This window comes from Lipophrys pholis (genome assembly GCF_963383615.2).
Source record: "Lipophrys pholis genome assembly, chromosome: 7".
Classification (NCBI taxonomy): domain Eukaryota; kingdom Metazoa; phylum Chordata; class Actinopteri; order Blenniiformes; family Blenniidae; genus Lipophrys; species Lipophrys pholis.
Window position 1 is genome coordinate 18,070,588 of NC_137638.1, and position 70,450 is coordinate 18,141,037.

The window sequence follows — 70,450 nt, forward strand, 5'->3', positions numbered from 1 at the left end:
AGAGATTATGAGTGGAGCCTTTGATCTGCTGCTAAGAAGCTGAACTGGGCTAATGAGGACATATAATCTTTATGACGGTAACACTTATCTGGCAATCATGTAATGCTACATTTATCTGTGCTGCAGCCTTAAAAACATGTTGTTGATTGACTTTTTTAGAGTAAGATAAATGTCTTACTCTCAAAAAGACTGGCCTCTTTTTTTTTCCGAGTCTTAAGAGCCGGTGTGTGTCATCAGTACTTCAGCCTGAAATAAATCACATCTTTGTGTGATTTTTCAGTGTCGTGGCCTGCAGCACACCTTTGGACTTTTCAGTTCTTTAGGTTGTTCATCGCACACATCTGTCAGCTAAGAGTGGTGCCTTTTATCTGAAGGTATTATCCGTATAATCTGTTTATGATTTTAAACTGATGCAAAGATAGATTTCAGACGTCCCTTAACAATGCTTCATAATGCTTCATACATTTTACAATGTGATGCTTTTGTTTCCATTGTTTTACAAAAAGGAAAGAATAATATGAAGTTTAAATTTTTTTTTATAGATAATATCTTCTGCCTCATGTGCCTTCATGTTTTATTCATATATATGATATGCATTATAAATAACACTGTGGTGATATTGTTCAGAAACTCAATGTTGGGGTTACCTACGCATAGAAGATGTGTTGATTATGCTGTATGAAGGTTTCATTTCAACACAGTCACTTCACAGGTTATTTTCACTTGTTTTCCCGAGTTAATTTGTTTTAATCATTGACATCTTCTGCTGCAGTGTTTGCCTTATTAGCAATCAGACTGAAAATCAGTGCACAGCCTATATGTTTTAAATATTTTAAACTATATTCATAGTTTGAAAATATGTTCTCACAACTCAAGCTTATTTCCGTTTTGTTATTTGTTTTTGTAATTTTTTACAATTTAACATTGTTACCACAAAAACACCCCCACTCTTAAAAAAGAACAAATTGAATGCATAATTGAATTTAGGATGACTGTCTATTTAGTTTTTTTATACTGTGTATTTCTGCTATGGTGTTTTGTGGGATGTCTTGAAAATTTTATTTCAATAAAAAACGTAATTTTTAATCTGTCAGAACATTTTTTGAAATAATAGTAGGAACTAAGACAGGCCAAAGGGGTAGTGGTAAGCGATGGATGGATGGATTTCCAGTCGTCAACTTCATATCATGACTATAGTCTGTCTTTCTGTGTGTGAACTGTAATCCTCTGGAAACCCTTCCTGCAAACCTCCCTAATATTAACTTCAAGCTTCAGTCCTATACACAAAATCTGGATGATATGAAAGATTAAAAGATGAAGAAAAATGATCTGAGTTGATGCCTCACACAGTCACCAGGTGGCAGCATAGCTCCGAATAACAGGGAGAAAACAGCCAGGGAGGAGAGAGCCCTGTGAAATATCAGTATAATTCAGCTCCATCACTCTTTATACTTTGAGAGCAAACACCAGAACTTCTTTAACACTTGCTTTACTTTTGTGACCATAATGACGATCCAGTCCTGATGTATTGGTTTTTTATAATGCAATTACTAAAACTGTGATTTGCTATAAATCTTCAGGAAGGACATTTATGAAAAGAGCAATTTGTTTTGGTTTGAGCATCATTGTCACAGATGTCAGAGTAAAAAATGCACTATTTATTCAGTATGCTCGGCTGCTGTGACAATAATGATAAATGCTTCTGGCGATCAAACAGTAAGTCATTAATATGCAAGAAGTGGGAATATATGCACGTGTTAGTATGTATTTGGGTTAATGCTTCCCCTTAATGCTGCTTACCAGCACCATGGGTACAATTCAGTATATTTTCATAATTAATAAATTGCGGTTCTGATCAATGTCTTTGTGGTCAACTGAGCTGCAGACTCACTTCAACCAGAGAAGAACAAAGCTCAGTGCAGTACTCGGAGGTTTCTGAAGTTAATTAGGCCCTTGTCATATAGAGTGCTGCGGTAGTGCCCCTTAGCAGGACTGTACGTTAATCAATACTCCCTTCCTGCATCCCTCATGACAGAATGTATCATGCGCACTAAATTAGCGCCGGCAGCGCTGTTTGATCAATAGCCACAGACAGTGCAGCCCAGGGGGAAGTAAATTAATGGCTATGCATAGCAGAGGGGAAGTGTTGTGTGAGTTTGACTGGGCAATGGAGAGGGGAGATGGGTCACTGCCTAAATCATGTTGTGAGGTGTGAAGACATTTATCTGTGCCAGCCTGTGACTTAAACCAGCGACTGTTTCACATCTCATTCAATCTCTCTGGAGAGGAGATATCTCCTGCAGTGGTTCTCGGATAATCCACTGGTGCAGCTCATCATCACCACTTTGCTCAGTGCAGCGAAATGGCAACATTTTTACTCCCTTATATTAACCTTAAGATCAGACTTCTTTTACTCTGTGTCCTGTGATGCTGGAGTGTTAACCTGCCATCTTTGTTTTAGACTTTGAAAGCCAGTCTTGTTGAAGTTAATGAAAATTAGTAATTCCTTAGTCCTAGTTATTTTGTCTATAAATACTTAGTTTTACAAATAACTTGCTTTAGTCTTTTCAGTCAGACCTGTCTTAATAAAGTGCACATAACTGCTGCAGTCACACATTAGCTGAGCTGCTTGTACTTTCTGAGTCAGTCTGATGACTGATTCATTAAATTCAGTTGAAGCTACATGTGTGCCGCCTAGTTCTTTTGTGATTTGCATGAATCACATTGTCTCTCATTTTGCAGAGCCACATCTTGAAACAAATCTCTTCTCCGCTGCTTTTGTAGCCTTCATTACTGTCTTGCTCTGTGTGTATAGGTATACAGGCAGAAGTGTTGCATCTGGAAAGTGTGTTGTCGATGTAACCTATAAATAGATCCAATCAGTGTATAAAATCACCTTGAACTAACCTGCAGTGGTTTGTGTTTGCAGTGCAGAAGACAAGGGGTCTGCGAGTTAAGATAATGTAGTTTTGATCTGGGAAAGGTCCAAAGTTTGTCATGAAATATTCATTTTTTGTATATTTCATACACATATGATTTATGCAGCAAGTCTGAATAAGTGCATTTACTTGTTTAAGTTTTCTATTTCAACCTATTACGATGCTAATGAGTATATCTTGCCCACTATTCATATGCAGATAAGAGCTTTTGAGGCTTGAATGCGACAGTGCGCCCCTGCTGCACAGTTGCCTTTGTTTAATAAGGATATTTTGGAGCTTTCTTTCAGGCTGTTTGGGATGTGCATACATTAACAAGTCTGCCCCTAAAGAGAGCTCACCTCCTGCTGGTAATGAGGCCATAGCCCACAGCGTTGGTTGGCCTTTATCCAAAATGGAAAATGCAGTTGGGCACTCATGAAGAGTCAGTCTTCTTTTCAAAGGGCTGCGTACAAGGTGATTTCAGATTGCTTTGTCAACATTTGTTTTCTCTATGTACATGTCTCTGCAGAAAGTGACCACATTTTTCTTTAAAAAAACCCAAACAAACAAACAAAAACATAAACACTCACTTGGTAGCCAAATGTGTCTAATAGAAAAGTGAAAAGTGAATTTTTATTTCTATTTTTAGTCAACGTTATTCTTTCAACTGAGACTTAAGTCTGATTTATATTTACATTCATACACCACATTTTAATTCATTATATAATCTGTGGTTTGTCTGAGAGATGTGCTTGGATAGAAATAGATACTTCATTGAGGTATATTGAATTGAACCCTTTGGAGACAGCACAATTAAATGCGATAAAAAAGTAACTCGCTTCTGATGTGAGTAAGTCATACTTATGCTTGAGTGGTTTTAACAGCAGCACATTTACTTGCAATTGAGAACAATTTAAACAGTGAGTAGTTGTGCTGGAGTATCAATTGAACTCTTTCCAAATCCGTCAATTTCAAAGTGTAGCTGGTGATGTTTCTGAAATATGTATCTATTGCACGATGGAAGCTTGTGTTAAATGAACATATTCACACAATGTTTTACTTGCGGTTTTTCAATGGTGGGTTTTTATTAATGTTTTATCGTTGGTAAAAATGTGTTTTTTGTTTTAAACAAATACATAATTGGATATTCCTCTGAAAAACGTGAGCTGGAGACAAGGGTTGGAATCAAGTCGTGTCTGTACTGATCACACCGAATCTGCACAGAAGTGATAGCTTTCCAAATAATAACTTCAATACAGAGAAGATGTATCATGTTGTGCATCCTAGAAGGTGGCGTTATGAGCAGCAGTGCCTTTACGTGTTCAAAGGGATATTCCCTGCAAACAATTTCATTTCATTTGGGCTGAGGCTGGAGGGATGTCGTAGGTGTTGGCATGTAAATGAGGAAAGTATGCGTTTTATCTTACATAACATTTTCCAATGTATCAGAACAATGAAGACAGACATTTTTCTTTGTCTCTTTGGATGCAGGAATACATTTCTTTCACACTAACAAGGTCACACAGACTTTGTAATCTGCCAAGCCTGCTTTCATATACAGTAGTTGGCAGGGAATTGCATTTGGCCCAGAGGTTGATAAAGGTTCTGCTTCCCGGACTACATTCGCGTGTGTGTGTGTGTGTGTGTGTGTGTGTGTGTGTGTGTGTGTGTGTGTGTGTGTGTGTGTGTGTGTGTGTGTGTGTGTGTGTGTGTGTGTGTGTGTGTGTGTGTGTGTGTGTGTGTGTGTGTGTGTGTGTGTGTGTGTGTGCGTTTTCTATCTAAGTTGCCTCTTCCTGTTTTGAGTCTTCAGGTCATTTGAATTTCAATCACACGCTCCTTGTTTTTACAGTACTTTTTCAAAAAAAGGATGTAATTTCTACCTGTATCACTTTGACATGATAGAGTTTATGTTATCTCAATTATGAATACATTACATGAGATGAAAAGGATTTCAGCAGGTTGATATCAGCATTATATCTTTGTTTGATGAGATATTCCCCACAAGAATTTAATCTCTCACAAATATCTACCTTCTTTTTCTACTTCAGTCACTCAGATCAGAAGTTTTTGCAAATGAAATCATCTGTTGTTCCTCATAGACCATAAAGCCTGTTTAGGTGATGTGCAAATGTTTCTTCTGCTTGGGTCTGTAACAAGTTAGATCTGCTTTTTCCTGCAGCAGTAGTGAAAAGAGGAGCAGTAAAGGCCCAGCATTGATCCATAGGGAATGCCTCAAGAAAAAAAAGAAATCAATCCTGTAAAACCCCGGGATGAGGAAATTGTTATAAATTGATTTTGATGTATTTCAAGATGCCTAGGTGTGATAGAAGGATGGTATGAAGTATCTATGGTGTGTTGATACGGCAGATTCACTTTTCTTTTTTTGTCAAGCTTGAAGTTTATAGTGAACAAGATATATTCAATCTGCACATGCATGTGCTTCCATAACTTTGGTCTATGACTCTGTCTTCCTGAGTCAATTACAGACTCTGCTCCCAACTTAAAACTGTGTAATCCCATTGAAATGTCCAGTACAGCTCTGACATGTGGGGTGTCAAACACCTTTAAGTTCAGGGGCCACATACAGCCAATTTCATCTGAGTGGGCCAGACCTGTAAAAATGTGCCTTTTTTTGTGGTAAGGAGTATGAGTATGTTTAAAAAAGGTCTTTTGGTATCTATCTTTCAAGGCATCATCCCCGATGACTCAGCTTGGGTCTCACTGTTGTGCTGTGTCCTCTACTTTTAAGAAAAGTAAACTTATTAATAATTTCTTTGCAATTCCTACAATTGGCTTGGTTGTTTCCTGGGCCGGATTAGAGCCAGTTTTGGCCTTGTGTTTGACACCCCTGAAGTAAACTGTTAACATTATAGACTTTGTATACTGTAACACTCTTTCTACTGAGTGGCACAAAGTTTGACTGCCCACCATTCTGTTCAGGAAAATTCATATTTATCTGAGCAACAATTCACACAATGACAAACCTCAGAAAAACTGAAATGAACATTTGTAAGTGTATCAATGTAGTTGTCAGTAACGCAGTTGAGTGCAGTGTGGGTTTTGTCAAGTAAGAAAGAGGCTCAGAATAACTTCTATAAAGGGAGTCCAGGTTTGACTGAATCTGTGTTTGCTTGCTACGGCTATATCTTAGCTTCTTCAGTGGAATCACAGAAAGCACTTCTTTAACCCATAGTTTCAATGAGCGGGGGTCTTGCTGACTTCCAATACAAAATAATTTGTCTCTATTCCATCAACGTTAAAAAAGTGATGGCATTTAACTGTGAAGTTTTATATTGTTCTTCCAGGTGCGGTGTTACTAAAATGGTGATTACCGGGTCAGGGGATACAGTGACAACACGTATGTGGAATATGGCCTTAAATATTTGTGACCAAAAGCAGCTCAGAGACTTACATGACGAAAACAAGCGGCCCAATGTACCTGGCTTCAGGCAGAGTTTATAGAGGAGCCCTGGGCACACTGCACACATGTGTTGCCATTCCTGATACTCTGCTGAGCCCATGTGCAAAGAAAGCAGTCAAGTTGACCAGCAGAACGAGATCAACACAAAAGTGATTTTAAGTTGAACCGATCCTAATCAGCTACATTAAGATGCAGAGAGGAAGCGGATAAGAACAGGATAATCCATATCCCTAACAGGCTTTTGCAGTATTGAAGTTGAGTGTGCCATGAGACCGGTCAGGATCTGTGCAGGAGTCTGAGAGAGAATATGAAATGGAGCCTAAGCAAGAGATGATCTGCATCATTTTAACACTGGTGTTTGTTCAAAATAACCTCTGACAGATAAATCCACTTTCTCTCCTTTTCAAGGTCATCTCAACTTATTTTTGGTGACAGTGGAGGAAAAAGACAGAAGCAAAGCGGGATGTCACTGAGACAAATTGCATCGTGAAGTGGGTCAGCTCTCATAGGTAAGATCAGAATGGATGGTGGTGACAAACGTGAGCTGCCATTTGACAGCTGTTGGTAAAACCTCAAATATTCTGACATTCTATGTGAATATGACACACACACACACACACACACACACACACACACACACACACACACACACACACACACACACACACACACACACACACACACACACAATATGACAAAAATAAATATCCCAAAAACAAAATTGCCCACATTCACCTGTCATCTATCCATCCATCTTTATCCAACTTTGTGTGGCAGGGTGCCGGAGCTGAGGGCAGGATATACCCTTGACAAATTGCAAGTCCATAACAGGTCAAACACACAGAGACAGTCACACACACACCTAATCACTAATTAAACTTAACAGTGTGTTTGAGACTGGAGGGAAACCAGAAAATGTGGAGAAAGCCCTCGCACACACTTGGAGAACATACAGGCTCCACATAGAACCCCCCTCTAGCTCAACCCACACTTAACCTGTGACATTCTCGCTTTGAGGGAAAGGTCCCATTTACCAGAAAATGCAGGAAGAAATTAAAAGATAATTACACACCTGAGATCATTGCGTGTATGTGCATGTGTATGCGACCATGTGCTTGGGCAGGTCTGTTGTGGGTGACTGTGATTCTTTCAAGGTGTATAATTATCAGTACAGGGCCGCTGTTCTCAGCCCAGCTAACCAATCTGACACCTGGTAGTTTCCTGAAGACACACAAAACCCCAATTACCAGAATGAGTTTTTGTTACACAGCATTGAAAAACAAACAAACGCTCCAATGAGCAATAGAAGAATACCCTCCTGTGTAAAGTAGGTTAATGCAGTGCAGGGCAACGTTGTGAAAAAATCTATAAATCCGTTTTGCATCTAAAAGCATCACTGTAATCAGTTAAAAAAAAAAAATAGAGAGAGAATTTACAGGTTTTATTATATTTATGAGATAAGGATGTTTATGCAGTAGTGTATCTGACTTACTTCTGCACATATGATGGTACTTTCAAATGTTGTGAAATACGTATTAAAAGTGTTTTAAGTATTTTAGTCTTTTTTATTTTACTTTTGTTGTATTCAAAGTAAGGATTATGTATTTATTTGCATTCCTAGTATCTTGAAAAATTATTTAATACAGGACCATCAAAACATATAGAATGCAATCACCAAATGTGTTGAGTGGATGTAGAAATAGTTGCCACAACAACCTTTTTCCAACCCTTCAATTTCCTATCTGCAAGACTTCTGAAAAAAGACCAGGTAAAAAGACAATGGCCTGCCTTTCCCCTTTCACTCACTACCACACACACAACTACCCTTTGTCCTCATTGTCAGCCATGTACACTGTAGTCATCAATAATACAAGACAAGAGTCAGTGCAGACATAAGAAAAGAGGTGGAGCTCTCAGACAGTTTTCCAGATACGAAGGGCCGTAACGAAGCCACTTGAAAGCATATAGTCATTTTCTAGATGTCTGCAGTTCTGCCTTATTTTGTTTATGCTGTGGTGTTCAAACAGAGAGAACAATGACTGTACTGTGCTAGTTACTGAACGCAGCTAATATGGTACAACTGTGGGGTTTTTTTAACATCTACATAACATCGGCTTGAATGTGAAATTAGTCCCTGGAGTGAAGCGCTGATTGCGGTTACTTAATGCCACCAAATCATTGATGACCACTTAGAAATTAATGAAAATACTCCTGTAATCAAAAGCACAGCAGGAGGGGAGTTTTTTCCCGCAGTCTGAATGTACTGCTTGTGTGTGAAATAAGACCAGTGACCAAACTGTTTCATATGTGTCTAATGAGCTACGACAGGCTGCAGAGGTAAAAGGATCAAATGAAACTCGGCAAAAGCATCATTATTTTTTTATGGTGACTGAAAGATGTGGGTCTTCAGTAATACTACCCCATGCTGCAGCAGCGACATTGAGATGCCTCTTGAATAGCAATTACAGTGTGGGGTTGATTTTTCCACCTCAGTCCTCCAAGCAGAACCATTTTTGAAAGGTGTAAAATCTACAATAAAACACATTTGTCCGTTGATGGCTGGAGTTCTACTGGCAGGATGTAAGTCGAATGCTTAAGATAATTTCATTCTTAATTCATATTTCTAATGACTTCAGTAGGTCCTTTAAATAATTCAAGATCTATTTTTTGGTAGTTTTCTCAGAGACTGTTGAATTATTAATGGCAGCAGCGATTGCTGGGTTTAATAGATGACTACTGCCACCTCACTAAATCCTGCTCCACCTGCTCCCTCTTCTCAGGCTTTATGAGAAACAGACTGGCCAGAGCCTACTTTCTCTTGCACCCGCGTCCAGCACATTAACTCTATCTCAGGACATTTCATCACCATTCGTTATAGTACAACCCAGTATGTCATGCCGCTGCCATATATTCAGGCGAAGCAATGCCTAATCAGGTTTCACAGTGTGGCATATGAGGCTAGCGTTGAAAACACACATCTTTCACAGGAGGGACAGAGCACAGCCCTCAGAACAGACTGTACACACAGTCAGAATATGTGCAACTGATGGTGGGTATTACCTTCCAATCTGTCACAGTATGTTTTATGGAAACTATAAATAACAGAAGGAATAGGACAAGGCAGCAGCAAAACGATACATATTCTTTACTGAAATAGAGATACAGGCAATGGCTGCTTCTGTACGAAAGAAAAAGTGGACATGTACAGGCACTGAAACATGTTCAAAGTCTAAAAGTGAAACATCACCCTTTGAAGAACATTTGTCCTGGACAGGGCCATGACTGGGGGATGTGTTGCCGCTCATTTGCTCCACCATCAGTGTTACCTTATTCACAGCTGCATCTCCCTGTTACCCCTGCAAAAAGCTTGCGTTTAGACCCTGTTGATTCATTGCTTAATTTATTGTATTTTTTGTCTTTGTCTTTCCCGTGTTTGTTTTATTTTCTTCTCTGTCTATGTTGTTTTCTCCTATTGTCCGTGTGCAACTACATATGTGCTCATTTGTGATGGACAGATTTGATACAATACCATATCATTGATCATTTCCATACCATGTATGTCCGTTTTTGAATCGATTGTCATGTTTAAATATCAATATTCATATTGTACTTTACATGAACATGTAGGCTATTGGAGGGTAGGTTTGTGACCCTGATTTACATCTGTGTGTTGCTGTTCAAACCACACAAATGAAATATGTATACGTGAGAGGAAACAAAACATTGAAATATCAAATGATCACAAATAACATATTAATTAATTTTGTCATATTTTAGGTTCACTGAAACTTAAAATGAAGCGATGTAAAAAAAAAAAATCAAGCCTGCCTCAATGCATTTAGAGATCTTGAGTCAGATTTCCTAAATATTGTCATATAATTAAATAAAAAAAGTAGGTTAAAAGACAAGTGGATGTAGTTTTATCATGGTATATACCGCCCGTAATCCACAACAGCAAAAGTCTCTCTCTCTCTCTCTTCTTCTCTCTCTTCTTGTATCATGTCCTGCAGCCAGTGTTGTGACTGGTCAGAAATATGAAGCGGGAATTGCTGATACAAAGTTTCATTCTTGAGTCTCTCATGAAGCACAAAATATTATTTCCAGCTGTCAGAGAACAACTTGCGTAGTTTTTTTTTGCTCAGCATGTTGACAAAACAAACACTTTTCACCATTTTGTGGCGCATATGCTGTATTTTCCTGTGCTTCTCAATAATTCACGCCACTGAGAATCAATTGGGCCACACGCTGCGTGGCCGATCAGATTACAGTGGGGAGGTAAACTATGGAAGCTTCACAACTGCATTCTTTAATTCACTTCCCAGCATACCAGATTCTGAGTAATTTTGAGTCTATTTATGTTTTTAAGTCTAAATCCTGTTCATTTGTTGGTAATGTGATGAGACATATATATAAAAGTCAAATTATATCAAAATAATTATTTCTATCCACAGGTGGTATTAGATGTTTGCAGGTACATGTCATTTGTCAGTAGCTGCGAGCCACAGCAGAAGCAATTTTTCCCTCACTCAGCACATAAAAAGATGCTTACCAGTGGAAATGGTTTCCAATTTTACTTTATGACTATCGGACAAAGAAGGTTGGAGTTATAGAGACATTCTTTTTTTATAAAGATTTTTTATTTTTTTTTGCTTTGCTTCTTCAACCCTGCAAGGTAAGAGCAATAATTGTCTGCAGCGATGCTCTTCTTTCTGTCAAATGGAAGAGAAGTCAAAAATAAATTCATAGATTTTTGTACCCTGCTTCAGAATGAGAGTGTGAGAGGTTTCTGAGCTTTATGTTTGTCTGCAAAATCTTAAATGGACCTGTAACAATTCAGTTTAAATAAATAGTGAATATAATTCAATTAAATTGCTGGTACAAAACATTCAGTGGTGTCCTTGAGTGACAGAAATACTTTCTGAATAAATCTAGTATTAAAAAAAAAAAAAAGAAATCCCCCAAATTAATTGCATTCGAAATGAAGCAAGAAGATTTGCTTTTGTAATTGCAGCAGTTTCCAAAAATGGATGCAGGAGTGGGAGGCAAGTGTTTATTGGTTTAAAGGTCAAACTGAGTGCAGAGCAGCTACTCTTATCGATTGTGTTATTTCTGTGCCCAAACAGATGGAAATATTCCAGAGAGGAAGTGTGATTGTCATCAGTGGGATCAGGTTACCATTTTGCAGAAAACAGTCAACTTCCTGGATCGATCTGCAGGAGATTTCAACTTGCTGCTCGGAAGGATCACAGATAGTTTCTGTGGCCGAGGGGCCACGAAGCAGAAAATAACTCTCTGCAAAGATCAATGGACATGCCAACTGATTAGGAACTGATTGGCATACAAGCACAACACACAATAATTCAACCAAATGTGAGCCAGAAGAAAACAAAATCTATAGTGCTGGCACTACTGAGCCAATTCTTATGCTTCAAAAGATAAACATATACAAGAAAATAGACACTCACACATTCACTGCAAAAGCTTTGTTCTGGGACTCTGTTCCAGCCCAGTTAGGGGTCTTTGTATGTGTAGTTTGCATGTGTTTCCTGTGCATATATAGATTTTCTGTGGGTCCATTCCATTGTCCAAAAACATGCATTTGAGGCTAATTGATAACTAGAAAATATGGATATTATTTTCCTCCTCTGTGGGGTCTGATGAGGTCTCAGATCTGATGCATGGTAAAGGACAATGAAACTCCAAGTTGTTTTGTCCTGGGGAAGATATCTTATATGATTGATATGTTTTGGATCTTTAAACTGTTGAAAGATTCACTGTCACTTATTATTTTGGGCTGATGTCTTTCAGGCCAGAACTATTTTTCCCAGATGCTTCAAGTTTACTAAATTAATACAAGCTCACTTACACCAATGCAAAATAAACAGCCTCTTGCTTTGAAATGCCCACAACTGTGTTGTATTATTCACTGTTGCCTGGTTAGACTTTTTCCTATGGTTTTTCACCATCAGATCCATGCGGGGTTAATTTCGACTTATCTCAAAATAACCCACGTCTCCAAAGGCTGATATCTTTCTATTGCATTTTTTTTGGGGGGGGGGGATATTTAATCCTAGCAGTTTTATTCTCTGAGTCTACGAATGGTTTCTACTCTATCTCTCTCCCTCTGTACTGGTACTTGCTGATCCTGCATCAGATGGTCCGTGAACTGAGTTGTATCTGCTAATTCTCATTGATCTCTAGAGCAAACCTCACTGCCGTTTCTCGTCTGTTTTATGGATGTTACTCACTGCCGTGTGAATCCGTCCATCAATGAGTTGGGTGTATGTCTGCTCTGTCTCACAATTCCCTTTTTACAGATTTTAAGTAACAAAATCAAACTGAAGAGGTGAAAAAAACTAGATTAGTGTGGATGTGTAAAACCAAATAGCTCACACAGAGTCCCCAGCAGTCACCACACATGTAGTTCATCATAACAAAGAGAATATATAATATTCTTCCAAGTCTGTAGTTGACTGAATCAATTTCTCTTGATAACTGTGAATGTCTTTATTCAGTGATGTCCTCTTTTTGTTCTTCAAAGGATGAAATACTAAATTATTGTTGCTGTAACAATTCAAAATTTAGCTGGTTTAAATTCTTGGCTGGACAAATCTTTTAATTTGTTTTAAACAGATTTTTGACAAATGTAGTCAGACAATAACAAATTAAATATTTGCAGTACGAATAGCGTACCCATTCCCCGTGTTTAAAGAACAGACATCTGATTCAAAAAATAATAAGAAAAGAAAAATAACTTACCTCCTCTTCATCGCCCCATACTCTGCCTCTTAGTTACAGTTGTGTGAAAATATGACATATAACCCAAATGTGTTTTTCTTTTTTTTATCATCAATGGCTGCAGAGTCTGAGTTAAAGTTAGTGCTGACATTTCATTCTTACCACAAAGCAGGAGGACTGACATTCAAGTGTTCTTTAAGCATTTCCAATTGTGTGATAGTTAATAGTCTTAGCAGTTGAAAACATGACTTAAATCAATCACAGTGGCTATGTGACAGTTGGTTTTTGTAGCTGTGGGTATTTGACTTTCTGAGTAAGAGCTTGGTATCCATTAAGGAATCTGGAACTGGAGCAGTGAAGATGAGGCAGATGCTGAATTCTGACATGACTATAGGATCTATTGTTCTTGTCTACAATGTTAACAATTAAGATGAACATCTTTCTTTTCTCACTTGTCACGTTGCAAAGACATGTGACTTATGAGTACTGACCTGATTTCTTATAGAAATCCACAATGTTCAAGCTCTTTTCTCACTGTATCTCGTAACAAGGCTCTGTTAACAGCACAAAGAGCAAGACTGATCTGTTATGAGGGGAAATACAAAGAGGTGACATGTGGGCTTCCAGTTACATAAAATTATCTCTTAAAGGCTGGTCTTTTGGTTGAGATACGTGTTCTCTGTTCAGCATGGATAAATATTCCAGTGTAACATGGGGAGAGGGGGGTGGGGGGGTGGCGTCAAAAGGAACAATTTCCCAGAGGCTGAGTTATTTGTGGGACTGTGCGCAAAACACCCATTTGTCAGATGGTGACATGAAACAGGACCATCAGAAGATGGTAGCAATCTGAGAATTCTCTTTCCCCTTTTAGTCCTCTGCCAACATGTCCCATGAGAGAGCATGGATTTTACACAATGAGCTTATTATTGTCCATTTACTTTTTTTTTTTTTGCAGTTGAGGGGGCGATAAACCAGTCTTGGTCACATGCGAGTTGATTTATCACGCACACAATGCAGTGCCCCCTGCCTTGTGATGCAGATGTATGAGGGTTTGATGGTATGTTGCCTTGCCTGGAGGTTTATCTCGGGTGTCACAAAGCTCATTCTTCACTCCTGACCTTCAATGCCACTGTGGATATCCTTGAAGAATACATAAAAAATAAGAAAAGAGTTTTGCATTGATCTGCAATATATTTTGGAGCAGTTTATCAAAACAAGCCTGCAAAAGTCCACTCGCCCTCCTCAGACGTCAGGCTGAGAATTTAAAAGTTGTTTGGCCACTGTCCCATCCTGTCAGCCTGATTCAGCTTGAGTAATATCAACTCTGCACACTGGTGATTTCAAAAGTGCCCCTCCAAGTTGAAGTTCGTTGCTGAGTCACCATGTTAGAGGAGAGTAATTGTAGATGACAGCGCTATGGGCGACAGCACAGCACAGACAACAACCAACCCATGAATTGATGCCGCTGAAATATGCAGAGTCATCTCTGTTGTGTCAGCACAACATCCCTTAAGGAAAGACTGGCACTAAACTCATAAAAACTGTGTGGCTTACCAACGCAGCGGGTGTGGGAGCCAGATGGGCCTTCGCAAAGTTTGACTAACCACCACAAGTGAGTCAAACCCAAAATACTCTTTAATTAACACCAAACCTTTTAACGCGACACTTTCCAATATTGCACAAATATCTCTATATGAGAACTACTGATATCAAAGCCTCTGTATGTATCTGTCTTATATTGTCTGAGGTCTGTGATTCCATGTGAATCTCTGTTATGTGCACGCTCCTAAAGATCTGTGTAATGCAATTGCTTTAAGCCATTGATTTAACAGCAGTGACTGTCGGGGACAGACCAATAAAACTGATTGAAGAGCACAGTTTACACCCAAGCAGATTTGCAGTTAAACAGAACAGATGATCACCTCGTACTGACTAGAAATCCTGCGTGTGGCAGCGACTGACACTGCTGAACATCTGGAGGTGGCCGGGTGGCAGTGGGTCGATGTATAAAGGATTAAAATCTGAGTGCAAAACGGAAGGAAAAAAACCCAGAAAGTAATCAATTAAAATGTGACTGTTGTATTCATACAGAGATAGATTTTTTCATATGGATGGATGGATGGATGGATGGATGGATGGATGGAGTGTGTAGGCACCCTGTAGCTCTAGGACGATTTGAGAAGATTTTTCCTTCTCATATGTAAGATATTCTATGGTGGTCTGGTGAATAAAACAATAATTATTTCATTAACAGAGACATTTCAAGCAGAATTTATTGCAGCTGTAATAGAAGTGAATTTAAAAAAGCAGTTATGAAAATTGCACACTATATATAAAGACTTGCCAGATATTCCAAATGAAACAAATCAGGCTGGTATTAGAAGTGTTTTATTCCCCATGGTTTCCAGCAGCTATTAACAATAATAATGTATGATACTCAAAATATTAGTTTTCTTGTCATCATTACTGAAATCACTGTACCTCATGAGTTCTGCTTGTACACTGATATTTCCTTTACACAACCCCAACAATTTATGTTGTGAAAGTGACACATGAAAAATAAGGAATTATGGTGCAAACGATGAAGTCAGTGAAAATGTCTGAAATACTCTCTGACACTGATTTACAAGTGAGTTAATGATTTTTGGCAATTATTTCTACACTTCTCAAAGTTTCAAACATTGACAATTATGAAATATGAAAAATAACTGATATTTGAATATATTTTAATGTTGGCAATTCTATATTTTGCATTTTTATGACTTGTAAGGTGAAACGATGAGATTGTTTTTCAACGTTTTCAACCTTTTGTTGTGTGTAATAAATCTGAAATACATGAAAGTTTTGCACCTGAACGCATATCATTCAACGTATAAGTGCAACTTTTCCTCTGAAGGGATAAGTGTCTGTGCGCATCATGTGGTGGTTTTAGTGTTATTGGATCCGGCGGACAAAAGGCTTGCATGCGCAAAACCATCGCCACACGTGACTTGGACTCAGCCCTCGCACAAAATTACATTTGAATGGGCCCACCACCAGGGAGTGTGTCACCGCGCCAGACCTCACCTGTGTGGCCCAGAAAGCAGAGCGGAGAGGAGGAGGAGAGAGGAGTGCGCCTCGCCTCGCCTCGCCTCGCCGCTGCGGTGCCTCTCCACGTACAGCAGGCAGTGCTGTTGGTCCGTGTGGGAGCGCAGGGCGCACGGTGCGGCGCTGCCTCTCTGCAGCGTCAAACACTCTTCCTCCTCATCGGATAGGCGACAGAAAAGACAAGTCTACCGGCCGGACGCATGGCAGCCCACGTTTTGACTCGAGCGGATGACTGGAGCCACTGAAGCCGAGAGGGGACCGTGTCAGCGGGGCTGGTGCGTACCGGAGATCCCGTCAGGCCATTAACATTTACTCCCTCCCTCTCCGAGTGAGAGCTCGGAGCGTGTAGCGGTTCATCTGCGGTACAGTGGACTATTGAGACCTTCCGAGCTAATGAGATTGGGAAAATAATGTTAATCATCTGTGGAGGCACAGTGGAAACTGCTTTGCGGAGAGCGCGGTGACTGTGGATGAATGTTGATGAAGCATCAAATAGCAGAGAAGACCATCTTCAGTTAACTGCAGTTAACACCAACATCAGACCTGAAGCCTTCTCCTGACTCATGTTTGAGGTAAGACAAAACCACCGATATCCCATTTCCTGTTTGACTAGAAGAAGAAGATTTCCCTCAGTTGCAGTGAAGCTGAGCAGCTAGTTGGTTAAATCAGTGTTGCAGAGGTCCTCATGATCTCTCTGTGGAGCTGCACTAACATGAACCCTTTTCTGGTTTCTACCTCTGCTCGAGAAAAAACATCAAACCAAAAGTGAGTTTTTCATCATTTTTCCCATAGGTGTGTCATTTTAAACAAGCACTGAACAAGAAAGATGTTATTTGTTAGACTAATAACATGCCACATGCTTTGATAGGACGAAACCTGGAGTGATTCTACCAGACTATCATAATTATAACTTGATTAAGAGCACTATCAAAAGAAAGTTACAAAAAGCTTCCCAACAAAGACAAGCAGTCTCATTAAAACAAATGCAATGCAATTTAAAAGAATGCAATAATATGAAAAGCTGTACAAGTAGAAGATTGGATTAAAAACCATTGTCATACTGTCTTCTCATGGAGGGAAACATCCTCTTTGTGTTTTCTCCTGTACTACATTTGCTCTTGTGTGACAGATGTGCTGTGCTTGTCCTTGGTAGCCAGTGAAACCTGCATTAGTCTCTGAGCAGGTGCCTGCTGGGTGGCCCAACACACTCAACCTCAGCCTCCACATTTTCCCCAAAGTGTGAAGCTGATGGGATTTCATTCGCGCAAACCTGCTAATTTTTAACCAGAAGTGCGAGTCAGACTGCAAAACCAGACATTACCTAACCTCTGGACCTCTCTGCATTTATTTATTTATTTATTAAGTTTTGTCCACAGATGTACTTAGTTTGGGTTGCATTGTCAGATTTCCTCTAAACTTGTTTATTTTGTTTTGTTGGTGAAGAAAACATAATCTTTAGACTGAGGGTGGCCTTGTCAGTTTTGTGTTGTTGTTTAGTTTTTTTTCTACGTGAGCTCATGAAATATTTTATAGTTGCAGCTTTTGCATTGACAGAATATTCACGTAGAATCCTGAGGTTTCAGCTGAAGAAAGATTTTTAGGAAGTTTTTCTAAAGTTAATGTGCTGTGTTTTGAAATTATCTGGATTGAATACACACTATGTACTTTATTAAATACTTTTCTTACAATATCCATTTTTCAGAATTGGGACCAGACCACTTGGTAACTATTAATGATTTTCCCGAGATTATTTGAAGTCAGTGGCTCATCTGCCCCATTTCTCTTGTTTCTGATGACCTTGGTCTCCTGTAGATCATTATATCGAACCAGCTGCTCATTGTACAGCGTTGGAAATAGAAGGGCACGGTTCTCCTTAAGATTGATCACAATGCTGTGAAAATCAATTGATGAATGGCACTAATTGCAATGCTCTTGCTATTTCAGCAGTCATGACAGTAAATAAAAGGGATACAGCATGTCAGACCTTTTGTTATGGCAGGTTGAGCACGGCACTTAGTTCATAGTGCTGAATCTAGACCGAGCTGAATTGATCAATACCATGAACATCACTGTAAAAGAACGCCTCCCCCCTCCCATCCTCTTCTTTTAGTCCTTGTTACAGTCAGTAGTAGTAATGCTGGTCTAAGGCATATTAAAGTAGAAATTTTGTTCTCCTTGTTTTGGGCAGAAACATTCAAGAAATAATAATGGTCCATTCAAGAAATAAAATCATCTAGATTTTATTGTTGCAAACAGCGGCTGCTTTGTTCCGTGAGCTCGGTCCTCCCTGAGGCAGAAGTGAACCAACATCAGGCAAACATGCCAGTAGCTGAAATTCAGATTTGTACACTTGTGAAAGAGAGAATGCGTTCTCCGCTGCCGCTGCTGATGTGCTGAATAATCGGGGGTCGAAGTCAGTGCATTTGGTATCACCGGGAGCCCTCCGGCATTTAAGTGGAGCGTTGAAATAACTGCTTTGCCGAGATTAAACCGTACATACTATCCGTACATATATACTAATGTTGAATTTAATATGACATTTTCACACACAAGCTGAGCTGTGGCCGCAGCGGAGGTCTTGAAAGTTTCTCAGATATTATTTGTGTAAGGACTGGGTGGCCGGCAGCAGAGCGAGAAGGCTTTGAATTCCTCCGGAGCTTATTTCTTCATCCTCTTGGCGACCTCTCAGGGACGTGCTGTGGATCATATCCAATGGCTGCAAGCTTTGAAGATCGACACAGGAACTGACAGGAATTTCAGTTTGCACGCTTGTGCGAGCCGTGACAGTGAAATGACAGTGGTGCAGTGCGAGCTGCGTATCGGCTGGACGAAGCACTCATTCCTGGTATATCACCGTCAAGAAAGGATGTTAAAGATCCTCATTAAGGCGGCTACCAAAATAGCAAACCATTACCTGTAGATATTTGGCTATCGTTGCCAAAGCTGTGTTGAATGTTTCCATTTATAGTGTCTAACGTTCAAAAGCAGAATAGCAGCTTTACACTTGGTGGCACAAAATTCTATTTTTATTGATGTGTCTGGAACTCTGACTTCATGCTTAGATTTATTAGATTTTCTCTATACCATTTATTCCTTCCTTGAAAGAAAATCCTTGCCGACCTTTGGAGAGATAGGAGGAGTGGGTCAGCTTTGTCAAATGCAAATCTCAGTCAGATTTTCAGCTTATTGTAGGATTATTCACAAGACCAGACTACGTCCGTAAGACGGATCCAGATAATGGCTGCCTAGACAGGTGGTAAGGAAGCATCAGACTCCAGGGGAACCCCAAAATCTAAACTGTAACTCAAGTCATCAATGTAAATTAGTTTTGTCTCAAATTGAAGTGATTGCAGACAACTAGAAATAGAAAACCATTAATCCTACCATTGAATTCAGATAAGACAACCAGTGGAACACTATATTCAATTTTGTTGGTTGTGTGAATTTCATTGGCGTTTTCTAATTGCCCTTTGATTTTTATTCCAAGGAATGTCGCACTGAAAAATTCTCAGACAGACCACATGCAGTCAGCAGTGACTGCATATTATCTAAATGCCAATTATATTTTTGAACACAGAGTTACTGTTCTGGCTTTTCTTTCAGACAGAGACAGACACCCTGCTGAGGGCAGGTTTAATCCAAACAGGGTTAATATGAACTGCGTCTGTCTGTCAGAGTCATGGTGTGTGTTTGCATTTCTTCCATTTCCCATCAAAATGAGATGCAAATGGGGGCCCGTCCTTACCGAAAATCTAAGGGTAAAATATGCATGGACCAAGTATGTTCTCCATAATTTCAGATTGTTTTATGAGGTAGACAACAGTCACATCAGAAAAGCTGATTGCAAATTGCTCTGGTCTTTGGCGAGTCTATCATATTAGAGCAGAGGTGGACTCTTCAGATCTTTATGATTTCAGCTCGTCTCTACATTCAACCTATCTGATTGTAATGAGTTACTGATTATGAGGCTCATTTAGTTATTTTGAGCAGGAAGTCACTGAATATAAGAAAGATATGGCCCTCTAGGACCTGGGGTTGAGGGGACGCATACCATTGAATGAAAGCATTAACCAGCGTGTCTGAAATGGCACAGATATGTCCCAGAAGTATTCGCTCTTCGTTCTGCTCCGGGAGCACCACTGAACAAGCCTTTTTTTTGAGGGATGTTAAGTGAGACAGAAAATTCCCACAAGAAAAGACATAGTAAATGTTTATTTTCAAAAACAAAACTTCCTGTGTTGAAGAAGAAGAATCATATTTTATTAATCCCCTTAGGGAAATTTCTTTACCGAATTGATCCATCATTGGATATAAACATATTTTACTTCAATAATTCAAGTTTACGTCACGTGATGTGGCAGCAGGCCAGAAGTCAGAGGTACAAAAGCAAAAAAAGCAAAGTAATATTACCAAAATGAATGAAGCCAACAACGGCCTTGTTCTGAAGACGCTGCTGGTGGAAGCTGCTGTCATGCAATGGAACAACACTGTGTGACTGCAGAAACCTCAGATGCAAGATAACATCCACAAACAGAAAGTGTGTTGGACTGAATGTATTTAATCTGATACATTTTCAATTGTTAGTAAAGCCATGTTTAAATTTGGTACATTTTAAATGGTTCCCTTTGTGACGTGTGTGGCAACGTTTGAGAAACATACAGTTAATGTTCAGGTCTCACTAAAGACATTTGCTACAGTCAGGAAATTAACAGAATCTAATGAAAATAAATACTTTGTTAAGTAATTCAGTTTTCAAGTACCCTATTTTAAGTACTTATACCTGTACTTGGTCTATTAAAAAGTGGTATTAGTGCATCCCTGTTATAGTATCATTAGTTTGATCCATGTTTCTATCATCATCAGAGTGACAGTGAATTCAATCTCAGTCACTGACTTGAATGTGGAACGGTTTGCTTCCACTTCATTTTTCTTCCTTCACTGATCACATTAGTTTATATGCGCTTCGTATCTTTTCCACCATCTAATGTAATTTAACTGCAGGTCTTCCATGTTTATGCATTTCCATGTACTTGTTGAACATTGGTACATCCCGTACAAGAAAACACACTATGTCCGGAGCTCCCTCGGGGAATTTCTTTGCATTTGTCACAATCTTTCAGTGAAACTTGAGATGAGCCGATTCAAATGTGGCAGTGAGAGGTCAAAGGTCACCGAGGCCCTCACAAAACATGTTTTTGTTGCCTCGGGAATTTCTTTGCTAATTTCACACAAATATCTAAAGAGATACTATGACCAAGTGATGACATCCCAAAGGTCAAAGGTCGTACTAGATGAAGATGATGTTGTATTTTTTTTTTCCTTAAACACTTTTCTGATCATTATTACAACCTAAAAAAAAATGGAAGGAGATTGTAACCATAGTTTATTGGTTGCAATAGTCACTGAAGCCCTCCTTCGCGTTGTAACAATCTCCATTATTTGATATGCTGGAAGTTAAAGATTTGTTCGAAGCGATTGTGTTTTATCATTTGCTTCTTTACAGCGGCACCCAGCTCTGACCATGTGCGTTATGTAAGTCTGAACAGGCAGAGTTGTGAAGTGCCACTTTACTGATCGGTGCCGACACACAAAACATTAAGCATTAAATCTAGTTGATGTTGTAAAATTTGAAGTGTAGCATTCCGCCTATTCTGACTTGGAGAAAAACAAACATATCTTCTTTTCGATTGTTTCTCCCCAAAGTGGCTGGATTAAAACATATACCATTATTTAGAGGTCAGTCAGGGTCCCAACTGTGGCATTAATTTGATTTCCTCTCCGTCTGACCCGTTCTCTCTGTTTGTGTCCGTGCCATCAGGCTGACTCACAACTGTCTGAATGGTAACTGCTCAGGGGAGGCAGGAGGCTTGACATCAAACGTGTGCGAGAGAGGAGCCAAGGAGGAGGGAAGTGTGTCAGACCAGCTGCGAGAATGAAAGCTGATGAGGAGGAGAAGATAAAGAGAAAATGGTGAATACAAAAGACACATTTTCTGTGGCCCATGGCCCTAACCTTGAGATGAAGCCAGCCAGCGAGATTAACACATCATCACTGTAATTGCTCACCTCAAGTAGCCGACCCTCTTGTTCTTTCTTCAACCTAATCCATGCTTCACAAAAAGGCCCTTTGTCGGTGTTAAACCGCAGGGCTCTGTTTTCTGTGCTACACCGACAGAGGTTCAACCTGGCAACCGCACAGCCTTTAAAGAGAGAAATTTAGTTTACCACCTCCAGTTTTAGGAACCAAGGAATAAAATGGTCTGCCTGTGCTAGTCAGTATTTATCCTCAGGTAATATTCTTGACCTTGGACTTAAGCTCCATGAATACTCCTAAATGAGTTTCCACATTGAAGGTATTTACAGTATATAGTCTTTGAAAGCCGATTGTCAGAATGAAGATGACAACCTAATCTGTTTCCAATAAAGTCAAAAATGCTTTTTAGTGACCAATGCTTTAGAGCTTCCACGGCTTTCGGAACAATACTCCAAGTGACATTACTCAGTCTGTAAAAACACTTCCAGACTGTGAGGAATCAGACCGGCTTCTGCTTTAAAGAGGATGTCAGGAGAATTTGAAAAGCCTTGTCCCAACAATACTGCAATACAGCAGCGAGATCCCCGGCCTGCTAAAGAACCTGAAGGACTCGAGCCCCCTCTGTGTCTGTCAGCCAGTGCAGTCCATGTCAGCAGTGGCTTCAGTTCTCCTTTCAGCGTGCTGGGCCCTAATTGGGCTGTCACACTATCTAGAGATATTTGTCAGGTTGCTGTGAAATTAACCACTTTGCCAGTTCACATGCTATCTTCTGTTCCTGGGCTGTTCTGGAATAAAAGTTGTTTTAACTGATAAACCGTTTTTGCATATTTCCTGCAGGGTTTAGCTTATTAAAGTTTAAGTCGTTCATCCTCATGATAGCTTTGTGCTTTGTAATTGCACCTACTGGGATTTCATGCGAAACTGTAACCAAGCGTGTATCTATTTGCGCACACCTAAAGTAGGGGCTTATTATTCTTACACTCAGCCTCCCATGTTGTTCTATTAATTTCCAGCAGCAAGCAGGATAAGTGTCTAAGTTTATCCCCTTATCAGCTACTTGTCTGTATCTGGCAGCCAGCAGAGCACACATGCATGAGCTGGTTGTGTCAGTGCTAATGTTATCCGTCTGTCAGTGACACCGCTCAGGTTGGTTGTGATGTTGGGAACTATCACACGCAGTAAATGAACTACGCCTGGTCAGCCACGATGCCCTTGCCACGCCTTGTCAACCCTCATTGCCGCTGTTCCCTCGGTGACGATGCAGATGTCTTTCCCAGGTTGCTCAGGGGCAGGATGACTCAGCTCGAGCTGCGACTTGGCGCCTGGGTGACTTCTGGTTCAGATCCCCTCCTCAGTCAACCGGCAACTTAAACACAGACTGACTGCACCGCTAGTCTGAGCCGAAAACACAGGCTCCATTATTTACTCACATTTTTAGCTGCTCTCAGCTTTTTCAATCGATGCCTTTGTGCACTTATTTTGATGATATTTCACCTTTAAGAAAGCACAGGGAGGCTTTTGAGAATGTTTATCTCCTGTGGATTTATGTGTAACAGCCTGGAAATGCTCATAGTTTAGGTTTATTTTTTTTTCGGGGTTTTCCTCTGCAGACAGAGTCCCTTTAATTTTCAGAGGCAAGATTTTAAAACTAGAGCACATATCTCCATCCAAACCTTTCTGCATAGCAAGAAGCTGCAGGCGTGGCTATATAGTTCTAAAGTGGGTTCAAGTAATCATTCAAAGATATTGGATATTTAGTTATTTTTCTGTCATTGGAGAGAAAATAATTGAACACTTTGCTATCTTCTTGCTGTTTTCCCTTCTCAAAGTTTTTTGCTTCTGTATCTCACACACGCACACACACACACACACACGGTTGTAAACATGCGCAGTCCTCCTCTTTCTTCTTTGCTTCAGAGATGTTGTTTCATGTTGCATCAGAGAAACAGTGAAGCACTACTGTATGTGCTCGTCATATTTTATTCATCTTAGGAGAGGCTGTTGCACCGAGGCTCATTCCTTCCTGCAAGTCCATAGCAGGCAGCTGTCAAAAAGCGCGAGTCCCCAGACACGTTGCCCATTTTCTACCACTTCAGCACACTTGCATGTGCACATATTCGTATGTATTCCCCCAAACGAGCACAATTAATTACATAATACAGGGTGTTCCTGTGTACAAATACATGTGCAATCTTCGCACCAGAAGTGGCCTTCGATTGTGAAACATTTGGTTACAGCAAAGTGTAAAACAAATCATGTTAACAAAGAACGATGCTGTCTTCATCAAATGTATTTTTATGCAGTAATTGTCCAGGGCGGTTCCACAATCGAAGAAAAATTCATACTACTTGATAGTTGAGTGTAACTTGATGATACAGGTAATTAGGTAAGAGTGAATACATAAACATCATACTGTAACATCAAAAACCTAAACAAGCTTGGTCATGTAAACATATGCTAAGTATGAAATATTTTGAGATCTTGTTGATTAACTTCAATACTTTTCAGCAATAAATTAGTTCCACACAAATACACAATTAAAAAGGTAAATCAAGAAAGATTTTTGGTTTACAGTACAGCTACAGTATCTATATCAAACATGCATTTATACTTTGGGTATACAGCATTCATGATAGAAGTGATCTTTTCAAGCTTCAATATGACCGTCATCTCTAGATAAGAATCCATTTTAAGCTGCAGAAAACCCTGAGATCTGTTGAGGCCCTGCTTGTACAAAAAGCAAGCCACAGTTTTGTGGTTTCCTGCAAAGCCTCAAGAATAAATAGTGAGCACATGAAAACATCAACAACTTTGAAACGACAACATTTAAAATAGAACATATGAGCAAGACGGCCTCCAACGACGCTCTTCTCTAATTGGAAAGGATCTGTTGACAGTAGGCCTCTGGTCCTGCTCGACCTTTACAGGCAGATTTGCATGATGCTGATGCGGCACATGGTTCACTACACATTTTGCAAAGCATACTTACAGAGCACCCTGTTACATGCACACACTTCATGTTCCTCAAATGAATGCATCCAGACGACTGCACCCAGCTCGCGTGATTGTGCACACTGAACAACTCATCAAAAACAGCTACAAAGCTTCCACGCGGCACCCAGTGACAAACAAACTGACTGCTCTCGTACTACCGTTTCATTCACTCTTTTTCAAAGGAAATCAAGTCAGGTTGCATCAGCCTGCAAAGATGTTCTCTGCAATTTAGTGATTAATGTTGTCTGTGGCGCGTTCATTCCTCTAACTCTCACCCCCACATCAACAATTGCTTCAGCGAGTCGTAATTTCTCTGACAAAAGAAACAACAAACTCCACCAGCCCGGGTGTCAAATACTTTATGCTGTAGGATTGTTTTGTGTAGGTGGTGAAAGCAATATAGACGGCATACTAATAGCAAAAACATTTTTCCAGTGCACAGAAGAAGAAAAAAAAAAGATTTATGTCAAGATTTAAAACACATGTTTTGCCTGCATTATAGTCTGCTCCGTGGAAAGCCAAAGAAAAATGAAAACATCGTTCCTGTGGTTGATTTCGCCACATATTACTGGCTCAACAAGAATTCAGCTCTGTGTGCTTTTTGTTAAACACTGTAGTTTCCAAACCAACCAAAGAAGAACTGGTGTAGTTGGCATCTGAACATTCATCGATGATCGAGGCTGATTGTTCTGATGATGTGGAGGGACACTGTGTACCTGTTACAGTGACTTGGCTATTGACTGCTAACTTTGTGCAACTAAAAGGTTCAATCAAAATCTTCCAGTTTCTTCATGCTTGTAGGGAAAAATATAGTTTTCATATGTGACTCCCTGTGTGACGCACCAGGGTAATTACTTTTGAGTATTTGCTTCTGCTTCACTGGATTTCATATGGATTTCCTTCACTCTTTTTCCCTGTTGTGTTTAAATAACCGCAGTAGATTACTCTAAGGAAAATAATTACAGAAAATGTATTGCAAACACATATAATTTTGAGCATTTTGTCAATTGAACAATGCAAATGTACACTTAAAAGCACAAAAAAAGAGAAAATACTATAATACACGTCCACATCTGACATGTATTACCAATTCATTTTTAAACTGAATGTTTCACCTAAAATCTTTTTAAACCTGTTGTTGGCTGAGACGACAGCTTGCAGTTTCCGGATCTTGTACGGCCTGAAGTGATCCCAGCATGTGGTGCTGTGAACACGATCGCATGCATACGCCAGACGACATCGTTAGTTAACTCTTTAATCCTCTTTGTTGCACAACCTTAAATGCTGCAGACTTCTGGTGTGTTAATGAGTAACTGGGAGGCGGGAAAGGCCCCACTTCTCATTGGAAAAAATGCATCTGAGTGTCATCCAGCTGGATAAGTTTGAGGTTTGTGAGAGCACTCAGGCTCCGTTTGCACGGCAACGTTTGATGTGAAAATGCATTGTTTTCCCAGTTTCACATTTACACAGCAATGACAGAAACTCTGAAAGCGTGGTCGTTGGCATGACAGGCCCTGAGTTGGTGCTGTTGGTTGTTTTTGTAATGAAACCACTCGCGTGCGTGAAGAGAACAATGTGCTATAAACATTAATTTTCTTGCTCACAAACAAGCAAGTCATTTTTTTTAAATTTTTTGCTCAGTCATTAACATTAATTATTACATGCTCTCTCACAATTTCAGTGAAGTAGCCGAGACTATGAAGCTTTACAGCAACAGTTAAGATTGTTAGATATATTGAGTGAGGAAGAAGTTATGTCTGTACAGGAAATTTGTATGTTTTCTGGACCGCAGCAATATAGCTGCACTGCAGGAAGCAGCCATGTTGGATGTTTGTTTTTGCATACAAACGTTGTAATGTTCCAGTCTCCAGCTGTATGAATGCTGCATTATCTACCTCTCAAAGTGAAATTACGAGTACACTTAAAAAATGAATACAAGTGCAATGATTTTGCTGCTAAAGTTTCCATCAGCTGTGTGAACTGCATCTCTGAGACAGAGAGAGGACTTCACAAGCAGGGAAGTAAGATTTTGTCGATACCTGTCACTTGAAACAGCCCAGTGTTCAATACTGCTGAAGCACACAGCACAGAAACTACAGAGTGTCCTGTGCTTATTTGTATTTACTCAAACAAAAAAAGTGTTCTTGTTTTTTCTTGTGTGTGAGGTGACAGTAAAGGGCTGCACCATTGCCGGAGGATTGAGCTTCATGCTTAAGGACACTTGAGCAGAGTGGCTCCTCATTGACACAGGAGCTTGAATGTGTGTCCTACAGTGGAGGGTCTGTCTCCCCTCTTGCTGCCTCACCAGGCTCTTCTCAGTTTTTTTTCTCTCTGTATCTGCTCTGTCCAGCAGCCCCAAAGAAGCTTTATCACACATAAGAACAGTTTTGTCAACATCCCTCCCTCTGAGAATATGTGGCCCTGAGCAGGATGATGAGAGGGCTAACATAAATGGGTATATATATTTGTATATAGTGGCTCGGTCAAAACTTGTGCTAAAAACATCAACGTTACTCTGACAGTCAAACAAATGAATGGATTCCCCAAAATTGCTCTAAATCAATACCATGGATGCAGCATTCCTTATTGTGATAAATGTCTCTTAATTGTTTCTGTTGTTGCTTTGCAACAAAATGTAAACGCCACTCTAGAGACAAACCTAACTGATGGACAGATTTGTGAGTCCCGCTGTGGCGAGATGACGACCCACCGCACTCATCCCGAGATTGGCTCGGTTTGCTGTTGACGTTTTCTGGCACTCACTCACTCACTCACTCACTCACTCACTCACTCACCATTTTGACTGCAGTGAACTCTGCTTCGTAGCTACCATGGATCCATCAAACCTGCTCAGTCAAGTGATTAACAGACATTATTTATGAATGAATCTGAGTGCAGCATGAATCATGTATTTAACACAAAACAAGCTTTTAACAATGAAACTATGTCAGCATGAGCAGTGTCCTCCATTGTTGTAGCAGCCTGATCATTTTAGGGATAAATAGTGATGGCAGTGGAATGGAACATACACATTTAACAACTGTTTCATACAGTTTTAATAATTGCTTACTGAGTTTAAATCAACTGTAGGTGTTTGCCCTTTGATGGATTTACAAGCTACCTTCACACTTAAGCCCCGTTTCCACAGTGCCCCTTGGTACCGGTGCCGGTCAGGTGGGGGTTGACTATCTGTAACCAGACCCGTATCAGTGCCGCGTTTCCATTACACGGGGAACGGTTTGAAATGTAGGCGGAGTTATGAACGGTTGCGTAATCATGCAGGATGTGACGCCATAACGGGAGGACATTTTCAAAAAAGTTTCCTGATTGCTGCAGAAGAACTGATTGGAAATGGCTGCTTGCTGGGAGAACAGCGGTTGTCACGGACCAATGAGCAGACGGCAGTGTTGAAGCTCCTCCCCCTCCTATCCGGCACATTGTGCCTGGTACCCCAAGTGGAGGGGTAGCGAGAAATGCTTACCAATGGTACCGGTTGGTAACGGTTCTGAGTCAGTGGAAACGCACAACAACCGTTTCCGACCTGACCCGTACCGGCACCAAGGGGCACTGTGGAAACGGGGCTATAGTCACCTCAAGTGGCTTTTCTCTTAGTTCCAATCCTAAGACACACTTCTGACTATAACCACTTTCTCCTCAGTAGGATTGCAGTAGTTGGGTCCATCCCCCATCAAAAGACCAGCCACAAGGCAGGGCGCACCCTGTTTAGGTTACCTGTATAAAACAGAGCAAACAGAAAGAGACAATCACACCCCACAAAAGAAAATTCAAAGTCATTTTAGAGTCGGTAGTTACCTCAACAAGCAGGAGCAACCCAAAGAAACCTGAAAAGAAAACCTCATGCACACACAGGGTGAACATTGAAACGAAAGATAAAGCTAAGACCTTGCAGAGAGATCGCAGTCCTAACCACTACTCCATCCAGCAAAACAACGTTTACGTTGTAGAATAAATACCCATTTTGCTGAAATGAGGGTTGGGAACCAACAATCTTTTAGTTACTTCAAGCTCTCATCGTACCAAGTCGGTCAGAGTAGGGTGGAGTCTGAATAAGTTTACTGGCTGACGTAGTGAACATGCTTTATTTGCATATTTCCAGTTCAAATGATTTACAAAAGAACTGTATTCAGTCTCTCTGTTTACCTCTCGCCCTATAAACAAAGAGTGGCAGTGTTGATGTTATATAATGAAGCTTGTTCTAAGGAAGCAGAGAACATCAACTAGATTGTTATTCTATCTGGCAATAACATTTTCCCTCAAAATTTAATTAACAAAACAAACTAAACACAATTTCGAGGAAATGAGGTCAGTAAAAATGACTCATGACACTGTGCTAATCATTGTTCACGGAACAGTTATAGAACGGGTCAATCTCACAGATAGTAAATAGACTGACATGAATATTAAAAACCTGACGCAGTCAATGCTGCTCATACTCCTGAGCCAAATGTCCACTCTGCCTCCAGTGCTGTGGATTTCCTCATGTCCAGCATCAAAAAAGAAAACCTCAATCTCTGTTAATAAATAACTGCATTTCCAGGCTGCATGCTGTGCGGATCTGTGTGCCTGCATTGTGCTTTCACTTTAAGGAGTTTCCATATAGCATATCCTTCTCCCTGCCTCCTCCTCCTCCCCACCACCAACTAAACATTGGCTGAAACCTTCTGCAATCCCCTCTTAAGTCTATTGAAGCACAGAGGACTGAGATCCACAGCAGAACTGAGCTGGGAGAATTCCCTTTAATTAAAGGAGAGGGATCTTCTGTGCTTACTGAAGGTGTGAGAAGAGTAATAGGGAAAGCACTCCTCCTCGTCTTAAAAAAAAAAATAAAAATGCAGATTCTCTGTACGGTCCTTGAATGCAAACCATTGTTCAGGTTGGGATAGTGGAAGACAGCATTTGATCTCCCATTGACGGCACTTCTCCGTTGCAGAATAATCACTTCTTTTATGAAGCCATTAGAGAGGACTGATTCAAGTGATTGTTTCTCAAATGTCCATCCATGTGGCCAGCTGGGAGCTGGGTGCAGCGGTTTCTAAGAATGGGTCACAACCTTACACAGCAGGAATGTGGGGTATTTCTCTCTGTGTGCAGCTTTGTGACACATCATTGGTGCCAGCAAGACTGGAGCTCTCAACATCTCAAAACATTTTCAGCATTTCTGTCCTCAAAAGATGGGAAAGACATTTCTTTTCCAGTGAATCATCTCCTTCCTTCAGATTCAGAGAATAATTAGCATTAATCCAGATGATTTGTCCAGTTTTTGTCTTTTAGCTCACGGCTAATTGAACTCTGCTGCATTGTGTCTGCCATCACAATGGAGCCATTATTCTGTCTCTTCCATTTTCCCTTTCACTGTGTCATTTTCTTATCTCTGGATACTGGTAGAATTGATCATCAGTCACTCAATTACAACTCTGCAGCTTAACGCGACTGCACTAGTCAAAGACGAGGATTACATTATTTTTAGACCCTTTAATTTACCTCTTCCCTTTCAGAGTAAAAGGTCACCAGTGAGCTTAATGGGCCATTGAGTATTATCAGGATTACAATGAGCTTTTTCCTGCCATCCTGGGCTTAATTTTAATGCTTCATGGGGTATGCCATAAAGAGTCTTCCTGTTGTTGGTCAGTTTAACGTCTCAAGAGCCAAATGCATCAATGTTTCTAACTACCTTAGGCTGTGAGAGGGCGTAACCCTCAGGGGCCGAATACAACAGTGGTTCCAGGAGAGTGGTCAGTTTTGCTGAAATGCAAACCCACTCAACTGCAAAACACAGGGGTATAATTACATGATTACTTCTGTTAGATCCCATCTATAATCTGGCTGCTTTGAGAAACACTTGGTTTTCTGTGCTTATTGTGCACAATGAGCACTGCCTTCCTGCTTTGTGGGCTAACAATGTAATTGTTCACTAATTAACTCAATCTTTTTTCAGTGTTTTGCAAACCAATGTACAATAATAATAATTGGATATTAATGGGAAGGTATTATTTGCCCTTTCTTGAACTATGGAACGACAAGGGGCACTTTATGAACCGTTCACATTTTACAAACGGTACATAGATGTTGTGCATTTAATCCCTTCAACAGACACAAAGTGTTTTGTATCATGCATCACATTCACCTAGTGACTCACACTGGGTTGTCATGTAAAGACACCATTGGGAGCCACTTAAGGTTCAGTGTCTTGTGCAAAATAATTTCACAACACACACGACGAGATGAGGATCAAACCACCAACCACAGAATTAGAAGGTGAAAGCATGTGCTTTGGATTCAAGTATATTTTTCTTTTTCAAAATTTTGTGAAATGTAATAGAAAATATACATACATAGTAAATCAATAAACAGGTTGGTTGTTAAGCTTCAGCAATCCTACGCAACTAACCCTACCTAATTTTTTCAATAAATTTAACATTAAGCAATATATTTAACTCCGGAGCAGGCTGAAAATGCGAGGTTACAAGGGACTCATTGAAACAATAACAAATTAAACAAAATCTAAATTATAGCGTCACAGACTTAAACTATGAAGGTTTGTGGCTTAACATGATGGACTGCCATTTCTATATATCTGTTCAAAAGTTTAAAACTCACCTAAATTACACATTTTTACCAAGTGTTGCTTAAAACAATTTTATTTTTGTGAGTACTGTCCTTCAATATAATGTGTGGGAAAAATAAACATTGGTGCACATGTTCAACCACAGATTATGATTTTCTTTGGTGTATTTTCAAGTGGAATCTATCAGGTAGGTGCTGTGACTGGGAGGAAGAGCTTATATTGAATGTTGTGTATAAGCAAAACTGTCATGCATTGTTGTAATTTGGCAAATTTAAAAAAAAAATTCTTAATATAAAGTGTGATGTCAGTGATTTACTCTTAGTTCATCAGAAAGATGAATAAATGTGGAAGTCACTTGAATTAAAGGCTTAAATTAAATGAGCGTTGCATCACTTCATATCTTATTTGGCATCACCCGCTGTCATTTCAACATACATTTATGTATTTTCTAACTTCCTTATCTTTTCAAACCATCACCACAGAATGAACCCCAGTTGCAGCTACTGTACGAATCATCCAGTCAGGTTAAGAAATCACCATTCGGAGCATATAACTATGTGGACACTTTATCTAGTCTTATATAAAGTGGCACTTTTCGGTGTCAGTTTGCAGAGCTGGATTTTCTTGCCGTTGGTTCATTGTTGTGTGGTCGGTAAAGTAAATCTACATCATGTGAAGAGTGATTCTTTCAAGCATCTTTCTATGATAAGTTTCCTTCTGAGTGGCCACCAGTAATTAGGTGTGTTAGGCACCGGGCCAATCACTAATCTGAGCACAAACTGAGATCAAACACCGGTTTAATTAAAGTAGCTGACATGAGAAAACAAAAGCCCAAAACTGTAGCACATATCACGACAGCTTTTTTTTTTGCTAAACACTAAGCAAAGAACTCAGCTTGGCAGTGTGACGCTGTTGTTACTGGAGGCGTCCATGCTCACACTCCAGTTTACAGGGGTCACACACTCCTAAAAGTTGCCATCTGCGCTAAGAGAGCTGCTTCAATTTGTTTCTCGGAGCCGCAAAATCTTGGCTTGTAAATTATTTCATTTGATCTCGCGCCATTTTACATGTGAAGTGCAGTTTCTTTTCACTATTCTGTCTCCAGAGGCTTTCTCTCAATGCTTCTCCTGAACCGCTATAGTGCACATTTTCTTGTTTTATTGCTCAGAAGGTGATGCAGGAACTCCTACCTAATGTTTTCTGTAATGCAGCCACATGCAACTTGTAGGCTGATGTGGAATGATCCAAGCAAGCATGTGTCTGCTCCGTGTTATTACCGGGGGAAGAATCTGATCTTTAGTTTGATTTGATTTGACAAACATAGGTAATTCGCACTGGCAGGCCAAACACACCAGGGGAGCGGAAAGACGGGCCTCAGGGTGGAGGGGAAGGTAGAGACTGCTGGAGTGAATGCTGTTAACCCTTCTACTGCTGAAGAATCGAGGATGTCCAACTTGTACAGCACTCTCACAGGAATGGGCGTCATGTTGTGTTAACAAGGAGACAAAAACAAAGATATTAGTGAGAAAGGAAATCATTAGCTTTTTTCAGCTTAAAGTGTGTACTGGAGCTGCTGATAAGCTCTTCTTCCTTCCTGTTTTAAGGAGCTGTTACAGCAGTGTGTTTCCTTCAGAAAGCCCATTGTTATTAACCATGGGTGTTTGTTTTTTTTGTTTTCACTATGAATCAGACGTAACCTTACAGATATTTTAACAACTGCAGCACAAGAAGAAAACTAAAGTTTAAGCAAAGCGAGGATATCACAGCTAATTTAATTCAGCTGCTGGGAATGTGGAAGAACTGCATGTGAGAGGCCTCACCCACGTTGTGGTGAAAGAATGCTTTTTGGCCTCGGAGAGACGGGGGATGGAAATTGATTACATCTGCAGAATCAAGTAACAAAAATGGAATATTTCTGTGGCCTCACCAAAGATCAGGCTCTGAAAAATCCAAGTCCAGAAATTTTTTTCTATTGTCTTCATGCAATATTAGAATCCCTAGTGTTTGATTTGTTTTTGTTTTTTTTATAGCTAAATATATTATAGTATTAAACTGTTGTCTCACAATTGTGTCGAAAGCTTTCCTGCCATGAAGCAGCTCCTTCTTTGGCTGTTTGACATGTGCACATTTCTGAACCTCGAGTGTTGTTGCTGACGTGACCTGAGCCCTGTCTTCCTCAACTGCGTCCGTGGTCGATGACTCCCAGGACAGATATGAATTTTATTTATGGATTGACTTGTAGAGCCATTTGCCTGCAGCACAAGCAGAGCTGGCTGTGTGCCTGCTCACCGAAGATTAACTTTGACGTTTCCTCTCCTAAATCCGCTCTGATTAAATATTTGCTGGCTCATTTAATATGAATGTGAATTAATGGCCAGTCAGTGAGTTCATGTCCACTCCACTTGAGCTATATCCATGATTTGGCACAAGCACCTCTTGTCTTGTCCGTTACATTTCCTCTCCATCGGTCAATCTGCTTCACACTTGATTTGTAGCCATTATTCCTGTTTTCAGTTGAAAAGCAAATGAAGTTCACCTGTAGTGACTGAGGAAAACACACATACAGTGTGTGAGCCTATAATTAACAATGAGGCAGGGACCTGACAATAGAAACGTTACCCGTGGTATTAAGGATCATTTGGGTGATAGCCATGGCATTTGGTTGGTCTGCATTTGCCTCAGTTCACCTTTGTTGATGAAAAGCACATTACATTTAAATTGGATTTGTTAATATAATGTCTCATAGACATAAAACTGTCTTGCGTTGACTTTCTCAATTAAGTTTTTCTGCTACAAGAAAAAATGTTGCAGTCCGTGCACAGCATGAAGTGTTCCACTCACTGTTTCCTCTTTGAAATATTTAATGGATTGCGCTAAAATTTGATACAGATCGGAATGTTTTGTGATCGCCAGTCATTGCCATGGTCAAGTCCAAAGTGGTTTGGTTTCTGTTTAAATGTCTGCTCACATAAGTTGCTTGTACAACTAACTGGACAACAATGTAAACTGTGTGCAGCTGCACTTGAACTGCTGTGTTTAAAAGTAGAGACTCACAGAACCTTTTCCATGTTAAGCCATAAGCCTGGTTTCATATTACCTCATGCAATATGGAGCATCTGTGCAAGTGCAACAGGAGTCCATCCAGACCTTTGTTATTGTCATTAGAACCTGTAAATTACACCTCCATTTTATTTTCATAGCGGAAGGTGGCCTGTGGATTATTAACACCAGTAATTAACCTGCATGTGCCCAGGTTGCATTCGCAACAGGCCCAATGATTAGATGTCACACATATCCTCAAGTCAGTTTTTTTCCATTTGTTTGCACCCATACTGTGTTTTCTCCACAGAGGCTCGTCAGTGCGTTTCCCTTGTAGCAGCATGCTGTTTGCGCACATAGATTTTAAACAGTACTCTCTTGTGCACCGTTGATTATGACTTTCAAAGACCTTAATCCTAATGAGGTCCACTGCACATATCCAGGATACAGTTTCTCTCCACGGTAACAGGTACCAGAAAGGGAGCAAGTTGAGGTTTTCCTTTCGTGGAAACATCAATACTATTCAGTTTCTCCTGAACTAACCATTTTCAATTTGGAACAAAAATGAGCTTTTCCCTCTGTCCTGATGTGTGAATCCTTTCTCCATCAACGGCGAACAACATACTCAGAGAACTGGATCATCAGAGTTAGAAAGCTGAGGTAGAGTGTGGGAGTCACTTGTCAATAGTGTTTGTACAGCTGCTGAGCTGCAGAGTTATCACACTGTGTAACAGCATTCATGTGGAACAGAGGCTGTTCAGAGGAATGAAAAGATCCTTGAAATTCACAAAACCTCCTATAAAAACATGAAGCTATGGTCTGCAGCTGATTAGCTTAGCGTTGCATGAGGGCTGGCATAATCTTTACCTTTCCCTTTTCATGACCATTTCATTGGTTAAATTTTTTTTTTTTTCAAATTTTCAGTTGGAAAATAAACTAGCACACCAGCATGACCGTTTCTTTCCATACTCCTCAGCTCTAGCTCTCGATGGGAAAGAAAACAAACGTATGTTCAAAATGTAGAATTAGCCTTTCATACTAAGACCGACTTATTTGTGCATGTCCTGCAATCTTTTACCACCGACCCATCAGTCAGACACTGTAATGGGTTTATTTTTAGGACAGTAATTATCAAAGCTGTTTTGCTCATGTCTGAAGCTCTCAGTTTTATTTCGTTTTTTCTGTTTGTTTGTTTTTTATTTCAAAACCATCATCAATATAGAAAACCTGCTGTTTGTTTTTGGACTCTGAAAGAAAGACCATCTGAAAATGCTGTGGGATTGAAGAATTGAGATGCAGGCAAAGACATCGGGAATGAAAAACATCCTTGCAGATATTTAAACATTTAGAGCAGGACACAAAGCAGGAGCGTGGAGAAGTCAGACAGGATTTAGGCTGTCGTTTTGTCCACGGATGAAGCACATGAGTAGAATGTGATACATTTCTCCTTGAGGGTCCCAGACTCTTCTCAGACTACTGCGGGGAGAGGGAAGAAGAGGGGAGTGCATAATGCTATTCAAGTCTCAGGTGACAAGTATTCTGCAGATTTGTCTCGGGGCAGACAGAGAGCCATAAGGGCGAGTGTCCCCTCAAATGTTCTGGAAAATTCCCTGACCTTGAGGAGTGTTGCATTACACCTTCCATTTGTAGGCTCCCAGGCTCGTCCCAGAACAGAGACGTCTTTGACAGAGGCTGCAGAGAGTTTGGGAGGCTTGCATCCAGCCATCCCCTCAAAACTGCACCCATCGGTAAATCTCAATCTGAAAAGATGAAAAGAAAAGAGCCACTCATAACTCCTTTGACCACTTTGATATTTACCAAACATTTAACCTCTGCATTCTTTCAAGGCTGTTTAAACATGTTTCTTTTTTTGTGTGCCACTTTAGATCGTCTGAGCTTGTGACTCGACTCATTTTTAATTTCCTCCTTTTCCCAAAGGCATTAAATCCTGACGGCTTCAAAGACATTGCAATGAAAATCTTGATTCTTTTTACCCTTTCAGTTCTTGTGTAATTCATCAAAGATAATGCCAGAGTCTGAGCATGACAATTTTCTGGACAGTGTAGTGCAATAAATCATTACAGTGACATTTCACCTAGATATTTGATTGTTTTTTATGCTGTTAGTGAATCTTTCTCCTGTTTTTCTGTCAAAGAATTTGACTGAAAAATGTTTTACCTTCTTTTTTGAGTTAGATGGGTTTAACAACAGCATTTCCAATAGAAACAAAGTGGTTTGCTTCAGCATTGCTGATGAAACATTCTGGTTTGATGCATAGGATGCTATATAGTTGGAGATGCAATCCTTTTTTGATAATACTAACTCAGGTGTGCACTCACTGTCATTTTTTTTGTCTTTCCTGCAGATGGTGGGTCTTCACCTCAGAGACTGTCTCAGTGAATAGCTGGACACACAAAGCCGAGAGGATCTCAGTTCAGCCGGCAAATAAAACCGTCTTCGTTCTCCGTGGCGTGAGAGAAAGTGCCACTTCGGTGTTGGTGTAGCATCTCTCTAGACTGATAACCGGAGTGAAAGCAGTGTTCAGTGATCGTCTTTCACTCTGAGCCGCTCACCTTTCATACTGTGGCTCCAAAGCCAGCTGTCAGGGCCGGACTGTTGGCAGGAATACAGAGAGACTCTCGAGGCGGCTCTGCGCCGGGCACAACTCTGCAACATCTTTGTCATGAACCTCAAGATTTGTACATGAAGAACAAATCATGCCATTGTTTGAATGACCTCAGTGCAAGACTAAGTCACTTCGAGGGACTTCCTGCCCAGTGGGGCTGTGTGGCAGGAGCTTTATGAGTTTTCCTCCCTTGGTGAGCGTGTCTGAGCGGCACGAGGAGCCAGCATGGCCAAGCCTCTGCTGAAGATCCAACGATACTTTCGCAGGAAACCTGTGCGATTCTTCTCCCTCATCCTGCTGTACCTGACCGCGGGGAGCCTCGTCTTCCTACATTCTGGCTTTGTTGGGGACAGTAGCTCTGGAGGTCGGGGGGGCCGGGACTTGGTCGTAGCCTCAGAGATGGGCAGCTGGACTTCTTCGTCCAACACTCGGGGGCTTGGCATCATGAGTCGAGTGTTTAAGGAGACGCGCAGATCTGGGCGGAGGTACGGTCCCCCGTGGATGAAAAAGAGCAGGCAGGAGGGCCGTGAGACGATCCGCAGGGGGGGAGACTACACCAACAACTGGAACCGTGCACTTAAAGGACGCAATGCCAAAGACTTGGACGATGCAAGAGGTAGGTTCTAATACTCTGCCATATCTGAAAATGATAAGTGAGTAAATGTTTCTTTAAATCATTATCATTCATGGTCACATAGATCTTTGCTTTGCCTGCATATAAAATCTCTGAAAAGATGGCACAATAGAATACAGCACACATGAAACGATTCAATTGTACTGTTCAAAAACTACCATCCCACTGTATTAGCAATACTCATATTTTGCCATATGGAAAGAATATTCAGCAATTAAAGCAACGAAAAACCATTTTATTGCAAGCTGGCTCATAGCGCACATCCACTGGCAAAGAGAAGCGGCTTTTGTCCCACTTCATGCTAATATGAAACTGATCCAAAGAAATCTCTGATTACAAACTGCAGCCTCTTAATGACTTCATATTCGCAGCAGTAATTGGTCGTGTAGGAAATCTCTTGAGAAAGTGGAGTGGGATGATGATTATGATTAAGTCCTCTGTCTTTCCTCCTTGTAAATCCTTCAAGGATCTCATCCTCTGTGCTGGGACTTTGCTTTGAGCAGGTCAGCGTATGTTCAGAAACACTGCGGATGATACAGAATCACAACATCTCAAAGTCGACATGATCACAGGATTTGCAGGTTCATCTAACATTTTATAAACTGTGCCGCAGAGTCAGAGAAGGTTCATGTACAAAATCCTTGCAAGCTTGTGCCGTCTTATCGTGTTGGATGGTTTTCTGAAAACAGAAGATGATTGGATCAGTCTGTCCAGGGTTTACAACCATGAACCTGAATGTCATTATTTTACCCTGCTTTTTACTTTCCACATAAATCAATGTCAAGTTAGTTTAAAAAAAATTTAATTACCCACAAAGTCAGGTGTCTGACCGTACCACTTCTCTTCCCCATCAATCACTTCCTATACTTAAATACAGTACAGTACACTTGGATACAGTATAAATAATTCTAACAAGAAATGTAATAAATGACAAAAACCTCTCACTACTCCAAGATGTATTTAACAATCATTTCATTAAAGCGTCATTGAAATTTTTCCTCGTCACTGGTGAGAGATGTCCTGGGTATATTTCTAGAATGGCTTTCTATTACAGATGCATAATAACTCATAGCTTCAAATAATTAAAGCTCTCTTCTCACAACAGAGATGCAACGATTCTATAGATCATTACCAAACCACAGCCAAAAGAATCCTAACTTCACAGTTTCTTCATTTGAAACTAATTCCCTGAGGGACCGGTGAGGAGGTCTTTGTGTATTTTACAATTCTGCTCTAATCTCTAATCTTGACTCATGTCATGTTTCATTTCAACAATGGAAGGGCTGTTTTATACTGAGGCATAAGTAAGTCTATGACAGGGAACAATTTTGTTTATCCTAGTTGGGATGTAAATCAATATTTTATGATGTTGCAAAACATACTACTAAGCAGAATGTTGTATTTTGTTTTAAAATCAGAACGTATTGTATCTTTATTGAACAAGAAAAGTGAGAGTGTTTCGGCTGCTCCGTTTTGGGGTCACCACAGCTCATCGGGTGTAAGCGCCTTGTTAAATTTTATTTGAAATGTCTTACTATTGCAAACTGCTCTCGAGGACAATCGTGCTGATGGATCCTGTTATGAAAATGACTTTTGACACCACTGTTTCAATATTTCTTCATTTCACTTACAACAAATGAAGTGATGAAGATGTGTTTTAACAAAATAAATAACAATTGAGCCCTCCTCCGATTTCTGTGAAATGTAAAAATTCTGCTCTAAGACGGCATCCCCTTGACCCTTAGATTTCTTGTGCATGTTGCACAACAAGCTCTCTGGCGCTCCCCAGAGGAAGTCCACCCCACACACTGAGAACCACTGAAGGTAATTAGAATAATTAATGACAGAAAATGTTCAAATACCACTTACTTCTAGTGTTCAAGTGTTCCTGTAATATTCCACTGGTAAGAAACAGTCAGGTCAGCACTGATAAACATCTGGAAGCCTCTGTGTTGGCATGGAAACGGCTCTAAGTGAGCTCATGCTATTTGAATGTCTCTATTTATTCATCCTTGAAATCCTAAAATAGCCCCGGCTCACCATATATATAGCACCAGGATTTCACTGCAGCTTTTTTTCAGTTTCGTGGTTTTCTGGCTTCTGTCCAGAGTGCCATGCAGGCAGGTGGAGAATCTAAATTGTCCGTAAACACAAAAAATAAGGAGTGCGCGCCTGATGACTAAATTTGGGGGCTGTTCGACAGATTTTTAACTCCCTCTACTCTGGGAAAGACTCCAACATGTGCGAGCGTGCAGGAGGTCAAGCCAGAGAAGAAAATAAATAATTTATTCTATTACAAAACCTATGAGTCACAGTATAGTGGCCTGCTGTGTATTAGACGGCAGAGTATTAAGAGACGATGGTTTTTTTTTCCCCCAACCAGTACAGCTTTAAGCTTTTTCCCTTATTTACGTACACTTAAGCCTCAGGTTATCTGATCAAATGAGGGTCTCTCAGTCTGGCTCGGCCCCTCTCCCCCCTCCCATTCTTGCTCTTTCTCAAACACAAACCTCACGGGACTGCGGCTGAACATGATGATAGTGTAATTACTATCTTCAAAGCTTTCCTTTGCTCTCGTGTATCCAGCATCAGTCATTACTGCAGTCCTAACCGTCTATAGAAGCCTGTTATGTTCGTGTTACTAGAGCCCCCCCCCCTTCCATTATACAACCAATGCAATCATTCTTATGGGCTATGAATTTAATTTGCGGGAAATATGGCAGATGCAGGCGAAAGCACATAAACACATTTGAAGCGTGGTGGTGCAGTCACACAAATGCATAAAATGCGAGACCTGGTGCAAACAAAAGGAATATACCTAATATAACTCTCGACGAGGTTATTATAGAAAAGTTTGAATGCTAAAATGACAAATAAAACCAACGATAAAATCACTCCTATCTGCAGTTTTATCCTTAGCTCCTACGTAATGCTAAACAGAAATATTATTTTCAAACCAGAGCTGCAGCTTTGTTTAAGTCAACATTTCCCTCCAACAGAAAGCAGATTATTTCCCAGCTCAACAATAGTTAGGAGGAAGATTACAGCTCATTGCAGCTCACCACATGCTGCTCAAATGCAGGTCTTTAGACTATAACAATTAAAGTAATGCAGGGGACTCTGTGCTTCCCTCATTTAGATAACAGAGGCTCAGAGCGGTAATGGCACTGCACAGATGGCGAGAGGTTTGTTGGTAGAAGGCCGTGCAGCCCGGTTAAACCGCACAACGTTGTTTTAACAAGAGACCAGAAGCTGCTGAAGGGTCACTGTTTCACTTCTGTGCAGTGGTTCGCTGCAAAGACCCCCCCCCCCCCCCCCCCCCACACACACACACACACCTCTATGAAAAATGCAACGAGATGGCTGCCACTACAGTTACAGGCCACTAGAAGGGGATGTGTGTCTTTATAAATAAATCAGCATTTTGCCCCAGTTTGGACTCCTTCTATGCTCTGTTGGTTCATAGTGCAGCCTCAAGAAGAAGACACTGTTGTGTATAATTTAATTATAATATTACATTATGCATTATTGATATAATCTTATTAATTTACACGTTTAACAGTTTAAAAAAAACTAGCTGAAGAGTATTTTTCAAGTGTGTGTATCTGTGTATGTATATATATCCCTGTACAGCTATATATCTCATATGTTCATGTCATGTCTTTATTTTGCTTTTTCAGCAAAGTACATTGGGTGCTACATCGATGACACTCAGAAAAGAGCGCTGAGAGGAGTTTCTTTTTTTGACTACAAGAAAATGACTGTCTTTCGATGTCAGGACAACTGTGCAGAACGGTAAGACAGCTTTTAACAATATGTTGACTTTTTGTGTTAAATGAAATGGAAACTGATACAACAGAAGATCTGATCTGAAGATTGAAAATATGACAGTCATACATAGCCACTTCCAAAACATCCTTCCCAGTTTGTGGTGTGTGGATAAATCAGATGACCAAGTTGCAAATCAATAGTCTTGTCATATTCGTAGTAGAATTGTAAACAAACAAATAAATAAGCTAATGGATATTTAGAATCTATACAGTTAACCTGAAGGAGAAACTATTCCCACAGTTACAAGCTCGTCAGAGTGTATTTTTCTTATTCCTTCACATTAGAAACAATGTTTTAGTGTTCTAGTTAAGGAAAAAAAGGAAACTTGACTTGTGGGGGAAAGGTCGTGTGATTGCGTTGTGACTGAAAGCTTCTGACTGGGTCTGGAGGAGAGACTGTTTTGTCTGTAACTTAAAGGATAACAAAACATATACTGATGGAAGTAAAAATATTTTTTGTACTTGTGGCTTGGGTCTGTTTCTCATATTTTTGGCTCGACCTTCTTCATGGCAGATCTTATTTTAGACAACGGAGTGCTCCCAACTTTGTGTCAGTAGTTTGAGGTAGGCCTTTTTCCAAACTCAGTGTGGTCAGGGCCCCATAAGGTTTTTTGTTTTGTGGACGAACATACTGGCATGCCCCTGCTGAACCCCATCTAACCAGAGCCAGATAAACCTCTTACTAAGGTCTGAGGCTAACATGAGCTGCTGGGCACTTTAACCTTATGTTTGTTTACTGTAAATAGTTTTATTGTGCAGGAATAGTCGAAACAAAGCTGGTATGTAATCTTAGTTTCTGTATAAATGTGTGCACTATGTGATTGTGAGCATGTTTGTACAGTACATCCTCATAATTCTTCTTAGATGAATGCCAACAAAATCGTGCTCGCCTTTATGTTCTCATCTAGTAGTGGGTGACAGGATTTTACATGCATATCTCTCATAACTCGATGATATCTAAATCATTCAAAACTACCAGAAAGCAGCAAAATAGACCAGCGTTTAGACCCATACACTTGTCATAACAGGGCCCACCGGGACTTCTGCAGTACAACCATCCAATCACGGGCACGATTTGTCAGCATGTCACACATTTGTAACACGAGTCTCTCCGTATAGTGAAAAACATACTGGAATATCGAAGAACTGCCAGATGTTTGCCAGAAACATTGGAGCTATCTCGGAAAAATGTTTAACAAAATTTTACAGCTACAAAATCAGTTGCAGTTGGCCTAATTGTAATTATAGTCATAGGCATCCTAATTAATGTAAACATATAATAAAGAATTAATAAAACAGTAGCTATTATCTATGACAGTGACGTTCCATGTGGGAGATTTCTATATGCTCCATTTTTCCAACCATTTAGGTTTTCTCTTCTTAGTTATTTTCTTTTTCCTTGCATCAGGGCTCCTTCCCTCTGCTACCTCACCATCTTCTTCTCGCCTCGTTTTTTTTTCTCCCAGAGGAATACCACTCCATCGAATGCATTGAATTACACCCATCACTGATTCGGAGTGGAGCAGAGAAATATCCTTCGTTTCAGCTTCTCTTCTCCTCTCCCATCTCGCAACCTGTCCATATCCTCTCTGAGAGCAGGGGGGTTAATAGACACAGACAAACAAATGTGGGGAAACATGCAGAAGCACGCAGAGGTTTGGGTTTGATTGGCAGCCCAAGAGATTTGTGCTGTATGAGGGGTGTGTTAGACATCTAATTGCATTTGAAAGGCCTCTTGGGAGTCAAATCCTCCATGAACAGGAAGGAAAGAAGAGACTTTGTGTGACTCAGTTTCTAAGTATACTACACTCATTTATAATTGGCTTTGCCTCAGAGGCCTGCATCATATACAGCTTTCGTTTTCAGTCAGCAAAGCAAGACAGCGAAAGAGCAGTTATTTTGAAGCAACATTTTCATGTATTTTCATCTTTGCCTCAACACCCTTTGTGTGTTGTTTGTTTTTATTGATTAGAGCTCATCCAGTTGCTCGGAAGGATAAACTGTGTTGGCCTGCAAAGGATTAGGAAACATAATGAAGGCTCAGAGCACTCATTTGAACCTCTCTGTCTTTTGTTTTCCCCAAACGATCCTAATGCTTTTACCATTTTCTTGCACTCTCCTCCAGAGGCTACATGTATGCAGGCCTGGAGTTTGGAGCTGAGTGCTACTGTGGTCACAAGATCCAGGCTCCCAACGCTTCAGAGAGCCAGTGCAACATGGAGTGTAAAGGAGAGAAGAGCAACCTGTGCGGAGGAGCCAACAGACTCTCCATCTACAGGCTGGAGCTGAGCCAGGAGTCGGCACGCCGCTGTGAGTCCAACACTCAGCAACTTAATAAAATTTCCTTAGGTTACTTACAGACCTCATGTTGCTTCGCACAGGGCTACCAATGGAAAAAGAAAAAGATTTGAACTTTTGGATTCACTGTTAATAAAACATTGGAGATAATCCAAAGTCTATGATTAAATAAAAGATTTTAACTCTATATCTGATCCTTACCCAAACATGAGTGCAACTGTTTGTATCTGCTGAGGCACAAAAAGGCTGTTTTGATTCAGCAATGTAACAAACCTGCTTTCTTAGAGCAAAAAAAAGATTTGGCTGTTTTCTTTTTTTGAGTTATTGGCACAGTTGGGAGCAGGCAGCTCTGTGTGTTTACCTCTTTCCCGGGAGAGCTGTTCTACCTACGTACACCCAGCAAGCCGTGGTCTGCATCCTAAATACTTGCTGCCTGCTAGTGGGAAAAGTGAAATGTTTAGGGGGTAAAAACGAAGAAGGGTTGGTAATGAGATGTAAAAAGAGGTTGCTAATATCCTGGTGTCATCGTGTGCATTTAGATATTTTTGTAAATTGGCATGTGAAGCTCTAGTTTGTTCCGGTTTTGTGGTCTTTTTTTGTGAAATCTTAAAAAGACCTAGCTATGAAGTTAAGCAAGTTTGAACACCTTATTCTCCTTTCTTTCCGCTCTTCCTCTTTCTTTTCTCTTGTTCATTTCATAGAAATGTTCCGTGAAAGCTGAGTACGTTAGTATGCACAGCTTTGGTGAATATTTAAGCAACTCATGAATCTATTCACACCACATCTATAATCTATAACTTCTCTTTCCTCCACCGAGGCTGTTTGTTTATTATTTTCATTTCTGCTTTTTTCCCCTCGTGTTTGCCTTCCATCAGTTTGCTGTGTAAGCTCTTCATGTTTGGATTGCCACCTCTAACCCTGATCTCCGTCATGTGAGCCCAGCTCAGAACATCATGGAGGAAATGTGTTGAGGTGGCTGTTTTATGCGACTATGGCTTTCGAGAACAGCTTTGACTAACCTACATAGAAGTTTCAGTGGTCTAAAGTTTCCTTTTTGAGACTTATGTTTATGATTTATGTCTATGTGAATCAAAGGAGCAGAAGAATGGTGCACAGCAAGTGTGAAATACAGGGAGTACCCACATTAAAAATGCAACATCTCTTTGGAGAAAAAGGTCAAAAGTAAATAAAACATGGTACGTATGCACAGGCCTTGAGCTAATTTGCCCAGGGTGCAATCCTTTTTAAGACCTTACACTGCCTGAAAGTTATTATTTGAAGTGCAATAAAACAGAGAAAATCTCAACTGTGTAGTTGGGTACTGGTATTGGCAGTGTGAACTTTAATTGGACCAATTGTGACAGATGCACAGCTCCATTTGCATATTTTATTTAACTATGTTTAAGGCAAGCTGTCTTCATCATGGCATTTGAGCCAGTAAAAAGCACAGAGAGTTTGGCTCATTCCCTGTTTTATTAATTCTTCGCAGTTTGTTGGGAAACGGAGACAGATTCATAAGTATTGTATAGCAGAGCTGCTGACAAGTTGACGGCCTGAAATAAATGTGAACCGGCTGCTTAGATTTCCTTAAGCAGTGCCTTAAAACATACAATAGTTTTCTGCCATTAAAGCTGAAGCACACTGCGAGAAATTACTTTTTTTGTCTTTTCAGATGAATTTGTTTAATTATCAGAAGAAGCCTCACGGCAGCAAACAAATTATCTCTGGGTGATTCTGTAATTATCTGTCAATGCACTTGCAGTAACAGCAAATCCGATGAACTAGAAATAAAACTTAGATTATGAATTATTACTGCAAAGATAAACTAACAAGTTCAAGTGAGGAGCAGAGCGGGTTGTCTCTGTTTCCGTGATATATGGCTCATCCATCTATCAGCCTGGAGAGGAGTCCAGAGGTCAAAGGTCATCATCACACTGCGGGGATGTGAGCGCTGCTATTGGTTCGGTTCTCTGGCAGGTCAGGGCCTCGGTAGTCTGAAGGACAGCCCCAGTGGGATCTGTTCATCAGGGGTCAGTGGCCAGAGGCCAATCTGATGGACGCTCTGCTCAGTAACCATGAAAATGCAGCTTATTGTGTTTCCTCCTGTTCTTTCTGTTTCAGATGGCAGTGCTATTTTCAAAGGGTGTTTCCACCGGCCAGACAATGTCACATTGGCTCTTCCTTTCAGCGCCGTCATACAAAATATGTCTGTAGACAAGTGTGTGGACTTGTGCACAGAGAGGGTGAGCGGGGGGGGGGGGGGGGGGGGGGGGGGGGGTGCTGGGCGTGCTTCTACTGTGTGCATTTGTATGTTGTCGGAATGTGTCTTCAAATGTGTAATGGCGGCTGCATTTCTAGGAGAAATCACTGGCTGTCCTGGCTGGAGATCGATGCTACTGCGGTTTTCCAACTCCTCTCTTCTCCCTTCACGAGCTGGAGGACGAGAACATGTGTCTCCAACACTGCCATGGAGAAGAGTTTGAGAGCTGCGGAAATGACAAGTACTTTGTGGTGTACCAGACACAGGTTCAAGGTAAACACCGCAGTTTGAAGACGGCACATCTTAGACTGTACGCGTGGCGAGGCATTTTAGTGTGAGCCACAACCTGTAGACTGACTGGATTTTGTTTCCTTTGTTCTCACACATGCTGTTTGAAATCATCCACCTTCAACATCAAACTGTCAAGTTATAGCTTTAGTCTGAGAATTTTGAATAATTGCATTCAGTTCAGATTCTTGACACATTTCGAGGGTAATTCTTGATAAATGTTCAAACAGCTTTGATGCCACACGTTTAAAAAAAAAAAAAATCTGATAGAGATTTACTGAGTTTTGCATGAAGTGAGGGTTTACCTTTATGAGTGAACCCATGATGAAAGCTTTAAAGAGTATATAAAGGATGTAAAAAGGGGTTAAAAGCAAACACACTGAGAAAAAGTGAAAATAATTGAAAGGTAGAAGTGATTCAGAGCTGCTCACCAGGTTGCAGTTATAAAGATATTTCTGGGTCAACAGTCAGGGAAAGACCAGAAAAATGTAAAGTATAATAATCCTTTCAAACAGAAAATCAATTTTCTCCATTTATAAAATTCACATAAAGAAGCCACCATAAATGAGGAGCGCAATTACTTGGGAAGGAAAACAAAGGTGGACGTTGTGGAGCACAAAGCAATTGACTGGAGTCTGGGAACTTTGGACCTCATTTGTCAAACATTATTATAGTTCCGTTGGAGCGCTGCTCTCCGTTTGTGGTCCTGGAGAGCGAAAGCCCTGCGTGCTTCAGATGTACCCCTTCTCCGACACTCCTGTTTCAAATGAGTGGATCGTCAACAAGCTGTGCAGACGCCTGATAACACCTCATTTGTTTCATTCATGTGTGATGGAGCAGAGAGAAAACGTGAAGGGCACCAGCGCCTCAGGACTGCAGTCCCACCGCCAACGCTGTTCCAGGATGGACTCTAAAACCGGGACTTTTCACTTTAATGTAGCATTCCTTATTTAATTTAAAAATTAATGTTTTGAAGCACAATGCTTGCAGTTTTATGACCAAGACGGTGCACGCATAAATTGTTCAGTGATAAGTCTCATTTAATAAATGTGAGAGATTCCAACTTATTTTTCAGTTAATTTAGCATCATTTAGATTTTTTAGGGAGGAAAAAAAAAATACAATTCAAGAGTGAGTTCATTGCCATCTTCCATCTTAGCAACTTGAGTACTTCTTTAGTTTTCCATGTAAACTATCATGCTCGTCTTTGTTGTTGTGGTCTTTGCTCAGACTGCAGTGTGACTCAGATCAGCAGAAAAAGCAACCGAGTAAACAAAAACAGGGTTCAATGCAAAGGCTAAGAACAGGCTGCGGTAGGAAGTGAAAAACACGCTGTTTGATGAGGAGGGACTATGTTTTGTTTTTTTTTAAAAACACTCATCAGCATTTTACCCCACAATAACGTCACTAACTGAGAAGTTGGAGGAATTGGTGTGGCCCACACACAGCAAAAAAAAAATCCCACATTTCTTCCTCCCCCGACAATCTAATGACGTCCCTACCGCCATCCCAAGTTTCACCATGGTGTTATTTCTTTGTTGCCATTGTTGGTATAAAACTTTGCTATTAACCAGCAACGTCACAAGAGGCCAAGTCTCAGAGCAACTTCCAGTTAATGACTGCCAACCGTTCCCTGAGCCTTTACACCACAAATCAATAAATTAAGCCCGCTGCCCTTTGTGTGTTGTCAGATAACCGCTGCATGGACCGACACTTTCTTGCCACGCGTGCCAAACAGCTGGTGGCTCTCGCCAGTTTCCCTGGAGCGGGAAACACCTGGGCTCGCCACCTCATAGAGCTCGCCACCGGCTTCTACACAGGCAGCTATTACTTTGATGGCTCCCTTTATAATAAAGGTAGACGTTCACCTGTGTGTTTGACATGAATCAAAAGTGTTCCTTGATGAATCCACTGCTGTGGTTAAATAACTCACTGTGGGATTTCGCTGCGTGACAGGATTTAAAGGGGAGCGCGACCACTGGCGTAGCGGGAGGACAATCTGCATCAAGACGCATGAGAGCGGCAGGAAGGAGATTGAGGCCTTTGACTCCAGCGTCCTCATGATCCGAAACCCTTACAAGGCGCTGATGGCCGAATTCAACCGCAAGTATGGAGGGCACATTGGATTTGCGTCACAGGCCCACTGGAGAGGGAAAGGTAAGCTTCCAGCTGCAGGAAGTCTGTTTGAAAAAGAGTATAAACATCTTGTAATATTTTCAAATTTCTTTCTGAAAATATTGAAAACAAATAAAAACATTTGCAAATACTCCTTGGACATATACATATATATGTATATATAACTTCATCAAACCGATGTGGCTGAGCATGTTCTTCTTTTAAACTTATAAAACCATACCCATGATGCTGGAACTGATCCAGGTTTCTGTTTAGAGAAGTGCAGCAACAAGCCCACCAGCCTGAGTCATGCCTGTGAACAAGTATTGTTACACAAACACTCATCCCACACTCAAGTGGGAAATGTATGTTTATGCACAGTGGAAGTGGGGAATCTTACTCATTAAAAATTTTCTCCGTTGTATTGTAGACATTTAGAAGAACCGTTCAAACCCTTTGTCAGCTGAAAGGTGCACTGTGTTGATAAAAACAAAACAGAAAAAAAGTAAAGCAGCTACTGTTGTGACCTTATCAGCATTTCTGTCTGCTTCTTCCTTCTTTCATTGAAATGATACGTTATTAACTCAAACTGGGAGCGAAACAACAATACAAGCAGAACTTATCATTTCCCAGGAGAGAAAATGCCCTTGGGAACAAGGTCTTTCCCCATTAACTGATGAACTTCAAATACAAGATAGATGAGTTGCATTGACTCTCTTTGTTTCAAGCCTTTTATGACTAACATGCCACCGTGCTTCCTGACGTCGCTTCACAGCCACTTTGCAGGTGTGCTGAAGAGCAGAAGTCATAGGAGCGACAGCAGGGTCACGAACCCACACTGCAGAATTAAAAATGATTATTTAAATTCAACTATCTTGTTTTATAAGATCTAAAATAGCTTTTAATTTTCAATCGTATCTTTGGCTATACATATATAAAGAATGTATTTTTTATGCTTCTGCCACACTATAAAGAATAAACCACATTAACATTTTGCATCATGGTGTGTTAGGTCTGTCAGGAAACAAGTACAACCATCAAAACCTCTTGAAACGTGAACCATTTTTACAACGATTCCACCTTCTTTTTTTTTAGATGGCACCAGCTGTATGAGGAAAAGTGAAGTGTATGCATGTTGTCCTCTGAGAAAGACCATCGAAATGTGTTTTTGGCCTTTCCTTGGTTCATGTTTCATTATTCTGTAACTGAGTGACATTTCTCCACATATCCAGTTACATCCTGTTTTTAATGTTGCCTCCCACGACGCCAAGTTTTGGGTCAATGCCCGCTCACTCCGTGTGAAGAAGGCAGGGTACACCCTGGACAAGTCGCCAGTCTATCAAAGGGCAAACACAGAGAGACAGACAGTCGCACACACTCAGTCACACCTTTCAGTAAGTTATGGCCACCAATCAACTTCAAGTACATGGGTTTTTTTTCTCGAAGAAAGTCGCACAAACATGGTCACATTGCATTGGGTACTTGCATAATGATGCGTCGCCACAATATCTATTCATGTTTGATGGTGCACAACAAGTAAATTTTAAAAAAAAAACTTTCAAGGCTAAATTGTATGTCAGTAAAACAGAGGCCACATTTAGCAAAAATCATCTTTTTGCATATTGAATTCTTGTTACTTACATCACCCACCTTTCTGCATCTCTCATAGCATGGTCGCTGGTTTTGTCTCGTCCGTGTATCGTCTCTCTGACTTTCAGCTGAGGTTTAATCGATTTTCCAGACGCTGGAGAATCGCCGACCCAGCAGTTGTCTCTCTTTGTGGACACATCAGCACATTTGGCCTGCCATTTCCAATGAGTGTTTGTTGCTTCTGTTGGTGGGGAAATGATGCGCCGACATCAGTAAAGAGAAAGGCTTTTTGACAGCTGCCACTTCAAATACAGTGAGATGCTGTCGTCTGAGAGGCGGCATGACATTGTGTACAGGGCCCCACGTGTAAGATTGGATGCACTCACCTCTGCAGAGGGATACTCTCGGGCTCAGACAATGTTACAGACACTGATGCCTTCTGGTGTGGCCCCACAAAGTCATCTTAGGGGCGTGTATAACTTGTTTTGGAGGGCATGACATTTTACAAAGCACACAGCACGTTTTTCCAGACCTATCGTGGTGGATTTACAGTTACATAAACATCCTTATTGGGGGTTTCAAAGTCACCGCTTGGCTAATAAAAACACAAGCATCCTAACTGAATTTGAAATCCTATCAGCCTTCAGCAGAGCAGGCTCTTCTGGGAAAGAGTTCAGATTATTTTAGGATTGGATTTCTCTGCAAAGCTTGACAGAAAAAAAGAACAAGCCTGGTGTGTCCTAAAATGCAGCTTCTCTGCTTTACTCCACCGCTGCTTGTGTTTTCAGATGACGTACATAATATTCAGTCCTCCTTGATACTAAAGTTGACTCTATAATTGGTGTCTGAGACAGCACTGCAAACTCAGCAGGCTTTAAACTTTAACGAGCACCTCTTCGCGCAGTAAAGATGCGATCTAATGCAGCGCCGCTCCTGCCAGCTGCTGCTTTTATGGGCCAGGAGATGATCAATGAGGAAAAAGTAGCAAGAAAAGGATTTTTTCTTTATTACCTCTGCAGTTTGACTGACACTCGAGAAATGTTCACTGAGGACACCTCAGAAAAGACTCGGAGTAGCCTGCTGTGTGTTGCAACACACCTCACGAGCTGAATGGTGTCAGTGTTGTGTTGCTGGAACTCTCACTTCCTCTTAATTCAGTCCCCTCACAGACACTTTGCTTTCTTATTTATTTTCCTCAAGGCCGCCATTGCATTAAACTGATGGAGGGGAAATTCTCTATTTAAGTAACAGTGGAAGATTAAACTACCTCTTTCACACATACAGAGCAATAAACGCTGTTTTTCAAATTTCTGTCAACACTAAGACACACCTTCACAGCAGCTCCTCTCACACAGGAGCTCTAAATCTACATTTGATTGAATGATGCATCACTTCTTTTTCTGTCTTTTAGAGGAGCGCACAGCAACAAGTGTTTTTTTTTTTTCCCCTTCAATTTGAATTACGTACTCAGTTTTCTTCTTGTACTGCACTTTTGTATTATTTGATCCTATTTATATATGTATATGTTAAGTACTGTGCTGCACACATTCATACCACAGCTCATGGTTTGTTTTTGACAGTTTGATATGATATGATAAAGTCACATAAAATCAGATGAGATATGATACACATTGTAGGAGTATTTACATGAAGGTGCATTTGTTGACCGTGTTATTGAAGGATATGACAGCTGCGGGGACTGTGGATATTGTGTACGCAGTAGCCTGCTGCTTAGCAAGCTGCTCAGTGTACACATATCTCATCCAGGGGGTGAGGGGAGTCGTCCATGATGGATGTCAGCTTGGTTAACATCCTCTTCTGAGCAGTCCAAAGGATAATCCAGGACCAAACGGCTCCTCTTCCCCAGCGAGCTCAGCCCCATTCTGTTTCTCCAGAACAGCCAAACTTCTTTCGTGTCTCTCCAGAGGACTTTAAATTAATAAACCTACACACTAAATGTGAGGAATGTAACAGTTTTGTAATATTCTTAAGAATGGAAATTTATTTGGTACAAAATAACATTTACAAATAGACTAATATTCTATTCCTTCTTATTAAAAAAAGAAAGAAGAAGCATATATCTGATTTACCTTCCCTTTTCTTTTTTTCCTGCAGAGTGGCCTGAATTTGTCAAGAACTATGCCCCTTGGTGGGCATCCCACACGTTAGACTGGCTGAATTATGGAAAGAGCGTCCATGTGGTTCATTTTGAGGACCTGAAGAAGGACCTGTTCTCACAGCTCAAAGCAATGGTCCAGTTTTTGGGTCTGAAGGTGTCTGAGGACCGTCTTCTCTGCGTCGAGGGCCAAAAGGACGGCAACTTCAAGAGATCGGGGCTTCGTAAGCTGGAGTACGACCCCTACACTACTGAAATGCGAGCCAACATCAACGAGCTGATCAGAACAGTCGACGCTGCCTTGAAGAAAAGAAACAAGTCTGGGGTTCCAGATGATTATAAGCCAAGATGATAGATGTGATTCTCATTTTTTCTTTTTTCCTGCATTATTGAGTGTTTTCTGAACAAACGCTACACACCATATTTTGTAGGATTATGGGACTTTATGACTTTTTAACATTATTTTTCAATGAAGTCACTTAGGTTTGAACTGTAGTGTGAATACATTCGTCCCTTTAGTTATCTGTTTTAATTTTGACTCAACTTTAAAAAAAATTTAAAAAATTCCATTTCAGCAGCTTCATACATTCTTAGTTGAGGCGGGAGGTTTGTTTTTCTCTTGCGCTGAATGAAAAGCACTTCTTATTCTGCTCTATGCATATGTGCGGTGTTGGCATCTCCACATGCCTTTTACACGAGGAAGGTACGATAACCGAGCACACTGCGGCTCATCTGACTCAGCCGGGTAATAATACTAGTTGAAGGGGAAGTTAAAACCATTGAATCCCGAAAATAAGGAATATTTAATACAAAGTGTGGTGTGGGAGCTTATTTTGTGCAAACGAAGTAACTGCTACCAGGATAAAAACATTAGCTATTTTGCTGCTATCACAGTCACAGAACTATTTTATATACAAAGTTAAGTTGGATCTACCTTTTTTGTTGTAGGGAATAATGCAATATGCAGGGTATGACTACCTTATGATGATACTGTGTGTTTCTCAGTTTTTGTAAGTTGTTAAACTTACCATACATTAACGAATTCTTATTTTTGATGATCAAGATGTAATGGATTTACATCTGAGCTCCTGGTGTTTAAGAAGATGAATAATCCCTCTTGAAGGCACTGACTCGAGAAGAGAAGAGGATTAATGTCCTCTGTGTTTATTTAGCTCTGATATGCAGTGCAAGTGTTGATTTTGGTCGTAGATTTGTTTTTCCTAACACTGGACTTGATGCAAAAATCCAAAAAGCACTTCGCTGTGCAACACCTTCCCCAAAGATCACAAAGAATTAAGCATTACGCTCATGTAATAGTCTGGAGGTTATCTTTAGTCGTAGAGAATATTGTAGATTTTATTTATGACAGAAAAACTTACCGAATGTGAAAACTGTCTCTTTTTATCGCTTTGTTGTAAGAAAAGCTTTAAAAATGTTAAAGCCGGTGATAATTCTACTCTTCCTCATCAAGAGAAACAGGAAAAGTTCTGCTATGATTTAATAAACAGCACGTCTTATAAAAAGGTACTCGGTATGCTCTGCCATATGCTAAAAAGAAATGATGCTAAATTATCAACAAATTAGTACAAGAATATATATTTAAAGAATATACATCCGCGCTGGACACACTGGTTTCTGAGAGATGGCAAACATAAACTGACTTCCATTTTCACTATGATATAAATATATTTTTGTAATGTGTGCTGACACATGGAAAATATTTGTATTGCAACAAGCAGCGAGGATGACTTGTTTCTATTTTTAACACATGCTTTAAACTTTATTGGCTCTGGCTTTCAATTACAAGCAGGCACTTATTGGACAGGTGTCACATTTGAATGTATTTTCTATGGAATGAATGTAATGGTTTGGAAAAAAAAAATGGCCCAATAAATGAGTAAATTAAATTAAACTGCTGTTTTGTGTTGGTTTTTTCTTTTCCTCCAAGCTTTCAGTCTTTACATTAAATCAAGCATGACCTACATTTACATTACTCCGTTATTCCACCATCATGGAAAACAATGGAAGTATGTTTTCATTATGTGCTTAATAGTTTTACATTTCACAGGCAAAAGATAAAAATGACTAAACGTAAAGCTAAATACTGATATAAACATGTTCAGTGTGTGATTGTTAGTTTTACCTTGTTAGTCAAGTGGCTTTTATATGTTTTGTTGTAAAATAGATCTGGATTCTCCGTACAAGAAACGGGCATGGTTGTTATCTACAAATCAAAGCTTCACTTATAAAATATTTTGAGATTGTATAATATTCAGGTCCACACATTGGAGAGGTGGTTTAAGTTGTGACACGTATGGATCGTTGGATATATGGAACAATTTTTTACTGTGTCCTTGAGGAAAGCTAAAAGAGAGCACATACTAACAGGTAATCTCACAATATTAAAATACTGAAGAAATTGTCATTTTGCTTATTATTAAATTCAAATAGTGAAACTTCCACTTGTTATAGATTTATTATGAATGAAGATTTCTATTCGATTTTATCATTTCAGTGTAAATGTCAGTTTTACAAACTATTAGAATATTTCTAAGGATATGATGCGTTTCCCATTTTATTTTTAACTAGAGGCCAAAATTAAGATTTTAAATGCTTTGAAACCTAGTTATATGTTGTTAGTGTAGAAAAAGCTGACAAAACAATAAGGTTCTGAATTATATTTACTTTCTCTTGATCAACGCCTGTATATAGGTCTATGCATTCACAAATTAATCTGCTTCTATAACAGTGAAACTAAGTTGAGTCAGAACAAGGCTAAAAGGTGCGAGTCAGTAAAACCATAAGCCAACGATATGAAACTGTTTATTACGATGAGGAAGCTGCAGAGGTACCCTGCTAATTCAGCGGGGCGAATCCACCTTGGCTGTGTTTCATCTCAGCAGTCTGCAGACTGGGTCTTTCCCCTGTGCCACGCTCTGTTTCAACATTTGAAAGAAATATAGCCACACATTTTAATTCTCATTACGATTCCTCTTGTGTTGTCACTGAGCAGGAAATGAGCTGCTCGGCAGTCACTTTGATTCTGTTCATTGCAGATATACACTCATTATTTATTCATCTGCAGGTTCTACCTTTAGAGGCAACACAGTCTTGACATTGCTCAGATTTAGTTCCCATAAAAGGCTTGAATATCAATTCCAGCTATTTTGCAGTTTCTAAAGTTTTTGCATAAATACGTTTGGAAACATGCCCTGAAACAGATCACAGCATTCTTCTTACAACTGGAAGTTAAAGGTAACGTAGTAACTAAAGCTGTCAAGCTCATACTTCAGTCATAGAGTCTGAAAGTTTTAACCTTCATTTCAGTTTGGCATAAATTTGTTCAGTGTTTCAGTTCTGGTATTCTTGGCAAATTATGTTTTAAAGCTGATTGGTGTGTGTGTGTGCGTCCGTGCGTGCGTGCGTGCGTGCGTGCGTGCGTGTGTGTGAGTGTGTGTGTGGTCGTCAACAAAAGAGGTATTATTAGTAATCAGAAGAAATGCACAAATGAGATTCACAATCAACGTAATAAGAACAATAAATGTGAATTCACCAAGTTCTTTAAGTTTGCTCGTATCAACCCAAAATGCTCATGAGTGACGTTAACCTTGCACAACATTCACTAATACAAACTGTCTGCAGAGTGTACCAGGAACTTTCTGCACATATAGATGAAGGAAATGGGTAAGGGTATGTGGGAGTGTGTGGCAGATAAAATTAGCAACACCCAAACATTTTATTTGCCATTGTCGGAAGGAAATGAAACCACTAAATGTCCTGTTCCGAGATGAAGGCTGTTTTTTTTAGGGTGTATGTGCATAGAAATGAAGCGTTAATGCCTACTTCCAGCAGTATCTGTTTGTATTTGTGTGACCTTGTGGTACTTGTTTTATTTCTGAAGTCAACTATGTAAATAACAGCTTTAGAAGAATCACTGTCACAAAATTACACTTTTGTTTCCTTTTTTACATATGGTCTCACCCTGTTTCACGAAACTTCCGTATCGGACTGTCTCGTTTTGTGTGTCTGTTGCGTATAAGTTGTTGTGTATGAAAGATTCCTGTCCTTCTCCTGATATACTGCTGATTCTGAACCGTAAACATTTTAAAAAAGTGACGCTGCCGCCACACGCTATGACAAACATACTGAAATTGCTTTTGTGGGAAAAGCCTCTTGCGAACTGTTTGAGGAAATGTTGAGATCATTTTGTTTTGTGTTTATTATCAAACGACACAGATCGTAGTTTTGAAAAATGTGATTTACAAGTTCGTGTTGCACAAACACGGATTTCTCAACTCTTGGCTGTAAAAGATTGAATGCAACACGAGCTGAATGCATGTTTACATACTGTCAGCGGTTATTCGACCGCATGATATCAGTGAGCATGGAACGTCAGCTTCCTTTGTGCTGATTACAACAAAGAATTCAACAGCATAGTCTTTTTTACAGTGATCTCTGCATCTATGAAGAGCAGGCAGTGTTGGGTTGACGGCTCTAGATGTGTGTCGACGCTCTGCCGTCCATGGAGCTGGATCTGGACAGGTATCGGCTTATAGTGCGGCCCTCCTCCGCCATCGCATCCTCCATCTTTGAAAGCACAGAGCTCTTGAACTTCTGCTTGAAATCGTTGCCCATGAAGACGTACAGCACGGGATTAAGGAAGCTGTTTGCTGCCCCCATGGAAGTGCCCACCTTGAGTCCCGCAGTTAATACACTGTGGTCGTAGTCTTGGTGGCGTAGCTCCAGCAGGACGAAGACATGGTACGGCATCCAACACGCAAAGAAAGTCACAATGAGAGCGGTCATCACCTTGAAGGGTTTGGAGGATTTGGTCATTCTGTTGTTTCGAAGTTTGATGATGATGATGGAGTAGCAGATGATGATGATAACGAAGGGCACAATAAAGCCTGCGAGGAAGCGTGTCACCGCCACGGCGGCATGGCTATACTGGTGTAAAGTGTAGTTGTTGTAGCACGTCGTCCTGCCCAAATGTGTGTGAACATCACGAAAGATCAGAGAGGGGATGCTCAAGCCAATGGCGAGCAGCCAGGCCAGCACCACCACGACCGACGCCTTCTGAGCGGTGCGCTGGTTCTGGGCCCAAACTGGGAACATGACAGACACGCAGCGGTCAATACTGATGATGACGAGCAGGAAGATGCTGCTGAACATGTTGAGGAACATGACTGCAGAGGCAAATTTGCACATGTAGTAGCCAAAAATCCAGCTTTCCATCGCCATGTTGGTGATGCTGAACGGGAGGAAGACACAAAATACGAAGTCGGAGATGGCGAGGCTCAGGTACCACGTGGTGTTAACTGTCTTCTTCATCTTGAAGCCAGAAATCCAGATGACCAAAGCATTTCCACAGAAGCCCAGCAGAAAAATGACAGCGCTCACGACGAGTAAGGTCACGCAGAAGATTTCCTTCAAACACGGAGCTTTTTGGTGAAAAACTGGCTCCTCATGTGTTGTGATGTTTCCATCATAGGAGTAGTTGTAGTCCATACTGATGTCATAAAAGTCGTCTGACATTTCCATCTTGCCAGCAGAAAGATCTGTGGAAAATAGAAAAAATAAAAAATAAATTCTAATCTAAAATGTTTTTTCTTAAAAACGTATTATGTATAAATCATTTCCAATGTAACTGATAAACACTAATCACATAAATGTAATAATCTCTTACCTGAAACACAAACTAGCCACCGCTGTTGCCTCGGCTGTGTCCAGAGTCGACTGAACTGAGTTCCTTCCTTGACATTAGGTAAACACAGATACCACACAATCAGCTGACTGAGTGGTTTCTCAACACTTCCATCCCCTAAATAATTTCAGTACTGCATTTTTGAGGCGATGTGGTGCGAAGAGTTCAGATTCATTTCATTTGGGTTTGGTGATGATGGCATTCAAATCATTTCAATCACCACCTGTGATAAATCATTCATAGCAGGTTGTCACTTTCACCTATAGAAATCATTATAAAACCTCAGTGTCTGATCAGTTTGTTTTTTCTTGTAATAATATTTTGTTGTTGGATACAAATAAAGCTTTAATTGGTAACAATACAGTGATATGTTCTAGGTCTGACATGTTAAAAAGGGGAAACTATTGTACAAACACAAATATACCCTGCGTGTGTTTCTGGAAGTGACTTATATTTCTGAGAATGCAAAGAAATTCTTCGACCAGGAAGCTGCTTTTTTTTTTTTTTGTCCAGATGTTGAAGGCATTCAAGTAGGGTCACAGTGCTCCTGCTACCATCAGGCACTGGTCAAACTGATTTTAATTAGAAGTTACAACCCCAGCTTTTGATCCAGCTGATTCTGATAGTGCACACAAAACCCAGCAGCTGCTGCTCCTATCTTAACTGACTGAATTAGCTCTCTTTGGCTGTGCTGCTTCACTGAGGCATAATCATAGGGGCAGATGCATCCGTCTGCAATGTTCTGTGTTTCTGCTGAATGTGAGGAGGCAGCAGCAGCAGCAAGAACAGCTGCAGGAAGACGAAACACAGATGGCAAAGTCACTCCGTTTGGATAATGAGTGAGGACAGCACTGTCTCAGATATCACATGAGGTTCTCAAGTACATCTACAAACTCCCACGTATATGGAGAATGATAAACTTAAGTTTATCAGAAGGAGACGTGATGTTACCCAGGAAGGTTGAAATAGTGGACATTTAGTCAAGTTAGCTGAGAAATAAGCAAAAGCTCGTTTATGCAGGATTGTTGTTTGTCAAATATTTTTTGATCGCCTTCATGCCACACACACACACACACACACACACACACACACAAAATGCAATCTTTTTCATTAATTCTGCACTGCTTGTTTGAAGCTTCTTTTCTATTCTATTCTATTCTATTCTATTCTATTCTATTCTGAATCTGCACGTTAAACATAATCATCGACAACATTTTTAATAAGCAACATTTCATTAAGCATTTATGTTATTAGGGACCGAGCCTACCGGCAAGGTCCCTATTGTGTTTCGAACGCAACCGAAAAACAATTGGCTTGGCTGGGCCCCCTGCGGGGGCCCAGCCAAGCCCAGGGCCAAGAGTAAGTGCCCCAGCATGAAAGGCCTCGCCCCCGCAGGGGGCGAGGCCTTCAGACCTGGCAATTTCATATTGTTCTTCTAATGTTTCTTCTTCTTCTTATTAGGGACCGAGCCTACCGGCAAGGTCCCTATTGTGTTTCGAACGCAACCGAAAAATAATGGCTGGGCCCCCGCAGGGGGCCCAGCCAAGCCCAGGGCCAAGAGTAAGTGCCCCAGCATGAAAGGCCTCGCCCCCGCAGGGGGCGGGGCCTTCAGACCTGGCAATTTCATATTGTTCTTCTAATGTTTCTTCTTATTATTATTATATGTTCACTTTTTTTTGCGCACTGGACCATATTTCCCATGGTCAAAAACTCACCAAATTTTACATGCTCATCAAGACTGGTATAAAACTGAAAAAAATCTCAAAATATCGCAAAAAAGTTCAAAAATGGCTCTCTAGCGCCACCTAGAAGTTCTAAATCGGCCACCACGGCCGGTAGGAATGTCGTAGACAGATCAAACGAAAACTCATTTGTTCGTCTCATCGAGACCTACGACTCACGCGCTCTAACTTTTGAGCTAAATCCAACAGGAAGTCCGCAATTTGCCTTTCAAAATAAGATTTTCGCCCAAAAAGGCCTTTACGCAAACGCTATCTCCTCCTAGGGCGAAAGTCGCATCGGCTTGAAAACAGTCTTAAAAAAAAGAAGAGATTGTCCTCTTCAAAAATTTAGAACAGATTGTTATTTAATGCTACGGTTGTGTTTTTATTAGCCCTCAAAGTTTTTTACGCAGAATCACGCCTCCTCCCTCCTCCCATCCAGATACATGGGAAAACGGAAATCTCACCTCCAAAACTGCCGTGACAGAACAGCCCGAACTACTATCAAATGTTTCTAAACCGTGCCTCGCAGAAACAAACCGAGCACATCACAATCACCAGAAGAGCCTTACGAACACGATGATGTAGAAATTGTGGGGAAAATTCCTTAAGAAAGGGCCTTTTTGACGAGTAAGAAACATGCTGTCTGATTTTTTTTCACCCACGATTTAACATTGAGCCTGATGGAGGAAAATCCCGCGTTTGCGTCAAACTCCGACTCCTACAGTCTAAAGTTTACGTGTGACTGATTCCAAACCCACACAGACTGAAAGAGGACAAAAATTCCTCTCAAGAAATTATCTTTTTATCCACATAGCTGCCCGACAAGTATGGATTCAGGGGAGTTGTTTCAAAAATATTTTCGGAAAATCATTCGCCTCTCACTCTGATCACATGCAGTAATTAACTGCCGCACCTGGCCAGGCCTGGCTGTGTAATCTAACACCAAGGATGATGTCACAGCTTCCGGAATGTTCCGTCAGTCTAACCAAGGATTGCGCAATACCATGACAGTGCTTCACTATGAGCTGACCTGCTATCAATGGCTATATAATGGAGCTACCATTAGTGTACTAATGTGTGCTTTGTGGAGGAGCTAACATGCTAGTGTGCACTGTGACATAATGCTAATGCTTTCTAATGCTTTCTAATGCTAATGCTAGGCCTGTTAGCTTAGCTGGTTAGCATTTGAGATTAGACCAGATTTCGGGTCAACAACACCTGGGGGGTTTACCTGTGTGATTTTCAGGTACATCACAGGTCTAAGCATGCTACTTAGCATGCTAACAAAGTTTTGTTCCATTGAGCTGAAATTTGGTGTGTGGCCTAATGGGGGCGCTACGAGTACGTATCACTAGCTAATTAGCTGGTTCCCGCCAACTTTTGACCACGCTTTAGGGTTAGCATCCAAACAAAGTTTGTTCGACTGACCTGAAATTTTGTGGGTGGCCTTATGGGGGCGCTACGGTTACAGATCACTAGCTAATTAGCTTTTTCCCGCCAACTTTTGACCACGCCTTAGGGTTAGCATCCTAACAAAGTTTGTTCGATTGACCTGAAAGTTGGTGTGTAGCCTTATGGGGGCACCGGGGTTCCAGAGGCCATAATAGGGGCAAGTCCGACGGGCCGGCGTCCGGCAAGGGTCGAGGTCCCGACCAACGCTGCTTGCAGCTTTAATTCTTTTTTCTTTCACCTGTGCTTTGAGGCCAATTTTGACCCCCTAAACACGCTCAAAAACTCACCAAATTTGGCATACACATCAAGACTGGCGAAAATAGTCATTTGATGTAAAAAAAACAACAAAATTGCCTAAAGGGCTCTCTAGCGCCACCTAGAAGCACTAAAACGGCCACCGAGGCCCGTAGGAATGTCGTAGACAGATCAAACGAAAACTCATTTGTTCGTCTCATCGAGACCTACGATTCACGCGCTCTAACTTTTGACCTAAATACAACAGGAAGTCCGCAATTTGCCTTTCAAAATACGATTTTCGCCCAAAAACCCTAAACGCAAACGCTATCTCCTCCTAGGGCGAAAGTCGCATCGGCTTGAAAACAGTATGATTTGAAAGAGGAGATTGTCCTCTTCAAAAATTTAGAACAGATTGTTATTTAATGCTACGGTTTCATTTTTATGAGCCCTCAAAGTTTCCATGCAGAATCACGCCTCCTCCCTCCTCCCATCCAGATACATGGGAAAACCGAAATGTCACCTCAAAAACAGCCGTGACAGAACAGTCCGAACTACTATCAAATGTGGCTAAACCGTGCCTCGCAGAAACGAACCGAGCACATCACAATCACCAGAAGAGCCTTACGAACACGATGATGTAAGAATTGTGGGGAAAATTCCATAAGAAAGGGCCTTTTTGACGAGTATGAACCGTGCTGTCTGATTTTTTTTCACCCACGATTTAACATTGAGTCTGATGGAGAGAAATCCCGCGTTTGCGTCAAACTAGGACTCCTACAGTCTAAAGTTTACGTGTGACTGATTCCAAACCCACACAGACTGAAAGAGGACAAAAATTCCTCTCAAGAAATGATCTTTTTTTCCACATAGCTGCCCGACAAGTATGGATTCGGAGGAGTTGTTTCCAAAATATTTTCGGAAAATCATCCGGCTCTCACTCTGATAACATGCACTGATTAACTGCCGCACCTGGCCAGGCCTGGCTGTGTAATCTAACACCAAGGATGATGTCACAGCTTCCGGAATGTTCCGTCAGTCTCCCCCAGCATTGTCTATGAGCTGACCTGCTGTCAATGGCTATGTAATGGAGCTACCATTAGTGTACTAATGTGTGCTTTGTGGAGGAGCTAACATGCTAGTGTGCACCGTGACATAATGCTAATGCTTTCTAATGCTTTCTAATGCTAATGCTAGGCCTGTTAGCTTAACTGGTTAGCATTTGAGATTAGACCAGATTTTGGGTCAAGAACACACGGGGGGTTAACCTGTGTGATTTTCAGATACATCACAGGTCTGAGCATGCTACCTAGCATGCTAACAAAGTTTTGTTCAATTGAGCTGAAATTTGGTTTGTGGCCTTATGGGGGCACTGGGAGTACGTATCACTAGCTAATTAGCTGGATCCCGCCTATTTTTGACCACGCCTTACGGTTAGCATCCTAAAAAAGTTTGTCCGACTGACCTGAAATTTGGTGTGTGGCCTAATGGGGGCGCTACGATTACGGATCACTAGCTAATTAGCTGCTTTCCGCCAACTTTTGACCACGCCTTACGGTTGGGATGCCAACAAAGTTTGTTCGATTGAGCTGAAATTTGCTGTGGGCCTTATGGCGGGACAAGGGTTCCAGAGGCCATAATAGGGGCAAGTCCGACGGGCCGGCGTCCGGCAAGGGTCGAGGTCCCGACCAACGCTGCTTGCAGCTTTAATTATTAATTGTGTTTGTCACTATTGAGCATATATTAGCTCTTATAAACAGGTCTAATTTCTCATGTACCCTTTTTAGGCTTCAGCTGTCTTAATGAGCTTTAGGTGATCAATATAACATAATGACAGAAATGCACACACACTCTCACACACTCACAGCAGCATTCGCAGGGAGTGTTCAGGGGGAGTTCAGTCACAACACCAGTAACCTTTGATTAAAAGAGGATTTTTTTTTTTTAAGAATATTGGATTTGAAATTCTTAACAATCGCTATAAGTTAACCCAATGGCTTTATCACATATAAATGATAAGAAAAACTAGGAAAACACCTCACTGAATGTAAAAACAAAGCACATTTTTAATTACTGACATTATTGCAAAAAGCATAACTAGACTCAGGGTTGAACACAGAGAAACAGATCTAATTGCTGAACAAAGATCAACATGTAGCAGGTGGTGGTTTTTATTTCAAAGCTCGATTCAGTGCACAGATGATAAGTCGAAAATAGCAAACCATTCCAGCAGGAGCAAAGGCAAAATCATGAAACAGGGAGACAGATGAGATCCAGGAACACTAGAGCACAAAGGAAACAAAAAACAGACATAAACCCTCATGAAGATTTGGCAATTGAGTTGAAAGGCTTCAGAAATGAAGCAGATGAGAAAGAAATACAACCGTGTGAAACGCAGACTTTAATTCATAAAGCATAAACATTAAATAGGGCTGAAACAATGAGGGCACAAACCATATTAACTATTGAGGCAACTTGTTACCACATACAGAAACAAGAACGTATTACAGACTATGTCTGAAATCACTTAATATTTTTATATTGGATACTGAAGAGGATGTTTGTAGTTTTCCCATTATGCAATAAGATAATGCCTCTAATTAATTACCGGTGTGTCAGTTGCATCATTCATTGTTAATTCAGTCTTAAACCATTGCAGAGCTGCTGTCTCTGTTTGAATCATGAGTCGATTCGCAGCTTTCCCGTTAGTTGCTGTTGTGTTCATGGATATTGTGTTACTTAACTCCTTTCTCCAGGAGAACGAGCGTCTCATTAATTCTGAATGTGATGGTAAAATGAAGTGTTCTTTATTGACTGTGACAAGTTGAAACATTATGTGCTCAGTAAGCTTCCATTGCATGAATCTTTCCTGTGTTGCTTTTGTCTGCAAGCAAGGTATGAACATGTCTCTTGCATTTGACCCCCAATATCAAGGAACAGAAGCACCTGCTCCATTCAGCACCTGCACCTGACCTCTGATACCAAACAACGGAGCATCTGATCACTCCTCTGTCCCCAACCACCGCCACAAGCATCTTCTACCCCTATATAAAGAAAAAGTAATATCAAATTACAAAAATACAGATTGACATACCTCTGCTGTTGACTTTACAGATTCTGTAACAGAATAACGAGTGTTTTGTTTTCCAATTTATGTACTGCTGTTTTTCACATTGATAATTTTAACTTCACTCCACCATGATGTTTATAATTTGGTTGCACTGATGAAAATTAATCTCTTCAATTAGCTTCTACAGTAATTGAATTACAACACAGAGATACACATTAACACGGAAATTGAGTCTTTGAAAAACTATTGAAGCACGTCATGGCCAATTAGTTTCAAAGCTCACGCGCTTGTACAAAGAGAAGACGAGGTTGTTCCCCTGTTTGAGCTTCCTAATTTTGTGTTTGATTATAATGAACATGCATTGTTGCAGCACCTTTGCAAAAACATAGATAGACACCTGTAAATACTGCAGCTCCTGGGTAAATGAGGAAATATGATATTACATACATCATGCTTACATGACCTACTTAGATGCATTTCAGCAGAATCATTTGCACAGACCAGCCAGTGCCCGACAGATCAGATGTCCTAATGTGGACGGAAGTTCTAAATAATCAAACACAAGCCCACAAGGAAATAGCCTTGCAAACCTTTAGAGGAAACATATATCCTCCTGGGAATTTGATCCCCCCCCCTCAAAATATGATTTATCTTTGGACTCAAAGCACAGAAATACTATTTTGAAAGTTCAATCGGGTCATTTAGCTATGGGAGGGTTGTGGAGTCATTTGAGGAGTGCTAAAAGACCTTAAGATAACCTTCTGTGTGTTGTTGGTTTGCTAAGTGAAATAGGCGAGCGAAGGGTCAGTGGAGAGCGGAGTGAGTCATTCTGGCTGTAAACTCTCATCCATCCTTGATCCAGTCTGCATTATGCTATAGACACACGGAGAGCTTTTCCTCCCTGGTATTTCACCTGAGTGCATCATGTGTTCAGAGGGATGGCACAGCGAATATAGAGAGGCTGTCCGTCCACAGAGGTCAACACTTCCCTATCGTGATGGAGAATTCTTGAGAAATTGAAGCTGTGCTGAACTGACTTACCTATAGAAGGGAGAAACTAAAAAGAAAAACAATATTGCTCTATGACAAAAAATTAAATCCTATGTGTTTATTTTTATTATTTATTTGATTTAGTATTTTCCAGGTTGTGTGTGAAGTGTGCCGTATGCATGACCTCATGGTTAGTGTAAAGTGGAACTGATGAAAATGTTTCTGATTTTAAAGGACAAACACAAAAATCCATCCATCTGCTGCTTCGCTTCATCCTGTTCAGGGTCGCAAGGCACTGGAGGGGATTTCAGGTAACTATGGGCGAAAGGCAGGACACACACACACACACACACACACACACACACACACACACACACACACACACACACACACACACTCACACACACTCATCGCCATTTAATAGGCTCATCCTGTTCAAAAGGGAAATTCCAGATATCCTTATTTTATTCCTGTACATAAAGATCCACAGCTGCATTCATATCAGGACAAACAATGTACGTAAATGTTTCCATTCATGTTTATTTGGTTTCTCTTCACAGATTATTGTTAAAAGATATATATATTTGGCAAGGAGCTATAAGAGATTCCCTGGACTCGAGAATTGTTAAAATACATACAGTATCTTAAAGAATTCAGAGAGAGCATTACAACACAAAAGACTCTGTATCCCAGATCTGAGGAGTCAAACATCAGGGAACGTATTCATGAAGAGAGCTCAAACAGACCACATAGGTTGAATTCAGATAAGAATGTATACGGACTGGCTGCAGATGCTTGGTCCCAACTTGGTCCATCAACTCTCTCGAAAAACTTGTTTTTCGAGAGAGTTGATGGACTCCTGTCAATACCACAAAGTGGAGCAATCTGTCTTTCCCCTGATAAACTAAGTGAAAGGGCTGAAAGTGGACATCTAAGGTCAGCCAAGTGGGATGGAGTCTATATGGAGGGGGGACAGTGGTCAGTTTGTCTTTGTCAATAATCATAATTCAGTCGCAGATATCTGCAACCCTCATTAAAGATGTAATCATCCTCACACACATATTTGGACTGTAACAGGAAACCAGACACCATCCACAAAAAAAAAAAAAAACACACACAATTTTGTAATTCAAGAACCCAGTGGCAAACTTTGGCTTTAAATAATTTGGAGAAGTGAAAGTTGAAATGTTGTACCCTCTGACATCATGGGATTGAATCAATTTTTCCATGTCCCTGTGGTCATATGATCATGTGGTCATAGAGATCCATTACACAATTCCAGCCCACCCATCCACCACCAGCGAATACAGAAGACATAATGAAGTATGCAGACCAAGTCAAACCTGGTTCAAAGATTTTAGATGTTCAATTATTCACCCTGAAATTTTGCCACCACATCTAAAAGAATAATAACACAGAGTCCTTCTCACAAAACTTTTTATTTTTTTATCAGCTTTCAAACCTTGTGCCAAATTGTGTACCCTTTTCCTGTAATTTCTTGGTGTCCTCTGCCGTGCAGTGTCAGGTTCAAAGCTATCTGCCAGTGTGCCATTTAAATTGTATTTTGAAGTAACTTGAGCAGTATTCCGACCTAACTGTCTTCTGCTTGAAAACCCATTATATAGATGAGAGTGTGGCACTGATGCACCGGTGAGCAGCATAAATCTGCTTACCTGAGATCCAGCGCCACAACGCAGATTAAAGTGGGACACATTTTTGAATCACAGTATCAGAAATAGACAGTAATCATGTGTTGAAATGATCTGAGGAGGAGACCAAGGCATTAACCTCAGGAAGTGATTTCGTAACTTCATACAGCAAGTCTCAGTTTTCTCAGTTATTATTAGAAGCACAGGGTTTTAGCAGCTTTTAGTGAGGCAGTATCAGTAAAGGTGATATCATGTTTCCTCTGGAATTAATTACATTTTACAAATTTGGTGCTTTAATACTGGCTGCCTGCATCTCATTTAAAGCTGATGTTTTAGAAGTGTGGGGCACAGGGCTTACTTGGGGAGTGAGAGAGTCAAAGATGGAGAAGAGCAACAGGCCAGTTGAGGTGGTCATCGTGGGGTTAAAGTGAGACATAATGTCTCCAGTGGGTCTGGTAGCAACTCAGAGTCGCTCAAATTAGCTGGAGGATGCTGCAAGTAATAGAGTTGGGCTTATGCTCTCCATACTGTCACCTTAACCTCATGGATGGATGGATGGATGGATGAATGGATGGATGGATGGATGGATGGATGGATGGAAAGCGGCCCTTCTGAGGAATAACAACTACACGTCAAGCAAATGTTACAGTGTTTGCCATAATAACCATCTGAATCGAGGATTATCTCCAAATGGAGAAGTTTATTCAGCTTGCAGCTGCTTTGAAAGAAACAGTGCAAGTAAATAATGAAGCTCTGACTCCCCTTTTTCTGCCATGTTGAACATGCAAATGCGAAGCTGGAGGAAAATAATGGAAATTAAGGTGCCTTTGGCTATTTGTTTTTCTTTTATATTGTGGAGTCAGTTTCCAGATGGGATCCTTGTAAAATCACCATATGGGCCCACGAGGATTTATCAGATGTTGCTGGAGCTGGATGCCTTTGTAGAACAAATGCCACCAACCAGCAGCCAACACTGATCATTCTGTCTTGTGTAAATCATGGGATATTTTCTCACTCTCACTATTCTTTTTGTTATTTTTCTTAGAGTTGATCAAACATAAACATATAATCACTTGAGAAATGTTGTGATGTTAGATTCAGCTGTTTGTTGACCAATTGAAAAGTTTAATGGCTCTGATCGTACACATCAGTCTCACACACATGGGTTAAATCTGCCCCGGCCGATGCCTGAAAGTAAAAGCTGGGAAAAGGTCTAATGTCACCGCACTTATTTTAATGAAACCAATAAAAAGCTTTTATGAATGTATGAAATCCATGTTAGGTTCAGATCTGGATGATGAATGGGATTCTCACACAGGAGATATCTGGATTTTAGTATTTGAGATGATATTTAAGATGTTTAGAAACCGAGACTTGTCCAAAGAAAACAAAATAATAAAGTATCAATAATGTGTCAATTACAATCAATACAAAAACAAAACGCAACAACTGGCAGCCTACATACAGCCTGTCATCACACTTTGTGGCCTTTTAAGCACATGTTAATCACCAATCAGTTGAATTCCTTTTTTCCGGAGTTGTTGAATACATTTTAAAGAATTCAAACCTAAGACCTTATGGAGGATGCAAATTTGGCCTTCTGATGAGCAGTTTATCAGCCCTTCACAACGACAAACACACAAGAAGAACATGGAAACCCCACAGAGACCTGTAAGGCCAGACTGAAGCCATAGAGATGTTCTCACTGTGAGGTAAGAGAGATAACAAGTACACAACAGCTTCTCATGTTCATCAAATCTCATAAATAAGTTAAAAAGCACATTGTTTACTGGTATTTTATTGTGTTTAATCATGTTCTACGGTGCTATATTTGTACTTTGTACTCTGCACAAAGATCCCAAAGTCACCGGCCAGTCACTTCTTTCTGGGTGAATCAAATCAAATCAAATCAAATCAAATCAAACTTTATTTATATAGCACTTTTCATACATTTAAGTACCACAAAGTGCTTTACAGCCCCCCCCAAACACACACACACACACACACACACACACACACACACACACACACACACACACATACACATACACACACACGCACACCACCAACCCCCACTGCCCATATAAAAATATAAAAAAAGAAAATAATGAGTTGCTCACAGTTCCTGAGTCATTGCTGCGTGTATTTGACAGAGCTGCTGGCTTGCACGCCCACTCCTCTGAGCTGTACTGGCCAGTGTGGAAGTGAGATAATAAGTGAGCAAGAAATGCCCAAGGGAGGTCTTTAATGGCTGTTCCTCAATGGAGAGCCAATTATTTCCAACTCCTGTCTGTCCTGCAGATCTTTTACTCACCTGTTGGTCATGCTGAAGTCTAAAACCGGTGGCCTGCTGGTAGGACCTGATATGTCGGTACATGACTCTGACCATGAGGGAGAGTGCTGGTAATGAGCGAGTGTATGCCACTGACAAACAAGTACAATACATCAGACCTCCAACACCAAAGATCAGATGTAAAAACAGGCTTCACATCAAATAAAATCCCCACGTAAAACAGACAAACATCCCTTTCATTCAGTGTCTTTGTCACAATGAGAAAAGGGCAGACAGACAGAGGCCTGAACTGAATAAATTGTGTCACTATCTCCCAGCTTAAGCATCGCCATCACAAAAAAAATAAAATAATAAGTTCATGCAGCTCAGCGTTCTGAGTACAGTCAGTCCAACACAGTAACTTGATTTATGCACTGCTTCTGTTTACTGACTACATTGTAATATGTAAGTTTAGACGGTTAACAATATTCTGCTGCAGCATTTGCATAGTATTCTCGGGGGCATCATATAGCATGAGGGCAGCGTTACCCTTTATAGGGCACGTACTTAAAATACATTTGAATGGAAATTCAATGGTCAAATTCAACCAGAAAAATGTTAAGGTAACTAGTTATGTATTAATAAAGTAATTATTCCTGTGCATCTTACATTACAAGGTTAACGTGTATCTCAAAAAAGAGAAATCCCCCTGCCGTGTTTCTGTGAGCTGCACAAACAAACGGGCATGGTGCCAGAACAGCAACCCAAGAGTACCACTCACGT

At 40.6% G+C, this 70,450-nt stretch overlaps 2 protein-coding genes across 2 annotated transcripts; one reads left to right on the forward strand and one right to left on the reverse strand.

Annotated features, from left to right (window-relative positions):
- The first annotated feature begins 16,082 nt into the window (after positions 1-16,082).
- wscd2 (WSC domain containing 2) lies at positions 16,083-54,482 on the forward strand. Its single transcript, XM_080467273.1, has 9 exons — positions 16,083-16,736; positions 37,182-38,058; positions 41,757-41,871; positions 44,032-44,216; positions 46,326-46,447; positions 46,563-46,737; positions 48,443-48,607; positions 48,708-48,908; positions 52,572-54,482. Exons 2-9 carry the CDS (start codon positions 37,668-37,670, stop codon positions 52,922-52,924), a joined length of 1,707 nt encoding a protein of 568 aa, XP_080323399.1. The 5' UTR covers positions 16,083-16,736; positions 37,182-37,667; the 3' UTR covers positions 52,925-54,482.
- Positions 54,483-56,773: 2,291 nt separating this feature from the next.
- Positions 56,774-58,309, reverse strand: cmklr1 (chemokine-like receptor 1). The gene is made up of 2 exons (XM_080467280.1): positions 58,259-58,309; positions 56,774-58,130 (listed from the first exon to the last, which is right to left on the reverse strand). The coding sequence occupies exon 2, from the start codon at positions 58,111-58,113 to the stop codon at positions 57,067-57,069; it is 1,047 nt and encodes a 348-aa protein (XP_080323406.1). The 5' UTR covers positions 58,114-58,130; positions 58,259-58,309; the 3' UTR covers positions 56,774-57,066.
- Between the last annotated feature and the right edge of the window lie 12,141 nt (positions 58,310-70,450).

Coding starts and splice junctions, on each gene's coding strand:
- wscd2 (XM_080467273.1), top strand. CDS start 37,668: ATGGCCAAGCCTCTGCTGAAGATCCAACGATACTTTCGCAGGAAACCT. Junction 46,738..48,442: donor GTACCAGACACAGGTTCAAG/GTAAACACCGCA, acceptor GTGTGTTGTCAG/ATAACCGCTGCATGGACCGA. Junction 48,608..48,707: donor TGGCTCCCTTTATAATAAAG/GTAGACGTTCAC, acceptor GCTGCGTGACAG/GATTTAAAGGGGAGCGCGAC.
- cmklr1 (XM_080467280.1), bottom strand. CDS start 58,113: ATGGAAATGTCAGACGACTTTTATGACATCAGTATGGACTACAACTAC.